At 36.9% G+C, this 57,705-nt stretch overlaps 6 protein-coding genes across 6 annotated transcripts; 2 read left to right on the top strand and 4 right to left on the bottom strand.

Annotated features, from left to right (window-relative positions):
* The first annotated feature begins 17,395 nt into the window (after positions 1 to 17,395).
* LOC147507666 (uncharacterized) lies at positions 17,396 to 20,522 on the top strand. Its single transcript, XM_086600373.1, has 3 exons — positions 17,396 to 17,833; positions 17,946 to 18,167; positions 18,352 to 20,522. The coding sequence occupies exons 1-3, from the start codon at positions 17,470 to 17,472 to the stop codon at positions 20,478 to 20,480; spliced, it is 2,715 nt and encodes a 904-aa protein (XP_086456499.1). The 5' UTR covers positions 17,396 to 17,469; the 3' UTR covers positions 20,481 to 20,522.
* Positions 20,523 to 23,500: 2,978 nt separating this feature from the next.
* LOC147507665 (MAPK kinase substrate protein At1g80180-like) lies at positions 23,501 to 23,821 on the bottom strand. Its single transcript, XM_086596374.1, has one exon. It carries the CDS (start codon positions 23,819 to 23,821, stop codon positions 23,501 to 23,503), a length of 321 nt encoding a protein of 106 aa, XP_086452500.1.
* A 3,141-nt stretch (positions 23,822 to 26,962) lies between these two features.
* LOC147507664 (zinc finger CCCH domain-containing protein 32-like) lies at positions 26,963 to 31,676 on the bottom strand. Its single transcript, XM_086600371.1, has 3 exons — positions 31,204 to 31,676; positions 30,672 to 30,782; positions 26,963 to 28,841 (listed from the first exon to the last, which is right to left on the bottom strand). The coding sequence occupies exons 1-3, from the start codon at positions 31,273 to 31,275 to the stop codon at positions 27,261 to 27,263; spliced, it is 1,764 nt and encodes a 587-aa protein (XP_086456497.1). The 5' UTR covers positions 31,276 to 31,676; the 3' UTR covers positions 26,963 to 27,260.
* Positions 31,677 to 33,121: 1,445 nt separating this feature from the next.
* LOC147507663 (uncharacterized) lies at positions 33,122 to 35,928 on the top strand. Its single transcript, XM_086600372.1, has 3 exons — positions 33,122 to 33,313; positions 34,952 to 35,183; positions 35,548 to 35,928. Exons 1-3 carry the CDS (start codon positions 33,222 to 33,224, stop codon positions 35,842 to 35,844), a joined length of 621 nt encoding a protein of 206 aa, XP_086456498.1. The 5' UTR covers positions 33,122 to 33,221; the 3' UTR covers positions 35,845 to 35,928.
* A 1,666-nt stretch (positions 35,929 to 37,594) lies between these two features.
* Positions 37,595 to 39,030, bottom strand: LOC147507662 (uncharacterized). The gene is made up of 2 exons (XM_086599067.1): positions 38,897 to 39,030; positions 37,595 to 38,666 (listed from the first exon to the last, which is right to left on the bottom strand). The coding sequence occupies exons 1-2, from the start codon at positions 38,992 to 38,994 to the stop codon at positions 38,030 to 38,032; spliced, it is 735 nt and encodes a 244-aa protein (XP_086455193.1). The 5' UTR covers positions 38,995 to 39,030; the 3' UTR covers positions 37,595 to 38,029.
* A 14,201-nt stretch (positions 39,031 to 53,231) lies between these two features.
* On the bottom strand, positions 53,232 to 54,256 carry LOC147507661 (uncharacterized). The gene is made up of 3 exons (XM_086596373.1): positions 53,948 to 54,256; positions 53,639 to 53,821; positions 53,232 to 53,585 (listed from the first exon to the last, which is right to left on the bottom strand). Exons 1-3 carry the CDS (start codon positions 54,254 to 54,256, stop codon positions 53,232 to 53,234), a joined length of 846 nt encoding a protein of 281 aa, XP_086452499.1.
* Positions 54,257 to 57,705: the final 3,449 nt, after the last annotated feature.

Genomic DNA, 57,705 nt, shown 5'->3' with positions numbered 1-57,705 from the left:
TTAGTAGGTGGTGGAGAAGCTCGAGTTATGCTGTTTTCCAGATCGCTCGACTGCTTTGGAAGTTATGCGGCAGCATGCGGTCATGCATCTCTGGGATGAAGAAAGGGCGGTTGTTTGCGTTGAGCTTTCTCTTTTTCTGATGCACATTCATTGGCAAATGCTATTGGATTCTTCTTATGGTGGTGATGGTGTTGTGCGGATTGCTGGAGAGAGAGTATATCAATCTCTAATATGCCTTGGTAAACTTGATGATGCATGCAACCGGACTAAGAAGTTATCTTTGCAAGTGAATCAATCTCTGATATGCCTTGGTAGACTTTTCTATTGAGTTTGAGAGTGGAACTATTGATTGTAACCTTGAGAGATGAGAGATAAAAGAGTGTGTGATTGTAAATATGTAATACAAGAATGTATCGTTTTCAAAAAATATAATAAGAATTTTCATCTTTGCCTCGTATGTTGTTGTAGCCCTCAATATGACTTGTATAATATTATTTGTTTATTGTAAATGTCGAGTGCTTGACACGATTGTCAAGGGCCGAGTCGATTTAGAAATCGCCTTCGGTGTCACGTAAATGTGATCAGTTAAGAGTACTCGTGTGAATGGATGGTCATTTTCAAGAAATGTATGTTCGTACTTGTTCTAATTTTCTACCAGATGCATGTAGATGATGTAGTTTGAGAGATAGAGAATGTAGCCTTCAGTATAATAATGTATATGTAAATGTGTTGCATGTGGTCATTGTAAAGATTGTGATATGGCCTTTGGACTTTGCTGGAGGGATGAAACATATAAGTACCTTGTCGATGGTCTGGAGAAGTAATTGTTAGACTTATTGCATAGATCGAGTATCAGTGACTGTAGATAGAATGTAGTCAGGAGCACTTGCTTATTGTTGACGGGGTAGCCCTCAGTATAATAAGTATATATACTGATTGTATGGTTGACTTGGACTGATGAGAATATTCTTGAAGGGAATATGAAGAAGTAACCGACCAGTGATAAACAACCAAAACTGTGTTATAAACAACGTAAAGATACTACATATTGGTTGATTATGTGTTTAATAAATGTAAATTAATTGTATTTTCGTGCTTTCACATGTTTCAGCAATTAACGACAAAATTCTAGTAAAACCTACATTTTAGTATGAAAACATTGTACAAAATAGTACTTGAACTTGAAGTCTTCTCTCTCAGCCCATTTGAAGCTCAAAGATGTCAAAATAAAGCCTGTGGACTCAACACCGACCATTTTCGAGTCAAATCAAGACAACGACACAGAAAAGTCGTAGAACTTCTATCGATCATATCTTCTGATTATGGACTCCGAATTCGGCACGCGAAATGTCAAAACAATCAGTGCGGCGAGCTCTACACAAAAAATGTGAAGTTGTAAAAATTGCCAGGGCCCACATATACCCACCATTGGTCAAAGCACGTGGGCCCATCACTTAGTGGATACTCCATTGTTTGGGCACTAATTGAAGACAAAATAAGTGGAGCACAAAAGAAAATGGAGAGAGCACTTATGTTTTGCACTCATTAAGTTATATTTAATTTTAATAGTTCACAAGTAAGAATTCATTCAATGTTTTAGTTTTAGAAAAACTTGTAAGTTGTTAATGGAGGCTACTCCACTCTTGAAATAAGAATCCTTCTTCTCCTTTTCATTTGTCGTTTTCTATTTTTAGTTTTTTAGCCCTTGATTCTTAGGATCATGAACTAAACCCTCCCTTGTGGAGGGTTAATGATGCTCATGTGAGGAACATGTTTGATTCGTGAAAGTTGTAGTCATTAGCTTTGGTTAAACAAATTTGCATTTGTATCCTGCCACAAATGGTAGTGACTAGGCAAAATTGTGGTTCTGATCTCTGGACAGTGTCGCTCCCACAACCCAAGTGAAGTTGGGTCTAGTCACGCCCGCTACTGTCTGGGGTTATTAGATTTTCAAATTTAGACAGCTGGTATAAATTCAAGTCTGAAGTTCAACGGGTATTTCAGAGATGAAGTATTGGTTCAACTTCATATGCTAACAGTATGTTCTCAGAGAAGAGTTCATCCTGTTAGGGATTGAAACTCTAGTCCATCTGTTTCGACCAAATATGATCAAAATATTAAGTGGTGACGAAATAGATGAATAATGTAGAAAAGTAGTGAGAAAAGTGATGGTGATCGAGAGAATGATGAGACTGTACCTTTCGGTTGCCTACGTACCCAAATTATCGATGGGATCAAGTCTCTAGATCGTAATTCTGTGTAAAAAATAGTTTGATATTTATATAAGTAGAGTAGAGACTCCTTGTAGCTTAAGTATTCTTGTAGCTTAAGTAATTGTAATTGAATATAACTCTCAACTAATAATTATCCCTTTGATAAGAAACGAATCTTGACATAAATTAATGTACATTAGTGGCAAACCATGTGGCTAAGGTTCAGCCTTAGACACAAGAGTTAATGGACATGTACATTGATCCAGGATATTGCAAATTGGGCTTTAGTCCTGTCGATTAAACGAATAAAATTGAGATCACTACTAATGGATGTTTGCCACGTAGGTGGTGGTCGAAACACCACCCCCTCTTTAGCATGTGAACGAAGTTCGTATGACAAAGAAAAAAAAATGAATTAAGAGAAAAACGAGAGCACGTAAAAATGAAAATTTATGCGTTTGATACATAATTTCTGTAAATGCGCATGAACAAATGTGAATGAAAATATTGAGGGAAAGGGTTTGTCTATGAACCCAATAAGGATTAGGGATGCAATAACAAGGCTGAAACTAGTGGAGTAAAATTCTTGCATGAGTGGAGTGGATTTCTCTCTTTATCTCTATATATATATATATATATATATATATATATATATATATATATATATATATATATATATATATATATATATATATATATATATCTTCTTTAGTAATTAAGCAATTTAAATCTTGTAGTTAACTTTCAAATTTGCTAATAGTAATTCAAGTAGTGTAAACTACCATCAAAATCTTTCTCACCATGGATTATCTTGAGTTGTTCTAGCACCTTTGTCATATTTGCTCTAGTGTTTAGGCATGAGATGGAACCTTTACTCGAATTATGCATCAGCATGAATTTGTGAGTAAAGTACATAACTTAAGTATGAGTTAGAGTAACATCTAATTTACAATTATCAACCAGCATGTTGAAATGCATTATGGTCATTGTAAAGAGTTTGTCATCTTGATCAGATGGAAAATATCATTGAGAGTCGTATCATAGTTGAGAGAGCAGAGATAGGATGTTGAGCCATAATCTGAAGGCATAGACTAATAGAGGAGTCGTTCGTTAGGCTGGCATACAAGGGTGCTTTGTTGCCAGCGAACAATTGATCAATGCATTGTAAGCAAGCGTTCGAGAGTGAGATGACTAACCCATATGATAGTTTGTAGAGAAAATCAAACTCGTGTGATAGTTTAGAGGGGGGGGGGGGGTATCAAACCCATTTGACAGTTTACTGTGGGAATGTCAAACCTATATGATAGTTTAGGAGAGTATCAAACTCATGTGACAGTTTACTATAGAAATGTCAAACCCGTATGATAGTTTAGGGGAGTATTAAACCCATGTGATAGCAGTTTACTGTAGGAATGTGGAACCCGTATGATAGTTTAAGGGAGTATCAAACCCATGTGACATTTTATTGTGGGAATGTCGAACTCGTATGATAGTTTAGGGGAGTATCAAACCCGTATAACAATTTACTATGGGAATATCGAACCCGTATGTAGGATGTGGAGTCGCTCTTAGGCCAGCATACAAAGATGATCTTTGCTAGCTAACAATCGTATTGCAATCCATGGTTAGTGAAGTAGTCTTGTATTGATGATTGGTAAAAATGCAGTAATACAGGTAAAAATATGACAAGGAAGTTACGCACAAAACTTTTTGAGTTGGCAGTATTCCAAGGGCGGGGTAGGAGTTCACCTGTGGAATGTTGGAAGCAGTATGATCTGTTGCCCATGACTTTGTAGATGATATAAGGTCATTCTCAGAGTGTTCGTTTGAGAACGAGATCACCCACTTGGAAGAGTCATTGGTGGACTTTCTGGTTATATGATTTGCGTAGGATTTGTTGATAATGGGCTAAGTGGATGGCGTCTTGGTCTCGTCTTTCTTCGAGGAGATCGACGTCGCGTGTAAGAACATCATCATTGAATCCGGACTCAACTAATTCAGATCGAGTGGTCATGACAGTGAGTTCAAATGGAATGATGGCTTCTATGCCAAATCATAGAGAGAAAGGTGATATTGTGGTGCTCGATTAAGTGGTAGTGTGAAAAGCCCATAGGACGTTTTCGAGTTGATTTGGCCATTGTTCTTTTTTGTTTTTCAGTTTCTTTTGGAGAACGTCAAGAATGGATTTGTTGGATGCTTCAGCCTGTCATTATCCTAAACAAATTTTTAGACGTCATATTCACAAGCATTGACTAAGGGAACTGCTTCGATCCATTTAGTGAAGTATTCAATTGCAATAAGGACAAAATGATAGCCTACCGTTGGTTGCTTATGAAGTGGTTCGACTGTGTCAAGCCCCTACATGTGGAATGGCCATGGGCTGAATATATTGTGCAGCGACTGTGATGGTTGGTGGATATTGTGAACTGAGAGAATGTTTGGCATTTGACGCATCGCTGAGCATACTCACGAGTGTCATTCTTCATGTACGGCCAGGAGTATCTTTGATGAATAACTTTGTGGACCATGGATCGGCTGTTTGCGTGGTTTCCACATTAGCCTTCATGGATTTCAGCTAATATGAGTTGAGACTGAAACGGTGTGAGGCAATATAGATGTGTTCCACTTGCAGATTTGAGTTATAGTCTATTATTGATGAAAGTGTACATTCGCACATTGCATTGGAGATTTATGGCTTGACGTGAATAAGAAGGTAAGATGTTGTTCTGGAGATAGACAAAGATGGGTTTCCTCCAACATGTCTGGACATATGCTTCCATTGTGGGCAAAATTGAAGATTTGATACTATATTGACCGCTTCATTCTAATCAAGGTATGATGGTGTTGTTCGGATGTCGACTGAGATGATTCACAGTGAGTTGAGTTAGTTTGAGTGGCCAAATATGTTAAGGAATCAGCATGACGATTGTCTTTTTGGGGGATATGTTCAAGGCTGAATTTTTTGAATAACTTGGCCATATTCCTAGCCAGGTGAAGATATCGATCGAGGTTGCCAGTGCTGGTGAGGTATTCGCCATTGATTTACTTGACCATTAGCTGGGAGTCGTTATAGCCCTTGATCTTTTGAGCTTGTACGGTGTGAGCAGTTCTTAAACCATCAATGAGAGCTTCATATTCTGCTTCGTTGTTGGAAGTTGCAAAGTCCATGCGAACAAATTTTTCGATGATGGAGCCCTCTAGTGAGTGAAGTGTACACCAATACCACTGCCATCGTTGTTATAAGAATCGTATCATCAACATAAATGGACCACACGTCTTGTTCAGTGAGTTTTGACGTTCGAGATTCGTATTCTGGATGCCAATGTGGATCTTCGGCTGGGAAGTTAGTTAAAAATCAGCAACTACTTGGGCTTTGAGAGTTGTTTGTGGCAGGAAGTTGAGGTCGTGTTCTACTAGCTTGACTATCCATTTGGCGATGGGAGCAGGTTTGGATTTGTGCAGGATGTGTTTTAAAGGATATTCGGTGATGACTCTGATGGTGCACCTTTGAAAATATGGCTTGAACTTCTGAGCGGAATAATGGAGAGCGAAGACAACTTTTTCGAGTGGAGTATAACGGTGTTTTGTAGGTAGCAGTGTCTTGATGGTGAAGTAAACCAGTTTTTCAACTCCATTATCGTTTCTAAGAAGTACATAATTGATTGCGAAATTGGATGTGGAGAGATATAGATAGAGATTTTCATCACCGATAGGAGTGGAGATTACTGGTAGAGTTGAAAGATATGTTTTGAGCTTAGAGAAAACTTCGTTGCATTCATCGTTCCATGTATATGGAGAGCCTTTGCGGATAATTTCAAGGATGGGTTAGCATTTATCAGATGCTTTGGAGATGAACCGATTGAGAGCTATGATCTCTCCATTGAGTCTTTGAATCTATTTTTTGGTGGTTGGAGTTGGCATGTTGACGATGGCTCGAATCTTATCAGGATTGGCTTCGATTCTGCATTTAGAAACAAGATATCCAAGAAATTTACTTGAAGTTACGCCGAAAAGGCATTTGATAGGATTGAGCTTCATTTTGTACTGGCGGAGTCGATCGAAAGCAGCTTGTAGGTACAGAATGTGATCAACAATTTCCATGTTTTTGACGATCATGTCATAAACATAAACTTCCATGGTTTTACCAATCATATTATTGAAGATGGTGTTGACTAATCGTTAAAATGTGGCTCCAGCATTTTTTTGGCCGAATAGAATGATGATATAACAGAATAAACCCTCTTCAGTGATGAAAGTGGTTTTTTCTTGATCATATGGGTGGAGTGGGATCTAATTATATCCGTTATAGGTATCCATAAATTAGAGTAAGGCGTGGCCACAGGACTAATCGACAAGGCGATTGATGTGTGGGAGTGGGAAACTATCTTTCGGGTATGCTTTATTGATGTCTGTGAAGTCGACGCAAACGTAAACTTGTCTGTTCTTTTTGGGGACAACGACAATATTAGCTACCCATTTGGGCATGATGGGAAGTTTGATGAATCCGATCTCATCATAGACCTTATGTTTATATTAAAGTGACAAAGTGCAGGGTCGCTGTGTGACAAATCGATATTTGGGGTTGTCGTTGAGTCGATGGCATGCTATTAAAGGATCTATGCCAGACATATCGGTATACAAGAAAGCAAAACCATCTTTATTATCACTTAGCAATTTTACAAGTTGGTCATGGATGGTTTGTCCTAGGTCATAGCTAATGTATATATGTTAAAGGTTTGTTTCTGTGCTTATATTGACATGTGGACACCTGGAACATCAGTATTTAACTTAGGGGTTAGGGGAGTTGAAGTCGGACCTTGTTGAGAGTTGGTTCAGCTGGAGTGGCAGGGACTGGGGGAGGAGTGAACATTGTCTGGTAAAGAGTTTCTTCAGGAGGGGTGGTGTTGATTCGACTGCATTGTTGCGCTTGCAGTTGGTCGCTGCGAAGTTCCATGATGCCATGCAGATGGAGAAATGAATGACTTGGTGCAAGGTTGATGGGACTGCTTTCATGTTGTGAATCCAACGACGCCCTAAGATGGTGTTGTAGGAAGAAGGGATGTCTAGGACGACGCTGAAGTGGGTCCTTATTGTGACTTCAAAATCTGTGTTATCTGTGATGGAGACTGGCAATAAGACATCACATTTAGGATCGGTGCGTAGTCCATTAAAGTTATAGAATGGGGCGACAATTGGGATCAAAATAAAGTCGGGTAACCCGAGTTGCTTGAAGGTGATGTAGTAAAGAATGTCGCAAGAACTTCCGAGGTTAACTAAGATTCTCTAGACTCGGATGCCTTTGACTTTGAGCTGGACTACGATTGCGTCATTGTGTAAGGTGTAAATTTTGTTGAGATCATCATCTGTGAAGTAGAGTATTGCTGGGTTGAGGCCTTTGACGGGTGATGTAGGGGATTTTCTGAGTATCCCCTGATCCTCCTCTGTGCCTTGTGATTCAGGATCCCTGTTTTTGAAAGAGAAGGGATGAGATGATATAGAGTTCAGGGTTGAACCGCCTAACAACTGCCTACGTATCTTCTTATTTATTTAGGAGAATCAAACCCTATTTTGTGTAGTTCCTAAGAGCGAATTCCTATGGTTTATATAGGAAAAGCCTTGAGATTCCTTGGGTTAGGGTTGTCCTCACCGCTTATGAGGTCCCTTCCATCTTTGGACTCTACCTTCTTATTAGGAATCCTCTTCTTATGGAAGTTTGAATCTAAACCATATCTTATTAGAGGTAGGTTTCCTTGTTTATCATAATATCCCATCGTACATGGGAAGATTATATCTAAAAGGTAACTCTTAAAAATATGTCATCACGATTCTTTCCTTATCAGTTTTCTTATGCCTTTTTAGTTTCCTTATGTTCAAGAACTGTCTATATCAGTTTCTAACGACTTGGAGAATTGTTATGCTTAGAGGCAGTCGGTCACATGTCTGGCTCATGCCTACTAAACTCTTGTCTCATTCTGGACATTTATAATTCTGGGTTATTTCCCATACACGTGTCATTTATCCAATGACGGGAAATCCCCCTTACAGGTGAGATGAGTGAAACTCTGGTATAAGTAAGGTTGAAGCAATGGTTCTTATCACCATTCTGTCGACGCTTGTCGCGATGGGAGTAGTCTGTTGTGGGTTCATCAGCTTGGGTGATGGTGTTGATAACTCAGTTGTCTTCCCTGGTTGACTGCGGGGGCGAGAAGTCAATTGTGATTGTGTTGTGAAGATGGGGGTGGTGAGTGTTATCATCTTAGTGAATAAGTATGATGACAAACGAGAGCAGGATTTTTGCGGTTGTTCGGTGAACGAGAGCGGTCGCAATCTCCCAGTAAGAGACGAGGAAGTGGGTCTTATATATAGTTTACAAAGTCACCTAACTTGTCGTGGTCGATCAAGTCTTGGATGTAATTCTTCAAACCGTGGCACCCGATCGGTGGGATGAGAGTGAATGTCGTGAAACTGACAGTAAGCACGATCAGGAAGTTCTTTGATTTGCTGGATTTCAGGTTTGAACCATCTGGCGTTCTTGATTCGGTTGTAGATCTGGGACAAGGATCGATTCAGATGTGTGAACACTCGAGGTTGGGATCGGGTGTCTCGTTGCATTGTGGTGTGGTTGATGAAGGTTCATGATCAAGTTCTCTGGGGCGCTTGTGGGGTAGGTCTTGAGTGAATATTGTTACGACTAGTTTGTTTGTTTATGTGAGTGCTGCGAGTCCACTTTCTTCTTTGATATACTTGTCCACCTTTTTGTACAAGTCGCCTAGTGATTGACTGAGGCTAGAGGTGGGTGTGAGACCATTTCAGAAAGCGATGATGATGACTGATTCAGGGACAATGTGATCGAGTGACAAAATAGTCTTTTTAAAGTGTTGAAGTTACAATTCTAGTGTTTCAGAGTATTGCTGGTGAGTCTTGAAAATGGTGGCCATGGTGGGCTGTTTGGCTCGATTATGAAAGAATTTTTGTACAAAAATGGTTTTGAAATAGTAGAATTTGGCGATGGAAACAACAGGTAGGTCAAAAAACCATTTGAGAGCAGGTCCTTTGAAGGTAGATGGGAAGAGACGGCATAACAACTCATCAAGGTGAGTGTACATTGTTAAGCGTTGTAGGAAGCTTTTTATGTGTTCGAAAATACAAGTGGAGCCATCGTACATCGAGAAATCTGGTTGCTAGAAATGTGGTGGTGTAACTGTTTCTTGAATTTATTTGGTGAGTGGAGAGTCATTGAATTTCTGCAATGTTTGGAGGACAACTTGAGACATGCTTTGCTTCCATGTATTTCGGTGATGGTGGGAAAGGTGTTGTACTATTGCTGCAATGGCAACTTCAATGTTGGCTGGGATATGATGTGAGCAGGTTCACTATGGTTTTCCACTTCAGAACCATTAACTGGGGGATCAGGATGTGTGGCTCTAAATACATCGTACTGCTCTTGGAGTGATCGTAGTTGAGCTGCAAGTTCAATGGTGGTGGGTGGACTAGGTAGATCAACGTCCATTTTTTAAGCTTGAGTATAAGAGGGGCTTTATCGCCGAAGAAGATAGATGTGTGAGTTATCAAATTTTCAATAAATCTACCATAGATGGTGCTAAATGTAAATGTCTATTTTTATCCCAGGGGATTAACAAAACATTACACCAAGTGTTTATGACTTAGCTCTAATTTAGATAAAGAAAATGGATGGTTTTGGTTGATAGAAATGGTTGCTCTTCATGAGTGAGAAGATGTCTACGTGTCCAGTACTGTGCGAGTGAGATTGGTATCAAACCAACGTAGTTCTGGGGTTGGTTTTTATAGGTGTTGTGAACAAGTGGTTGGGTGACACATATGGTGGTATGGACAGGTGTGCTGCTAGGATGAGCGACACGTCCTCACAGGTTGCACGTGTGTGGTAGCTCCGTGTATTAGGTTGCATGAGCTAGTATAGAGAGAGAGAGAGAGAGAGTAGGGTTAAGGGTGTAATGATGGTAAGAGTGTAATGATGGTTAGAGTGTAGCAAAAGTGTGGGAGAAGAAAGAGATAGCGTGTGCACACTTCAGTTGCACATGATGAAGGCGCGTGCACGCTCAGTCGATTCATGACAAGTTCGACTAATATTGGTGTTTCTATAAAAGGGAAGACTCCATTCTTAGAAAATATAGACGATTTTGTGCACTTGTGTTGTGCCTATATATATCTCTGTAATGGGAGAAATTAATCAAGTAATAAACCCCTTTCTTCTCCCGTGGACGTAGGCTGCCGCATTGGCACCGAACCACTATAAATCTTGTGTTTTGTCTCTTTGATTGGTTGTTTAATTCTACATGGTATCAGAGCGGAGCACTTAATCTCTTCTCTAAATCAATCTAAATAAACACAAAATACTATGTTAGATGCAAAACCAAACCCAAAAGTCTGCTGTAACAACAAAGACTGATTCTAATCCCGGTTGGAAGCTGTCATCAATTCTCTTGAATGGAACAAACTATATACCTTGGTCTAGGGTTGTTTCGCTATCTCTGGGTGGCAAGAGGAAATTAGGGTTCATTAATGGTGCAAAGGTGTGTCCTGCCATTGATGATGCCGAATATGAGAATTGGGTTTCCAATGATCAGCATGTTCGATCTTGGTTACTCAATTCTATGGAGTCAACTATTGCTGGAATTTTTACTTTCTCTAATTCTGCAAAGGAGATGTGGGATTCAATTGAAGATTTATACGGAAACCAGAACAATTATGCCCGTGTTTTTTAACTTCAACTCACAATCGGTGCTTTGCAACAAGGTGAGAAGACTTTTACATAACACCTTGGGAATTTGAAGAAATTGTGGGATAAGTTAAACATATATCGTCCACACAATACAGATGCTAAGACTCTTTTGAAATGGGTTGAAGAGGATAAAATCTTCACAGTATTTCGTAGTCTTAAACCAGAATATGAAAATATGGAAAGTAATATTCTAATGGAAAGCACTCTTCCATCACTTGCTGCTGTTTGTGCAACTATTCAGAGGGAGGAAACAAGGAAGAAAACCATGAACTTTGAGGTAAAGTCCTCAATCTCTAAATCTACTGTATTACTTGCAGAAAACGATTTTCGAAAGAAGTCACATGGATTTGAAAAAGGTAAGGGAAAAAGGGAACCATCTCACTATGATCATTGTGGGAAGAACTGGCACACCAAGGACCGTTGTTGGAAATTATATCTGCATCTTAAAAAGGAAAAAGAATTGTCCAAGAAAGAGCATGTCGCAGTAGCCGAGACATCAATGTCCAACTCAGATATTAGTCATCAGTTGAGTCAAATTTTCCAACAACTCACTTAGTCCATGCCATCTAGCAAAGGTCAGTATGTCTCAACTCATGTGTCAGGTATTTTACATGCCTATTTTACTATGCCAGAAAATAGTAACTCATGGATAATTGATTCGGGGGGTACTGATCATATGGCTAATTGCCCGAGCCTCTGTCCATAATTTTGTGTCCAAAACCGAAAAACATAATATTTCCATAGCCAATAGCTCCACCGTTCTCATTCTAGGTAGTGGTCAAGTGGATTTTTTTAATCAAAGTCTCAAGAGTGATGCTCTAGTTGTTCCTTCCTTCCCTGTCCAACGTCTATCTGTTGGCAAACTTACAAATTCTTTAAATTGTGATGTCATTTTTTCTCCTAACTCTGTTGTCTTTCAGGATCGAAAGTCGAAGAGGACGATTGGTGAAGGAATTTATTCCAATGGACTCTATTTGTTGAAGTCGCATAAGAAGGCGTGTCAAGCTAGTGGTTTACTTGAGAGTCGCATTTTGCATAAAAGACTTGGGCTTCCATCTAGTCATGTCCTGTTAAATTGTTTCCGCATGTTTTTATAAACTCTGATGATGTTTGTGATGTTTGTCAATTTTCTAAACAAACTCGTTTACCTTTTCCAAACTCGCATTCTATGTTTAATAATTTGTTTGAGTTAATTCACTCTGATTTATGGGGACCTGCTCCCGTTAATTCTTATAATGGCTATAAGTATTTTGTGTTATTTATTGATGATAAATCTCGTGCTACATGGTTATATTTGTTGAAATCAAAGACTGATCGAGGTTGTGAATGTTTTCAAGGATTTTCATAATATGGCTACTAATCAGTTTGCTGGAAAAATCAAGACATTTAGATCTGACAATGGAACTGAGTTTTGCAAAGGTTTGTTACCTGAGTACCTTCGTAGCCAGGGGATAATTCATCAAACTAGCTGTGTTGGCACACCTCAGCAGAATGTCGTGGCTGAAAGAAAAAACAGACACCTTTTGGAGACCACTCGTGCTCTTATGTTGGGCATGAATGTTCCTAAGTAATACTAGTCTCATGGTATCTTAACTACTGCTTATTTGATTAATCGTCTTTCCAGTCGGGTTCTTGGTTTTAAATCCCCATTGGAAGTGCTCAAATCTAGGCCACTGGATCTCTCTCATCTGCGAGTTTTTTGGTGTGTTTGTTATGTGCATCAGCAAGCTATTCATCGAGATAAATTCAATGCTTGGGCTACTCGATGTGTTTTTGTTGGTTATTCTACCACTCAGAAAGGCTACATATGTTACAATCCGGCAACAGGAAAACTGGTTGTCTCTCATGATGTCCGATTTATGGAATCTGAAGCTTTCTTTCAAAATCCAGCTATGCCTAGGAATCGGTCCCAGGGGGAGTGTTTGGCAGATTTGGCACCTCTCCCAGCAGTTGGTGAAGATATAGTTCCTATCCCAGCAGTTGGTGAAGATATAGTTCCTTCCGCAGAAGTTATTGAACCCACTGAAGTTATAGGTTCTACTGAAAAAGGCGTGCGGCGCTTCGGTGATGAAAGCAACTAAGGGGGCGCGCTCTAGCTCGAACAACTTTCTAGTGGCGAGGTGCGGAAAGCGGGCGCCGGCCGAATCGAGCTAACAGAGGCTGGCGCTAGTGCTCCTGACTTTCCAGTAACTGAGGTGCAAGCGTGCTCACAGAATGAGCTAACAGAGGCGCGGCCGCGCTCTAGTGCTCCTCCAGTTTCTCGACAATCAGAAAGAGAGAGACGACCTCCAGTAACTCTCAAGGATTACTATAAATCTGATAGAGAACTACATCCTCCAGTGATTCACAGGAATTTTTATTCCTTGCATGACTTTCATATCCACTATAGGAGTATATAACGTATGCCAATATCACTTCATCTCATTATGCTTTCTTGAGTACAGTCGATGATGTGCAAGAACCCAAGAACTTTAGAGAAACTAACTCTCGTCCAGTATGGAGAAAGGTGATGCAAGAAGAACTTCGTGCTCTAGACGAGAATAAAACTTGGGAGATTGTTATGCTACCTTATGGAAAGAAAACAGTTGATTATCGTTGGGTGTTCAGAAACAAGTTCAACAATGATAGTTCCTTAGAAAGGTCTAAAGCTCGACTCGTTGCAAGGGGATTCACCCAAACATATGGTCAGGACTACAAGGAGACATTTGCACCAGTTGCAAAGATGAACACGTTTAGAGTTCTTGTATCTCTAGCTGTAAATCAAGACTAAAAATTGTTTCAAATGGATGTTAAAATGCATTCTTACATGGCGATCTTAAAGAAGAAGTGTATATGAGCATCCCACCTGGACATCCGAAGGAGACTAAGGTTGGATTAGTATGCAAGTTAAAAAAAGGTTGTCTATGGACTTAAACAATCTCCACGAGCGTGGTATGCCAAACTCAGTTCTGTTCTAGCTATGACCGTTCTTAAGTGGAGTGATGCTAATCCTTCCTTATTTGTTAAGTCTAGCAGGTCAAGCTTGATTGTTGTTCTTATTTATGTTGATGACATAGTTATCACAGGTAATGACCATATCGAATTCTCTAAGCTCAAGGATTTACTGCACAAGAAATTTGTCATCAAGGATCTAAGTATTATGAAGTACTTTCTTGGGATCGAAATTGCTTATTCAAAAAGAGGCATATTTTTTAATCAAAGAAAGTATGTGTTGGATCTTTTAAGTGAAGCAGGAAAGCTGGGGGTAAAACCATCTGATTCTCCAACTAACAGTGGAGCCAAGTTAGACAACACCTGTGATCTTCTTACTGACATTGATCAGTATCAGTGATTAGTTGGTAAACTAATATATTTAACTATTACCCGACCAGATATTTCTTATGCAGTAAGCTTGGTTAGTCATTTTATGCATGCTCCAAAGACTCCACATATGAATACAGTTTCTAGAATACTGCAGTATCTGAAAGGGTCGCCAGGAAGAGGTATTTGGATGCGGAAAAATGGGCATACATCTATTACTGCTTATATAGATGCTGATTGGGCAGGATGTCCAATTGATCGACGGTCTACTTCCGGTTATTGTACCTTTGTGGGAGGTAATTTGGTCACTTGGAAGAGCAAGAAACAAAATGTAGTGGCTCATTCTAGTGCTGAAGCTGAGTACAGGGTTATGGCTTCCACCACCAGTGAAATCATATGGCTTCGCGCTCTTCTGAAGGATTTGTGTTTTGGTTTGCATATGCCAACTACACTTTACTGTGATAATCAAGCTATTATGCACATTGCTGCAAATCCGGTGTTCCATGAAAGAACTAAGCATATTGAAGTTGACTGTCATTTTGTGCGTGAAAAAGTACAGTCTAACATTGTCACTACCTCCTTTGTTCGAAGTGACCAACAACTTGCAGACATTTTTACCAAGGGACTTCCAACTTCCAAGTGTCATGATATACTCTCCAAGTTGGGCTCGCTAGATATCTTCACACCAACTTGAGGGGGAGTGTGGGAGAAGAAAGAGACAGCGCGTGCGCGCTCAGTCGGTTCATGACAAGTTCGACTGATATTGGTGTTTCTATAAAAGGGAAGACTCCATTCTTAGAAAATATAGACGATTTTGTGCACTTGTGTTGTGCAATATATATATATATATCTTTGTAATGGAACCCTAAGAAATTAATCAAGCAATAAACCCCTTTCTTCTTTCGTGGATGTAGACTGCCGCATTGGCATCGAACCACTATAAATCTTGTGTTTTGTCTCTTGATTGGTTGTTTAATTCTACATAAGGTTGTAATGATAGTGCTGATTTGAGAATTGCGGCGGATAAAAGCTTGATGCTAATGATAGCAATAATGAGAGTAGCCAATGATGATATCATGAGACGAAGTCGAATGACGAGTTATTATTACTAAACCGATCTTGGAGTTGAGTTAGAGTGACGGAGTCGTTGCGTGTGGACACGCATGTTTATCACGTCCATAAGAGGATGTCCCTTACAGTGCTCCAGTAGAAAAAAAAAAAAAAAAATCAATTTGTTACTTGATACGATAACTTGTTCTTGATAGTAGGCAAGATGGAATTATCATTAGATAGGTCTCCTTCAGTTTAAATTTTAGTTGATTATCTAAAGGCTAAAGCTCAAACTATGTTTGATTCAAGATTCAAGTCAAGTCGTCTAGCTAATTAATGTGATGTCGAAGGTCAATTGTCCCATTGCACCTAATTTCAAACTTCCAATCCACCGCCCAAGTCAAAAGAAAGGACAAGCGTCACTGTGGACTTTGTGAGTTCAATTGTTCATAAGTGTCCTGATTCCCTTATTGTTAATCAATTCGGGATCTGGTCTGGCAAAAATTCGGGACTCGGAAATAATTCGAAAATTATCCGGTGATTAAAAAAAGGTATACTCAAATATTCGGTCAAAAATTTGTAATATAGCAATTATGCAGTGTTTAATTAATATGTGTTTTAAACGTTTAGTTGCAAAAATTCGAAAGTCAAAAATTCATGATATTATGTTAGTAAATATTAATAATAGTTGTCATTCTTTACAACATAACAAATATATCTAAACAATTTAGCTACAAAAACATTGAAACCAATTGAATGGTCCACATAAGTACCTTCATTTATTTATTCTTAGATTAAAATTATCGTTCAAATTTCAAAATACACACACCATGACATGACAATTTAAATATTGCCCAAAAAATAAAAAAAACAAAATTTTTGGATTAATTTATCACTAAAAATGTAAGAGTTGGGGACTTAAAGTAAGAGTGAGGATATAAAATACATAAAAAATAACAAAAGCGCAACCGAATTTTCATTCATTTTTTTTTTAGCCAAAATTTTGAAAAATTCACCAAAATCCGTATTATATGTTTCAATGCAAAAAAAACGCAAATTATTCCAAAATTTTCAAACATTCGAAAGTATTATACGTTTTGCCCTTCAAAAATTCGATTTGCAAATTATTCGCGAATAATTCGGCGAATTGCTAACAATGCTTGATTCAAAACTTGAAAGAAACACTCTCTTTCTTTTCTAAAAGGCGTGTGGTGAGAAGTTTGCCAAGCAAGAATTCGTTTATCATCATTTCTGAAAGTCTTGGAAGTGCCCTGGTCACTAGGTTATATCTTAATCGTGTTGGAGAATTATTGGTTGTACAACAATTCAAAAGATGCTAATTTTGAGGTAAGCAACTTGGGCATTTACCATAAGGGTTTTCATATATAGACACCATTATTTTTACCAAGGGCACCACACAACCATAAAACAAACAAATCCTAGAATTAGGACTAAAAATAATAGTATTTTTAAATAATTTATTAATAATCAAAACACAATTTTTCTTTTACGAAATTTTCTAATATTCAAAATCAAACAAGAAATATATATTTATAAAATTTATCACTAATTGAAGATACTCATTGATTTATTTTATTTTTAAATTGATTGAATTATAAAATTTATCAAAATTTAGAGAAACCACAACATGAAAACAAATAAGTCTCATAATAATTTACGAATCAAGCCCATAATCTTTTCTCCACATTATTATAGTTGAAATCAAAACAAAACTTTTAATTAAATTATTCAATCGCACATTTGAATATACTTATTCGTTCAATTTTATAGAAGATGATTAAAATTTTGAATTTTCTCAACATTGAAAAGGTTGATTTAATAGAACGTAAAATAAAACCAAACTAATCAAAATTAAACATTTTTTTTTTTATAAAAAAATAAAAATCTTAAGTAGTGCCTATTCAATTTTCAAATGGTGTCCATTTGGTCTTAGGATCCGTTTGGTTTTGTTTTGGGTGTGGGTGTGGGTAGCCCGTGGTAAAATAAGTGTTGTCTTTTTGAAAACCCTATCTTAATTAGGTCCCAAATATTGCCTAATGAATTTATGTTGATGTATAAATATGTTCATCCATAGTGTATTGGTTGAAGCTTAAAAACTAAAATTCACTGCACAACTCATTCACCATGGAATGGTCATGGACTTTGTGCATTTGTGTTATGTTTATTTCATATCAGTACAATGGATGCTTGGGTTGTTTGGAAGAAGAAAGAATTGGTCTATTGAAACTGAAAGCTTCAATTGCAAGGCCTTATATTGATGACCCTTTTCTCACTTGGGTTAATGATGAAGGAAGTGATTGTTGTGATTGGGAACGAGTCAAGTGTAATAACAGCACACGTCAAGTTATCCAACTCTCTCTTAATGGTGCATATTCTTATAGTGATGATGCCAACAAGTTTCTGAATGCATCCTTGTTTCTTCCCTTTGAACAACTGCAACATCTTGACTTATCACAGAATTTTATTTCTGGCTGCCATAAAAACCAAGGTAGTTTATCCAGACAACACTAACTTGATTTACTTTTTACTGAAAGACGTGGAATTCGCACGTACTTTAATTTGATTTTCATTAGTCTTCTTATTGGTCATTCTAATTGCAGGTCTTGAGAGATTATGCAAATTAAAAAGGTTGCAGGTCTTAAATTTAAGTAAAAACAACTTCAGCAACAGCATCACACATTTGACAGCTCATCTGAGCAAATTGAAGATATTAGATTTGAGTTACAATTTCTTATCAGGGAGAGTTCCTCCGTTTATATTATCTTTGAGTTCTCTAGAGGCTTTATCATTAAGTGGCAATGATCTCTCAGACTCCATCTCAAGTAAGTCTCTAGTCCTTGGTTAACATAATTGATCCGTGTGTTTATTCTTTTGGTTAAACTTGCCTATGGTAGTGTAAAACATAGTTCATATATATAACAATACTTAGACGAAATATTTTATGCTGTTTAATAGTGCTATATGTTGCTTGCAGCTAACATTATCCAAAATACATCTTATTAACAGGGTTTTGCAAGCTGAAGAAGCTCCAGAAACTAGATCTTAAGATGAACAAGTTTAATGGGATTCTTCCTCCATGTCTCAACAATATGACACTACTTAATATGATAGATTTCTCCTATAATAAACTCAGTGGAAACATTCCTCCATCCTTATTTCCTAATCTAACATCACTCCAGTACATTTCACTTAGTGAAAACCCTTTTAAGAGTACCTTCTCTGTTTCCTCCTCCTCTCCTCATAAGTTTCAATTAAGGTATCTTAGCTTATCAAACTGCAACCTTAACATGTCCATCACCGACATTCTCAGATTTCTCCACAACCAATGCGAGTTAGGCTTTGTCGACCTCTCACATAACAATTTACAAGGAAACTTTCCCACCTTTTTGGTCGAAAATAATACGAGGTTGCTATTTTTAAATCTAAGAAATAACTCTATCTATGGTCGAATTTATTTCCAGCTTCATCCTCCCATCAACTTGAGGTGGATTGACATATCCAACAATCAAATCCAAGGGCATCTGCAAGGAAATATTGGTGATGCTTTATCAAATTTAGTTCATTTGAATTTGTCCAAAAATAATTTAGAAGGTAGAATTCCTCCCTCACTTGGTAACATAAAAGAGTTGCAACTGTTAGATTTGTCAAGCAATAGGTTCTTAGGAGAGATACCAGATAACTTGGCCATAGGTTGCACAAGATTACAAGTTTTGATATTTTCAAACAACAGACTAGATGGTCAAATTTCTCCAACACTTTTTAATTCAACTTCGTTAGAAACTTTACGATTCAGTAACAATAATTTCACAGGATATCTTCCAATTGCTTCTAAGTTTTTCAGTCCAATTATATTCGATGTGAGCAAAAACCATATATTAGGTACCATTCCTAAATGGATAGGTAACTTAACGCGGTTGAGATTACTTGTCCTACAAGACAACTTTTTGGACGGCCCCATTCCCCTGGAGGTTTGCAACTTAGCCTCTTTAGAATTTCTAGACCTCTCAAAAAATCAGCTTTCAGGCTCCATACCTTCTTGTCTGAACTTAACTTCGTTAAAATACATGCATTTGCAAAGGAATAAACTAACAGGGTCAATGCAAAAGGCTTTGCTCAGAAGCGCAAACATAACGACATTAGACCTTAGACATAACGGCTTATCTGGCAGTATTCCCAATTGGTTTGGTTTGCTATCGAATTTGAGAGTTCTTCTTTTGAAAGGAAATCATCTGAGTGGTTCAATTGCACATGAGCTCTGCCAGTTGAACAAGATAGGGATACTGGATCTTTCATATAACAAATTATCGGGATCAATACCTCCCTGCATTGGTCACATCACATTTGGAAAGAACGGGGCTATTGAGCGTCCTTTCGAGGATCATATATGGTTTAAAATTTCGGGGAGCACTTATGTGCACAGAGATCTTTTCGGAAATCCTGCCAGTGGAGCTGTTTATTATAGGCAATATGCAGAACAAGAAGAAGTCGAGTTTATGACAAAAAGTAGGTCTAGTTCCTACAAGGGTGACATTCTTAATTTTATGGCTGGAATAGATTTGTCAAGCAACAGCTTCACAGGTAAGATCCCATATGAGATAGGAGGTCTAACTGCCATTCGCGCATTGAACTTGTCACATAACAAGTTAACTGGGTCAATACCGAAGACGTTGTCAAATTTGAAACAAGTTGAAAGTATGGATCTCTCTCACAACAGGGTTAGTGGAGAGATTCCATCAGAGCTTATTGGTATAAACACTTTGGCAGTTTTCTCCGTGGCTTACAACAACTTATCTGGTCGGATCCCAGAAATGAAAGCACAATTCAGCACGTTTGGTGAAACTAGTTACGAGGGAAACCCTTTCCTATGTGGACCGCCATTGCTAAAACAGTGCCATACCACTACAAATACGGTGTCAGTCACAGTCGGGTCAAACGAGAACTTTGGCATGGATCTTATCAGTTTCTTTGCAAGTTATGCAGCTTCTTATGTCATGAGTTTGCTGGGACTTGTAATTGTTCTGTACATCAATCCCCATTGGCGACAGATGTGGTTCGAGTTTGTTGATGCATGTTTGAGCTTCATGTTTCCATGTTGTTCAGAAGCAATTTATGAGATATCCAATCCTTGTACATAACAATTACAACTGATATTTTAAGTTGAAGCAGTTATTTATCTAGTTTGGAACTAGCTAAGGCCTACCACTTAGTTTTTTTTTTTTGAGTTTATAAGAATATAAATGGACACTGAAAGTCTGAAACTAATGGAGGTTTAGACTATGAGGATATAATCATCATCAGAAGCAAAATGAAAAGTAAAATAAATCAGCCCAAATAAATCAAACAGATCCATAGTTAAGTCTTCAATTCCATGCTCTGTTTTTGAAGGTCAAGCTCCTAAAATCTCTGTAGTAGATACAGAACACTGAACACTGAACAGCCCTTAGTGCATTTGAACGTTCTTGAAACGTTGATGGGCTTATCTGTACCTGAGAGATCTGAGTTGGGCCTAAGATTGAAAATTAGTAGAAGCCAATCCTGACCGGATGAGATTTTGGGCCCCCAGAGCATATTTTTTACTTGGGTTGAAAGTTGAGACTTGAGAAAACACAGAACATACGCTGGTAGTTTGGTATAACCGTATAACACGATGACGGTAGTATGTTTAGATTTTCCAAAAATATTGAGTTGGAAGAAACTTCAAAATGAAGTGTGGAGAAGACCACCCTTAAATTCCATTATTCCAGTCGAATTAATCGTGCTTGCTTAAATTGGATATTAGTGTAAATCAGATACTCTACCTAAGAATTTTTGTTTAAATTCCAAATTTCAGCTATTCAAAGTTATAAGGACCTTTGGTGAGAAAGTGGGCTAATTTTAGAACGTGGATAATATCACACACCTACCCAGTGTATTTAAATTCAAATACAGGATCCTATCCAGTGTATTTCAATGAAAATAGAGATTATTATTTGTCTGGATATGTGGACAGGGATCAATAGCAATCTTGAATCAATATATGGAAAACATTTATTGGTGGATTGGTGGTAAACTGGTAATCGTCTAACAGATTCAAAACACACATATATGTAAGAATATTAGTACTTGTGTTTACCATTTTTTGGTCCCTTGGAGTTAACACTTTCGCTGAAGAGCTTCCACAAGCCACAGCTGAACACCTTAATAGAAGAAGTTGGGTCTGTGGCCGGCAACACAATCTTTGCCTTAAAACCACAACCAACGTTCAAATCATCACCATGCTCCATCTCCACCTCCGTTTTCATCTCCATCATCCTTACTGATCCAACACTACGGCAAGTTCTCATATCTCTGGATTCAATACCTTGATTAAAGTTGCCGCTTAAGTAGCTACGTTCCCATACTAATCCAGATGAACCATGCCTTCTGTATGTACTAGTAGATCTTTGCAAACTAGCCATGTCCACTCTTTTTTCCTTGTTCTTCCCTCTTTCTATTTGTTATATTTAAAATGTCTTGAACAAATGTAATTCCCCGTGCATCTTTCTTCACAAAACTAACAAATCATTAGAACTAACAATCTTGTGTGCTAATATAAAGAATCCTAATAAAACAGTAGTTAATACGGAATCTTCAAAGATATTAGTCATAAATGTAGCACATTGCGACATTCCCAATCTTACGATTTCAATTCAATTTTCCTTTTGGTATCCAATTCAATTAAAAAAAAAAGGAAAAAGAAAATGGATCCTCGCATAATATGCTTATTTTTTCACTGTTGTGACTTGTGACTGAGATTCAGAGAGGATTTTCTCATGAAGAACTCATCATGTCATTAGATTTTCTGTTTTCGTATTTTGTTTTTAAATCGACTGGACTGATCAATCTTGGAGTCCTTCAAAAATTAATAGTCCCACAATAAAAAATATATATATATGGGCAAGTAATTTCCTTAGAAATTTTCTACCGAATGCGCCATTTCTTTGACAACATGCATCATTTCATTCTTCTCCCTAGACTTTGCACGTAAAGCTTCTACGTTTCTACTTACTGCAATTTCTTGAACTTCTGTAAGTTTTACATATAAAATCTTGGAAAAAAACTTTAATTTTAGGATCCTCTCTTGGTTAATCGATTTTAACTGAAACTGGTTCTAACTTGGGAACTTCTTAGGCACTTCGCTAATCTCACCAGCTAAAAAAACTTTCCTACGTACAGAATTACCCCTGTATAGTAGTGAAAATAAGTTCCCACATAACTCTCGAGTTTAATCGGAAAATAGCTATTAGAGTGGGAAAGCTTCCCACAAATTAAACACGCTGAAAAGTTCAATGATATCAATTCAAAACACTAATGTTTGATAGAACTGATCAGTATTTAACTTGACGTGATGGATAATAATGTGCTTGATATATAAGATAAACCGTTATACTTTATCATTACATTATCCTAAATTACGGAACTTCAGCGCTTTGATTGTGGAAATAGTTAAACATCGTCAATAAAATTCATCATCATCATCATCATCATCATTGTCATTGAAGCTTGAGGTGTGGTCAAAGTTGCCAATTTAGGTTTGACATTTTCATACAAATTAAGTCTATCAAGTGGTAGGCGCCAATCAAATTGCGACGATATAATATACAGTAACTCATGGCCCTTGGCTGAGTCTGCAATTTGGCATTTGGCAACATAGAAATGTGACGATGATGATGATGATGGGCGTCAACCGCAAGGACAACGATAATATTGAGACTAGTATTTGGGAATTATGCACTAAAGAAAAAAAAAACACACACACACACAAAACAAAACAAATTTAAATGCGATTCTTATGACCTAAAAATGGCTATCAGGATTAAGGACTCAGGATTCAGGAACACCACCTGAATTGATACAAGAAGAGATGCTGGTGCAGCAAATATCAAAATTAGCGCATCACAAAAACCTAAAGACCATCATAGGAAATATACATATCATTTCTGCATCCTTTATACTGCAACAATTAAGTTTTCTCAAGATAGACGACAAATCACATCAATTTACAATAATCCGGCTTGCCAAGAGAGGAGATAAAGAAACCTTTATATAAATACCAATAACACAAAGTGCTTCAATTCCTACACATATTGTAACTAATATCATGGAAATCGATTCAACTATATATGAGATGACAAACTCAAGACTTGTATTTACCATTTCTTGGTCTATGTGATTTAGTACGTTTGCCAAAAAGTTTCCACAAGCCACAACTCATAACCTTAGGAGATGGTGGATCCATGTCTGGTGAAACCTTGTTTGTCCGGAAACCATGTCCACCAGTAGATCGACTACGCTCGATCAACCCAATTGATCCAACACTTTGGCAACTTCTCATCTCTTTGAATTCAATCTCTTCTATCTTCATTTGACCCAAGTCTCCTGAGAACCTATTTTCCCATACCAATCCAGATGAACCTTGTCTTCTATAGGAACTTGTAGATCTTTGCAAACCAGCCATGTACCTATCCTTCTCTTGTTTTTGTTGTTGTTCTTCTCTTTATCACTCTTTCGACCAAGTTCTCTCTTTTGATCTGTAAGATTTGTTGAATGGTTTGAAGTACTAAAGTCCACATGTTTCTTGAAGGCTGCTACCTATATATGGAGAGAAGATTGAAAAATGACAAATGAGTAGTAATAAGGAGAATGGTCAATGGATAGCATCTTCCTAGAAAACTGTACCAATCATGAAGAATTAAAAGCCTGCGTTTCTCATCCAAAATGTTTTTTTAATGCGAAACATATAATATATTGGTCATATCTCTATGTCTCTCACTTGTAATCTAAATAATTTTTTCCAACTTTTGACTCACCCCAGGATGAACCCATTTTTACAAGTTTATATTCTACATATCTTTTTATTGTGATTAAGATTTTGGACTTAGATATGAATTTTATCTTCATGAGAAAGGAATGCTTGGGGAATTTTTACTAGGATATGTAAGTTGCATGCTTATCATCTAGCTTGCTCGATGGGATGCACTTTTTTTTTCATAAATTTTAACTTTGAAGCACATTTTTGGATCTTAAACCATAAGCAGTGTGCGTTTTCAGTGAGGTAGCATTTATGCAACTCAAGAAATGCATTGTCTATTGCGTACACTCTTTTTAATTTGCACTCCCCGTTACATCAAATTCCCAATCTATAGGCTCCATCCATCGGAATCAACCAATTGGCTAGATTTGATAGTTCATGCACTGAGGATTTTATGATTATATCCCTGGACAGAATAGAGAGCCATACACATTTAATGTATTCCAGCTATTTCCCCTTGATTCTTGTTATTAGCATAAACAGACCATAATATTCTTTATCAGTTTGGCAAAATAGTGTGTCACGAAATGTCCCACCCTCTCGCAGTTATTCGTGACCAACAATAATTCTCGTTTAAAATTAATATCTCTATTGCTGAACGGAGTACTTTGATTGCAATGTTGTCCATGAGCTTAATTAATTTATTAGTAAATACTGTTAACACACATAATTCGCATTAATAATGTGCTAGGAGAAAGTCAAAGCATAAGAATTATATCATCATGTGTATCTCAAGATCATCTAGTGCTTCAGATCGATCGAGAATCAAACAAAGTAAATAATCTTTCAAATGTCAATACAATCATACCACCTTTAGGTGTATCAAGTAAATTGTGCGTTCACAATCTGAAATGGTTAAACGGAAAATTTGCAAGTGTATGAAAATATGAAATACGTATTGTGAATTTGTGATCACCTAGAATAAAAAGTGTGGTATCCGCTGTTCAAGGTATGTTTTTTTGCACACAAGTAAGTTATATTTTGTAAGAATAAGAGAAGAATGTTACAGAATGTAGGGAGATTCCTTTTACAACATGATCTCATGAGGACCTTCAGGTGAACCTAAAGTAAGTTCAAGGTAGCGAGGTACAATACAAAAAAAGTTGTAGGTGTATGAAATACATCTTGTGATCACCTTCATGGCTTCAATACATGTTCTTAGACTGATTTCTTTCTCTAACAAAATATGGAAAAGGCTTCACTTCGAACATTTAATAGAGGTCTATCAACTCTAACCAGTTGAAAGCTCGATTAGATGCCCCTATTATGTCAATTCTCTCAACAAACTTTTGCACAAACACAAACCAAACTTTTCTTTATATTAGAATATTTTTCATGCATACTAACAGTTGAACTTGTAAACTGCTGAAGTAACTGAACATGTGTTCCACAGAGAATTTGGAATCGATCTTAGTCGTTCACTTGCTTTTTAGCAGATAAACTGAGCTATCAGTTATTTGGATTAATCATATAGCTCTACGTACCGTAGCATTCATTTGTGGTATTAAAATCGAATCAAAGGGAACGCCATGCGATTGGAGCAATTGTCTATCCAGTATTTGATTCACCGTCACGCGGGTTTGAACCACATTATAAGAAATGTCAATTAAGCCGTTCCCCAATATTAGTGTGAAACTTGTCTCCCATCTATACGAATAATGTCTGCTGATGCTTGCGACGGAACTTAGTCCAAAAAGGAGCATTAACATAATATATAGCAGTCAATAGATAGGTAAGCATGGTATGTATTTTATGAGAGTGGGTAGTTTTGTTGATTTTCAAATACTTGCACACGCAACAGATGTTTCACTTCTAACTAATTTTGTTCTGACTTGGTTTAGAGCCGGCTTCAGTGACCGTCATCGAAGAATCAACACTAGTTTCAACGAGCCGCGAGCTTCAGGCAGTGAGCGCACCTCTGTTGCTGTGTAGTGTGTACCACATCAGTCGACTGTATCCAAATCAGCCCAAAACACAATTTTGCCTCAAGATACGCCTTTGGATCAAGCATTTTGTACATCTTTAATTGCCCGACAATATGAATAAAGGTCTTTGAACCCAAGGCCCAAAATATCGCCGAGATATCTAAGATATCGCTAATATATTTCGTTTTTTGGTACATCGAGATGGAAATATCTGATATATCTCAACTGAATATTGAATATATTTTTTACCGATATATTTTATAATTTCCGATATAATGATATATATCAACCAATATATACAATATATCCGATATAAATTGTTGATTTTGACCGATATTATTGACTTTGACCAAATTATTGATTTTGACTGATATATTTTCGATATAATATTTTTGATATAGTCAACATTATTTCCAATACACCATATACAAAACAAAATTTTAACTGGTCAACAAAAAAAAAAATTCCGATATATCTCAATTTTTTGGTACATTGAGATATTAACCAAATTCGATATTTTGGTCCTTGTTTGAACCTGCTGACACACTTTAAGGGCTGCTATTCATTACTACGAGTAGCTGTTAGAAAAAGTAATTTTTTGTATATAAACAACGAGAACAAACAACACTGAGGCCCAAAACCTGACTACTGGCAGTCTGGCACCATAGTAATACTGGGGTGTGTGGATTACTAAGAGAACCAATAGTTCAAAATTATCCGTAAACAAGTAAAATGAAACAAAATAATCCACAAATGTCAAATATTTTCGGGTAGAACAGCTCCGAACATTTGGTACAACCCAAAAGTTTTTGTTGACAAAACACTTTTGCAGTGAAAGTAGAACCAAAATGCAATCTGCATAAGCTGAAAACGAAAAGATGAATTTTAAAAACCTTCCAATGAAGCAAATTCACCCAACAGGGGTCACCACCACCAGCAACGGGCAGCGCCCACAGATACATGAAAAGCATAACATAGTATGAAGAATCTAGAACTCAGCAGCTTTGTACAGGATAGGGAGACATAAATCACAACAGCAAAGAGACAAACTATCGAAACGCAATAACGTGCAGGAGCTACTAACTGATGCCTGCTCTAGGTTAGCAAAATACTATCAATAGAAGATAAGAGGCTCTCGTATAGAAAACATTGTAGGATATTCAGCTCATTATGCTGGAAAGCTTCTTCTGGAGCCCATCGTCATCCTCATATTCTGAATCTAAAAGGTCATCATTATCTACATCAAAATTAATATGATTCATCTCAGGCTCATATTGATCGTGCCTAGACCTGCTGCTAGTGGTGTCATCACTCATTGAACCAAGTCTTCTTTTGTCCTTCAGGATTTCACGAAGAGGTTTGGGACCCTCAAAGTTCTGTGATGCAGTTCTGCCATTATTAGTTGTGCTTCCATTACTTACTCTAATTTCGCTGGTTTTTCTTTTCTCTTCTTTGATCTCAGCAAGAGTCTTAGGTCCTGTAAATGTTGTAATAGACTCCTTTGGGGATCGAGCATTTTGGGAAGCAGTACCACCCCTTGAATTCTCAGAAAATCTGGGCTGTGGTCTAGATTGCCTTCGTCTTTCCCTTTCTTGCTGCCTGGTTTTGCTATACCTAGACTCTGTCTGCCTTGACAATCCTCGATGGTGGCTACCATATGACCTGTGATCACTTTCATTGCAACCCCCGATCCTATTGCTTGCCACTTCTGATGTCAATCTCCCATGGACTGTTTGCCGCTTGTGCCGCCTTCCAGGTCTTTCTTGGCCAGCTTCCTTGAGATGGGACAAGCTACCCCTCTTTGGACGACTCATAGTCCTCCTACGCTTTCTCAGCTGGTTCCGAAGATCTACACCATTCCTGACACTGAGATCAACTTCCCTAGGAAAGTTTTGCCTGTTTGGGAGCCCCATAGGATCAAGCATCATCTCTCTTGAACGCTTTGGAACTCTTTGCACTTGATCTGCAATATTGTCATTCTCCAGAGGATCATATGATTCATACATCTCATGTTCATATAAAATTCCTGAATCTCCGAATTCAAGAGGATCATAACCAACTGAATCTTCATAATCATACTGGAGCAACTGCTCATGAAGCACCCTAGACTCCCTTTTCTGCGCGAGTAAATATTCTGGGTCATCCTCATAGCCCAAATTCTCAGACCCATCATCCACAAGTACATCAAAACCGGGAGAAGATTCCCACCGCTCCTCTGGGTCTATGTGGTCATCAAATTGACCATCCGAATTATGTTCTGCACATAGTGGGGACTGGTTCGCTGGTACAGGGGATTGGATGCCCTCTGCAGGAAGCAGGAACTCTGACTTCAATGTTAAATCATCACATCCAGGCACTGCAGTTCGAGGTGAGGGACTTTTGTGCAGACCATTGTTATACACTGAAGGCTGGCATTCAACTTTTGAGTGGGACTGTATACATTCTACGACTTTTGTTAGCAATTGTGATTCATCATGAGGTAGTTCTATTGCCGCTGTCACTCCATTAATACTTGTGACTACCTTATTTTCCAAGGGATGGACATTGGCAACTAATGAAGCTGACTTTGAGGACTGGCCAGAGTTAATATTAGAACCATGCAGAAAAGAGCAATTTTCACCCTTATTGCAAAAGCTACTGAAATAAAAGTAACAAGGTACGTTGCTCTTGATCACAGGTGCAGATGCCTGCGCTGGCAAAGACTCAGGCTCCAAAGTAGTTTCAGAGCGCCCTTCTAATGGCTGCAAATATAAGTAGGTATAACTCAAAGTCTTAAACATAGATCCACAAAATAAAATCGATTTAATATAAAGAAGCCAACAACTATAAGATACTTTTAAACAATGAATCAAACATAATCAACATAGTTTATGCTTTCTCCAAAATGTTAGAATCATATATGAAATTCTGTTTTCACTTTATAGTATAATTTCCTCATTCAATCAATAGCAACTTTTCCTATCAAGGCATTCATGCTAACACAATCTGGGTGAATCTGTCAATGTCAATCTTCTTCTTTCTTCTTTTTGGACTCCTATGAGCCTCCAAGTTAAACAAAAGAATCCGTCACAAGTATAGTACATCATTTTCATTTTTCATGCCCAAACCATCTTAACTTGACATAATTTCTATTAGGACATTAATAAATTTCTGGACATAATCACTTCTGATTATTGTAGTGCACATCACAAGTCAATTTTAACAAACTCGTGACTCTTTGCTACTACAAGACATTGTTCTTGCATGCTCAACATTTAAGACCACCAAAACAAGCTGAATAAATGGGAGGTCATAGACACATACTGACATACATATAAATATTTGCAAGAAAAACTCAAAATTATAATGTTTTGTGAAGGAATAAAAGATATAGGACCATTTTCTCCGAAGTTCAAGATAACAGCATTACAAATAATAATCTCTAAATGTCAACTAGGGTCCAAGCCAAGGATATTGGCATAATGCTCTAAATTTTGGGAAAAGAAGAAGATATGAACAGGCTGGCATTATACATGAGAACAAGGTTGGTATAGAGTAGAGCAACAAACAGAGAAGAGCTTTACCATACTTGTTTACCATAATATGACTTTTCAGACCGAAAAGGATGTCCAAGAATAAAGACAAAGTATTCAGGTATAGTAAAAGGTAATTTTGACTAATTGCCCATAAAATAGGGGGTGCAATAAGCTTCTTCTCACTCTGTTCACGCAGTTTATCACAGTATGCCCTTTTTTTAATTGGTGTCCAGAAAAAAGAATGAATGTGATTTGAGCCTCTAACATTGGTGCACTTCTTCGTTCAACATGAAAAGAAGACTCAAGCAGAGAGGTTGTAATTTGCTTTACGCACATATAAAATCTTGAAAATCGTTTTCTATAAGGATTTCCAAGAAGAACTTTGTGCGATGCATGTGTTAACATAAATAAATGCACTACTTCGTTCATGAGTCATTCTCAACATAATACAAAGGATGACCGTAAAAAAATATTAGATTATTTAAAAGACTGAATAGTTTATAATTTTTGTCCGTTTGTAAAAGGTAGATTCATTAACTAGATTTTTTTATTGCTTTTTACAGTCCCGAATCCCTTTAATTCCATTTTCCTTGGGGAAGGTGGGAATCGAACCCAAGACCTTGGCCCCAACCTCCCAAGTCGAGATGACTTACAACAAACCAGCTAAAAAGGAAAGCCCAGGCCTACCTTACTTTAGAAACACAACTGACTGTCTGTAACCAACTAACTATTCAGATAAAATTTACCTTCAAGTGCAGGAACAAAACCTAAAACAATAATGAAGCTACAGTGTAAACAAATATTCTTGTTAAGCAAAAGGTTAATTACTAAATTTCATTCACGATAATAACCAGATAGGTCAAGGTAACCTACAAGTACAAAAAAAAAAAAAAAAAAAAATGGAAAGAACCGCAAAGCCGTTTATATCCAATAAACCATCAGTATCCTCTTATGGTCTAAAGTTAAAAATACAACTACATCAACCATTATCCAAATCTTGCAAATCAACATCTTAAATAAGGTAGCATAGATAGTTTGGGTTGAAAGAAGGCTCACTGGATGTCGAAAAGCACATGTCGGATTGAGGCAGTTTCCAGCCAACCAATACCAGCAATCCCTTGGATTGAGCCTTGCTATTTCACTGTGCCTATACTCACACTCCGCCCCCTGAAAAAAAAAATGTATTCATCAGACACTCAAAGATCAGCATCCCAACCAATAAGTTTAACATGCAACAAAAAAAAAGTCTACTTTCATCAAGCATTAAGTCTACTACACAAACCACAAGCAAATAACACAGAATGAAACGTACATTTCTACTAATGCAACAAGAACGTGCATTTTATTTCTGACACTTCGACCACAAATCCATAATATTGCATCACTTGGTCAGATCACAAATTAATAATCAATTTCGATAAAAGCTCAATACATAACAAATTGCTCAACATTCCCTAATAACAAAAGATCGTTACAATTAAAGAAGTAAACTAACAAACACATGCATTAAAAACAGATAACAAAAACAAATGGGTATAGAATTAAATCAAAATGTGATGAATTTATTAGGAAAAAATTTTATTTATACCTTTTTGCAAGTAAGAGGGGAAGCAAGGAAATAAACGCAATCAGTGTTTCGTTTTGTTAATTCGTCGTCCATTTTTTTTTTTTTTTGAGAGATTAAATGAGAGAGAAAGTTATGGAGGTGGAATAATTTGCAGAAAACATGGCGGAGAGAGAGAAGGGGGGAAAAGAAAGATGAGGTGAAAAAGGATGTTGGTGTCTGGGTTTTATAGGTCCAGGGGTTTATCAGAAAATTAACAATGGAGTAACTTGAAAATTGAAAGTTGATTGAACGTTACATCCATTTTTCTTATTGAATTACAGATGACTCCCTAAAGGCTAAAAGTTGCTTCTGGAAAAATCATGTATAACATTTGATAATTGATAGGCTCGAAAGAAATCACACAAAAAACATCTTCCGCTGTCTATTTCTTGGCTTTCATTTGCATTATTGACCCATATATTCCAAGTTACTACATACTTTAAAAACTTGAAGATATTTCGTTTGAGATCAATACAACTCTACTTGTAAGACATTTAGAGAGTCTTTCCATCGGAATTTTAGTTAACAATTGATCGAGGCAATGACAACAAAAACACTCAAACACCCACTCTTAATTGCTTATAGGCAAAAACAATGTTGAAACTTAACACACACATAAGAACATAGTAAATCCCTTATTTTTTGAAAAAGTCTCCCAAGTTACACGAATTAAGAGTGTGCGGAATTTACTCGTGAATTAACTTCACTAACAATATAACCAACATTTATCATGCTTATAACATATTTTGTGATGTTTATATACACTTTTTATCACTAATATTTTTTTTCTTAAACAAAATTCTCCGAAATCACTTCCAAAGTGTGGCCTTGCCGAATTGAACACCCTCCCTCCCTCCCCCCCGAAAAAAAATAAATAAATAAAATAAAATAATACTCCAAGAGATAGAGTCCTGTTATTGTTAAACCCCAATTTGTGTTGGGCAAATCCCGACCCAACTCGGAGTCTGCCCATTGTGTTGGGCACAATCTGCAACAATACACCCCCCAACCAAAATATGCGAGAAACCGGAAACCACCTTTCATCTCCAATAAACCCCTCGATTTCAATTTTTCTGCTACTCGATCAAAAACTCAAAACTCAATAACACTCTAGGCTTAAATGATCCGGCTAGGTCGTTCGTTGTGCGATACCAAATGGTATGGTCATACCGTCTGGACTGAGTCCAAAACGATGTGTCCATGTTGTTTGGGATTTGGACTTAAAGAAAAAACTTATGTTTGTGGTAACACCGTTTGAAGTAAGTCCCCAATGATATGGCCACATCGTTTGGACTAAGTCCCAAACGACATGGACACACCGGTAAAGAGGCCAAAAAACAAAATTTTATGTTTTTTTTCCAAGTTCAGCTCTGTACACATACATATTCAGCCCTAGCGTTTAGTGCTAGTGTTAGGATATAGTTTTCTTTATGGTTTAAAATTTAGGATGGTGGAAGAGAAGATAATAGAAGAGAAGAGAAGGGCTGAAAAAGTTGCAACAAGTGAAATTCACGTTGATTTGGGAGGTGCCCAACACAAAACAACTTTTGGGGCCAATGACACTAGTGTTTAGTGTTAATGTTAGGATATAGTTTTCTTTATGGTTTAAAGTTTATGATAGTGGAAGAGAAGAAAAGAGAAAAGTAGGGCTGAAAAAGTTGCAACAAGTGAAATTCACGTTGATTTTGGAGGTGCCTAACACAAAACAACTTTTAGAGCCAATGGCGCATTTGTAATAATTGTTCTTATTTTTGGAGTCTGCCCAACACAATATGGAGTCGGCAGTAACGAATACCCAAGGGATAGGGATGAAGATTTTAGTAGAAGGCCCATATTATATCACAAGGGCCCAATTACCGAATCGTTAAGCAATTCTCCACCAAAACCCAAGCCCATATAAAAATCCCTTCAACCCCTTTTGTTTCGTTCGCCCCGATAACATAATAACGAACTATTTCTCCCTCTCTCTCCTCTTTCAGAAATCTATTTCTGTTTCTGCAATGGCTTCATCAAGGAAGTGGACCAACAACATCACATCAATCGCTTCTCGTGTCTTTTTCTTACTCATTATTTTCCAAGTCCCTCTTTTCAGGTTCTTCCTCAATCTTTTTTTTTTAACCAAACTTGTCTACTTTTATATCTTAAAATCATCCTATACATATTCTAAGACATGGCTATTTCTCTACGTATATGAATCTAAAAATCCTTACTTTGGAAACTTTTTGTTCTTTAAGTTTCAAGTAATGGCTTGACTTTTACCATATTATTATATCTGTTATAAAATGTTTACATCTTTATGGTTTAAGTTATTAAAGAAGCTTTATATGTAGCTTTGGTGTTCTTCTAAATATCTATGACTTGGGTCTATTTTGTTTCATGTAGTTCAATATCTTTGTGCGTGTTATTGATAATAGTGAAGTGTGACAATATATGATGCTTTGGGCTTTGGAGTAGTATGTTGTTTTTTTTTTCTTGTTTAGTGATATTGAGGTGTTGAAAGATATTAACATGCCATGCATTTTCTCTTTTAGTATGAGTTTAAGGTCACCATGACTAGATTTTAGTTTATTTTGCACTTTTTACCATTAAATTCAACAAATTGGCGTTGAACCACGCATGCCAATGCGGACAGACTGAATCTATGGATGCTAAATTTACTGTTTACTTGATTCGAGGAACTCAGAATTTATTAACATTTATATTTCCCTTCGCGTGAAACGATGTTGCATCAATAATGTTCTAGTGAATACGTAATAAAAGAAAGGAACCATAGCATTAAATTGGTCAGTTCATAATTGGCAAGTTTGTGTTTTTTCGTTCTTGATGCACTCCGACGGGAATGTTCCAAAGGGTTTCTTCTTTCTAGCTAATTCTTCAAAGTTCGGAATCATACATAAAATTTGAGCTAATGTCTCTCCTCCTTCGTCTCGTTCTGTTACTTGTCAAATTAATCTCTTTCCATATTTTTCCAAATTTTGAGGAGGCATGTGTGGGAACCTTTGACCAAGAGTTAAGAATATGAAATTCACCTTCAAGTTTGAAACTCAGTGTTTAGATGAATGATCCTCAAGAATCCTTTCAGACATTGATAGTGTATGCACCAAGTTGTTTGTCTTCAATATACTCATAATCCCTCAAATCTGCGGATATATGTTGTGATTCTCAGTATAAACCCAAAGTGGTAATTGGTTAATGAGTTTTTATTGAATACTGGTTTTAGGTTGGCCCTTCCCTGTTCTCTTGTGCATCAGCATCTTTTCTTTCTAGATCTTTCAATGGTGTTTCTTAGGGCAAAGAAAGATCATCTGGGAATGATAGTTTTGCTTTGACACTAAGCAGCTGTGTTTTCAGCAAGTAGTGTTTAGTTGGTGTAAGGATTTTTTTTTTTTTTTTTTTTTTTCCTGAGATTGTTCCTCATTATTTATATCCTTTCCCCAGTGAGCAAAAGTTTATATTAATAGAATTAAACATCTTGTAAATCTTCCATGCTACAATAAATTGTAAATGAGAGCCGGCTGTTATTCGTGGATGATGTATTTTTGCTTGTAGGACAAGAAGATATTCTCGTGTTCATGCATACTCAATCGAGTATTTTCTACCCCCCAAGTTCTCAGTACTAAAGAAAGATAGTAATACCTAGCAAGAGTAAGCGTATGCTGTGCTGTTTGGGTCACATAACTCTTTGAAAGACATGTTACTGACTAATATTGTGTTTGGCTCTATCTCGCAGGGTCACTTGTAGATCTGGGATGTGTACAACACCAATAGAAGTTACATCTTCTCAGTTGATTGCAAGTGAGATCTTCCCTTCTGGTGTGGTGAAAGCCCTCCTCTACCCTGGAGCTGTGGCAAATGGACTCATCAGAAATAGGACTGTCCCAAAATGGGACAACGTATTAAATATCTACAACCTAACAGAGGTGAAGGAAGCCTCACCAGTAACTGATCTCCAGCGCCTAGAGGTTTGACATTTTTATTTAGTCTCCTTTACTTGCTCCAAGATTTGGTAATCAATTCCAATTATAGAACTGAAGTTACAATAGGGCACTCTTCACTGGTTTTCACTTAGGCGTCTGCTCAGCACATATATGTTTAACCTCAAGTTCATCCAGTATAAGCACTTGATGCTCTTTTACCATTTTTTGCCCAATGCACTTGGATAACTTCAATTACATAAGTTAGTTTCGCGTCGGGGACTCCACTCTTAATTCACGTAACATCCAAATATTTATGTTATGGCATGAAGCTGCCTTAGTACACTAATGAGATATGCATCGTCAGGATTCTCTTTTGATCTTAGTGTTATTTTGTTTGTCTCTCTTCCAGGTTCTTGCTGGTAGCTATTTTTCGGTGGCAGGAGCTCTTGTGGGCCTACTAAAACCTGGTAGGATGAGCATGTTTGGGACACTTCTTGTCATATGGGGCCTTGTCAAGGAAGGGCTTCTTGGGAAACCTGTGAATACAGATCCTGCAAAAGCTGTTTTTGTGTACCCTACCATGTTGATTGCACTGGTATGTGCTTTCTCTTGTATAAAGTATGATGTCAATAAAATTGTTAAAAGTAGTCCGGCTCGACCCTTGGCGAAACCCCTACAAAGCTCTTCGAAATCAAAGCTCAAATGAGTGGGTTTATGACAAATGTAAAAGGATGATTACAAGTTTTTCCGTTTCCTTTAACTTCACTGGACGAAAAGTGTTGTGGAATTATTTGTTCAGAAAATTGGGTATAGATACACAGACCCAAATTTCTTAAGTCCAAAGGAAATAGCAAACTTTTTTTTTGTTTTTCCTCCATAAAAACTGAAATTTGACATCTGTCTCAAATTTCAGACTAACTTTTACAATTTTGACCTCTTTTATTAGTCCCAACTAAAAAAGCCAACTACCAACAAAAAAAAGCTACCACTAAATCAGTTACCAAAAAGCTACGAACTAAATCACTTCTGCCAAGCATCTGTCACAAACTCGCACTTGCTGAGAATTTTCCTCTGCAATGAGAGCAATTCTACCATGGGTACACTTGTCACAGAAAATATCCCCGCAATTTCTGCAGTGATGATTGTGCATAAATATCCTCTGTTATCCTTAATCTAGTGTTTTTTTCTAGTGAATCTATAAAACAATGAAGGATAAGAGACAGCTAGGAAATGACTACTTTTTCTGCAAACGCCGATGCTTTTTCTGAAACTCTGAACACAATGCTTTTCCTGCAGCATCCTACAGTAAACAATAACCCTGAACAATTATCCTACACCCTAAGCATTAACCCCTAAACCCTTAGAAAATCAACCCTAACCCCTAAGCCCCTAAATCAATTAGGCAATGAAAGTTTGAATAACGGATCATGGAATAATTCTGCAGAGATGTTTGGTCCAACACGCCATACCACATCTCAAAGATTAACGATTGTTTTAAATTTCAAGATAGACTGAGACTACGTAGAATTATAGACAGAAAACTATGTGAAATTATTTCACATTTTGTGTTCCGTTTCTTTTGCTGTTATCATGCATGGCCCCATGATAGCAGTCTCATCAAGTGCTAGCAGCGTCTTTCCTGGAGTTGGTTTTCTTCTATTTATGATGAAGTGTATGCCCACCTTCCACATCTAGGTATTTGTCAGGGAGCACAAGACTATGGAGTGACACAAAATACATTGAAGCCATGGCAAAAAATAGAATTATGATGCACAGCTGCACACTAGGAGGTCTGTCATACACTACAACTAGAGGAAAACCTTTTAGACAGTGAAGAAAATGATCTGCTAAACACATTTCAATAGTGTTAACAAGTACGATATATTGATCTGGAAACAGCAGAATTGGCAGTTAAGTTTTCACTTGTTCCACATGAACCAATGGCACAATGTGAGCTTCAGTCAGCTCCAAAAATATGAACAGGAAATATCTCACAACGCAAAAATAGTAGGATACGGTACTCAAAGATGGTATCGAGCTACTTCCTTTCGGTTCGATGTGGTTAGATCGTTATGGAGCCAAAATTTCAGGAGCATTAGTTCAACCGATGTAAGCAAATCGTGGGAGAACTAAAATTCCAGCAGCATTTCATCAACCGAAGGCGACCAATCGGTCAAGCTCCTCAAAGCCGATCCCATTAGGTCGTTCGAGCTAAATGGTGAGGGAACTCAACACAATACTCTTCAATGACTCGAGGCTGTCGAGAGTGAAAATGCTTAACCAGGATCTTACCACTGATTACGAAAATGAAAATCCAAAAAGGTAAATATCTGGAGCGTTTAGACCACGTCAGATCTAAAGCTTCATTCAGACTCAGGTAGTTCTGTAGTTGTATCCATGTGGGTGCTCTACTACTTTCACCAAAGCAAATCTTCAAATTCTTAACGTTAGTTACACTCATTTTCTTTAATTAGTGGGCAAAAACATAGAATTATGATGCACAGCTGCACACTAGGAGGTCTGTCATACACTACAACTTGTATTTACATTTTTTGTCATCTTTTCAGAAACTGAGCCTGGGATCTTCAGACATAACGTATCAGGGAAATAATATTTTGAACAAACTGGAATGAGACAAATCTTTACAAACAAGTGGTCACAAGTTTTGCTTTGTTCAGCTAGTAGAACGCACTTTCATGACAGAGGCTGACAGGCCCATAAAAAACATAACAAACAATGTCAAAACTGCAAGTCTAAAATATGAAAAGAAAATGAAATTTATATAAATAAATAAGAATCATTGGTTCAACACAAATCCATACTAAAAAGAAATAGAAAATGAAAAAAAAAACAGTAAAAGAACTGAAAAAATCAGCAAACTATGGTTGTCTCTAGCAGCCTGCAGTGCAAGTTGAACGATTATGGTACCCATACAAATTGCACCTGCTACACTTACGCAATTTTCTCTCTCTCGCACCCATACTCTCTTTCCTTTTATTCCTCCTGCGTCCTGGAGTACGTTTAGTATCAGGTGGCAGTATAAATGACCCTTCAGGCTTCCCATTTGGTTTGTCAATATCAGGAACAGGATTAATCGACTGTGAGTAAGAATCACGAAAAGCACAAACAGCAAGATACGGGTCACAGAACTTGTGCACGTCTTCACCAATACTGAGTATACATTGTAAAGCATGCTTACAAGGAAAAGATTCAATGGTCCACACGTTGCAACTGCAGAATAAACGCTTTAAATCAACGCAATGGATATTTTCAGAATGAACCTCGAACACATCATCAGCAGACTTTGTTACTTTCCAAGTTCGACCAAGTTGAATTCTCTCGACCAGCCTTTTCTCCATTTTTGGACACATCATTGATTTCCATTTGTTACATTTATCCCGGCGCCTCGTCATCATGTCCATTATCTTAACACGGATTGTATCCAACATTGATGTAATCGGCATGTATCGTTCTTTGCCTATCCAAGAATTAAAGCTCTCGGCAATATTAGAACACATCTCCCCAAACCTAAGTCAAAAGAACCAAAACAAATTGCGAAATCCTGACAAAAACAAATGAAGAAGGTCATATATACAACTAACAAGTTTTCCCAATAAGGATACTATGTCTAACACCATGTCTGACTTATATGTGAATAAGAACTAGTACGTTACAAGCCTACACCAACGAACATTATACCACCAAATATATATACATCTATATATATAAAAAAAACATTTAGAAAGGATAGAGAGTACCTATTCCCCTGAAAATATACATTTGCCCAATGCTTATAAGGCACTCTCTCCAAAAATTTATCGACTTCATCTCCACCAACAAGTCTCAGCTCACCCATAGCTTCATCAAATTCGGTGTTAGTTGCGGCATAAGCACAATCGAGGAGAGCAACCGAACATAAGAGCGTTTGGAACTTTTTTGGACATGGCCCGTCTTTATATTATTCTTTAAATGCCAAAGACAAAAGCTATGGTAGGAATCGGGAAAACGATTGGGATATAGGTCACCAGCCCATGATGCCTATCGATTAATAAATGTAAGCCTTAGAAACAACTTTCTTCAAATTTTCAGGGAACCAAGCCCAATTGTCATCATCCTCGGACACAACTACAACAAATGCCACGGGGAATAAACCTACAAATACAACAAAAGTGTCTATGAAGAATAACATTTTCATGAAAAAAAAACATTATACTAAAGATACATCGAAATCTATGAATCTGAGAATAAAATACATATTATAATTTATTTGACATATCATTTTCTCTAAAAACATGAAACTTAGGTTCGCACAAATGTATAAAAACTTACCTTGATTGGCATTTTTTAGTCATTTTAGATAACATACACCCTTTGTATTTTGCTTTCAAAAAGTACCATCCAAACAAACCATGGGACGACAATAATTAAACCCATTATAGCACGCCTCAAATGAAATAAAAAGCCTCTCAAACTTACGAGTCACTTTGTTCACCTCCAAGTCTGTATAAGTACCGGATTGGTTCTCCTCAAGTTATCCTCATACCCAGTTCAAAAGTGCATAAGACAAAGCATCATCACCATATATCTCCTTCATTGCAAGTTCTTTCCCAGTGTAAGCATAATAGTAACCCAAATTCAACTTATAATCACGTTTGAATTCTTTTACAATATCTATAGGTTTCAACAAAGGGTTGTCTCTCACTTGGTCAATAATAACACTCTTCACAAGCTGACTTGTCATCTTGGGATTCATTGCATCCTTAAACCCAGCACCACAAGTATGGTTAGGAACCATTTCCGTAATTTCAAATAACTGAAGCATTTTGAACCTTGCATATGCATGCACTTTCCAAGGACATCCCATCTCCTTCTTCATGGTACACACAGCAGTAACTCTCATAGAATCATTCCTCTCCAGAAAATAAGAATACCCATTTTCAAGACAGTATTTTAGTAACGTAGTCTTGAATTCAACAGAACCACCACGAAACCTTTGACCAACTCCAGTTATCAATGTTGCCCATACAGAAGACTTCGAAGGCTGCTGAATTGCAGTTGACACATCACACAACTGTGTAACGCTACTACTACCACTACCATGAGACAACATTCTAAGTGGTTGTTCAACCATGCCAACATACATCTCCACAGAACCATATCCTTTAGCATAAACAAAACATGCTAGAGATTGCAGATCAGAATCAGAGTCAATTAACGTTTTTTTTTCTTCACGAAACACATATAAGTTACATGTCGTTGGAGTAAAATCAAGCCATCTGGTACATATAATGCTTTTAACTTCACTAATCCTAGAATCCAACCCAATTCGAACAGAAAATTTTTCATTCTTATACAATGTCACCGCAACCACCGAAAAGTCCATTAACAAAACAACAAGAAAAAGTCTGAGGAGAAAAAGAAATTTTAAATACGAATATGGATGAAGATATATACATAAGCAAAAATAAATCAAACAATAGTAGATTGAATTCTAACAATTTACCTCTTTGTTTACTGCATTTAGATCGTATACGATATCTCAAGAAGAATTCATGTATTAGTTGAAATAAAAAAGAAATATGAAATTCTGTGATACTCCAGCAGTATAATGGGAAAAAACACAGCCAAATTTGAAAATTTGGTTTGAATTTATTTTGGGAGGGATAAAAGAGCATCGTGGTTCGGTTAAGAATTTTTTTTTCTCTCTTATTTGGTGTGCGAAAGAAATAAGCAGTTATCAGAGCAGTTATAAGGAAAGGGTAAAAAAGAGAATAAGATTTCCATAATATACTAAAATCTGATGTGTCACAAAAAATGGAGTAATATCAAAAGAAAATTTGGGAGTTTCTCAAAAAAAAAAGCACACTACAAAAAGGGTCTAGAACCCAATTTCTTGATTATTTGTTAGGACACGTGACAAGTTTTTACTTATTTTTTGCATAGAGTAGATGGAATGGGTGGCGGGAAACGGAAAATGTAATAAATGCCATCTGTTTTTTTGTTCGTTGTATATTAAGTTCAATTCTGAATGTTCTCAATTTTACAAGTTATATACGAAACAAATTGTAATCCACCCAGAAGAGCCAATTAATTTATAACTAGTCCATCTGTTTGCCTTTTTCATATTTTTAGTTTTCCGTATTTTATTATGCCCTAGTTCGGTACACAATAGAGCTTCTGAAGAAGCATAGGAGTCGAGGTTGTCATTTGTGTCTCACCCTTCTACAAGGTGCACTGAGCCACTGATATTATTTTCGGAACTTTGCATTATTTTCAGAAAATAAAAGTCAGTTCTTTTGAGTGATTTTGGGTAAATGTTCAATTGGATTATTGAAATAAATTATAGGCAAGTGAGTAAGTGAGTTGATTGGATGTGAAAAATAAAGCGGCGGACTTTGATCAAGTCTTGTAAACAGGCTCAAAGAAAATCAAGCTGGATTCAGGAAGTGAGAAATAACATTCAATTGCTTCCGTGGACCGTGGGTAAAGGATATGAGTTCATATAGAGTCAATTGGCACATAGATTCCTATTGTGGAAACGAAAGTTGGAGATTTTTTTATCTTTTTATTTTTTTTCGCTAATCACCCGTCACATTAAAATTTAAATTTGAGTGAGATCACAATCTAGATATGCAATACACTTTGGAAGAGGCCTCTTGTCTTGATAGCTCATAGGCCACCTAACAAATTCATGGGCCTTTCCGTTAAATAACCTACTAATCAAATGCATATGAACTATATTGCGAGACATAACCTTGTTAAGAGAGATTTTTGAAGCGAGACATATAAACTATACTGCAAAAGTTGGAGATTGAATGATTGATGTAGTATATAACGATGATCATATTGTTTTATTTGATTTTTTTAGTGGCAAGCCAGTAAATGAGACCAATAACTTATTAATGCTAGCGGGTTTGATCCTCAGAATCATCACCCAAAGGTTGTACCAATTTTGCTAGATGCAATATCATTCTCTTTTTGCGAACTGCTTACCCTTTTTATGCCAAACTAGTTTTTGGGCCCGTTCAACGAACGGGGATTGTTTTCATGGAATATTTGGTGCGAAAAAGTTGTAACTATAGAAAATTGTAGTGAGTTAAATTTGGTGGCTAAGGCCAAAAAGTATGATCAATGATTTTTTTACTAATGGTAGCGTATTTTTTTTTTCTAATCTCATCTATACTTTAAGAAAAAGTTTCACCTATCTGCTAATAATGTTAATAATTAGTATAATTAGAAAGTGCTCTCTTTCCACTTTTTGATAGATGTATTTATATTAATTTTTTATTTTATTTTAAATGTGGGTCATATACAAATGTGAACTTAAGTTATAAATCCATTTAGTAATCTTTAATACGAACTAAATTGAAGCATACAGTCCAATTTTATTGCTTAGGCCCATAATGCATTTTTTTGGGTTATAATGCATCTTAGACACAACCCATAATAAAGTCTGTTATTGTTGAGTAAACTTTTATAATGAAAATGTGTCATCGGTCAGAGTATTATTTATTACGATCTTTTTGTTGATGATGAAAAACTTAGGTGGAGCCAATAAGATATTGGGCATGAAAATTGACAGAGATAGGAAAAAGCGACAGATAATTGTATCTCAGAAGAAATACTTTCAGAAAGTAATTTCTCGTTTTGGTATGGAGAATGCAAAGTTGGTTTCTACTCTTTTGGCTAGGTATTTTAGGCTTTCAGCTAAGTTCTCTCCTAGTTCGGTGGAGGAACAAAAGCTTATGGCTCATGTTTTTTATGCTAGTGCAGTGAGCAGTTTGATGTATGCTATGGTCTGCACACACCCAAACATTTCACAGGCAGTCAATGTTGTAAGCAGGTATATGACAAATCCTAGGAAGCAACATTGAGAGGCAGTGAAATGGGTATTGAGGTACTTGAAGGGTACCTTGGATGTGGGATTAGTTTATGGTGGAGGTACTTGTTATATCAGTGGTTATGTGGATTCAGATTATGCTGGTGATCTAGATAGACGATGATTGACTACTGGTTATGTGTTTATGATGCATGGTGCACCAGTTAGTTGGAGGTTTGTGCTATAGGCTACAGTTGCTCTATCTACTACAGAGACAGAGTATATGGCAATTGCAAAGGCAGTGAAAGAGGCACTATGTCTTCGAGGTCTTCTGGATGATATAGGTATTGAGCAAAACAGTGTTGCTTTGTATTGTGATAGTCAGAGTGCTATTCATTTGGCGAAGAATCAGGTTCATTATGCTCGGACCAAGCATATTGATGTCCGTTATCACTTTGTACGGGATGTCGTTGAGGATGGTAATATAACACTTGAGAAAGTGGACACTCATGACAATCCTGCTGACATGCTGACGAAGGTTGTCACCGGAGTTAAGTTCTAACACTGTTTGGCCTTGCTCCAAATCCTACATGTTTGATTAGAGCCCTTTGTGGGCATGGCCCTTTCGGGTAGTTGATGGCGAGTTTCGGGACTAATGCTTTTGTTGAATGTGTTCGGCTTAGTTTTATGTGTTAAAACATCACCGAGGTGGAGAATGTAGAGAAAAATAAGTTTTTTCTCTCTTTGGCGTAACAGGTTGTTAAAGTATGTCGGCCTAAAGCCCAGCTCTCTCTTTGGCTTAACATGTTGTTAGGTGCGCACGCGCTCAAAGTATGTCTGGCCTAAGGCGCGCCCGCGCTCCACTGTATTTCAGTAGAAATTCGATCATTTTGAAAACAGTACAAAACAAAAGTTTTTTCTAAGAAAAACTTAACCTAACCAAAACCAAGAAAGAGATAGATTGTAAGAGAGAAATTCTTAGTGAGTTATGTTCATTCTTTGTGAGTGAATTGAGAGCTCTTGTAATCTGTTTCTCTGGACATCTAGTAAAGCTTGGAACTTACCGGCAGATATAGGCACATTGCCGAACCACGTTATATCCTTGTCTTGTGGTTGGTTCTCTTTTGCATTATTATCTTTATTTTATATGCTTGTTAATTGTTAATGAGAAGCGTTAGGATAGTATTTGGAGGGTGTTGAAGTCTTGTCTAGAGATAAGGATCAATTCTTGTATAGGGTTGATCTATTGAGAGTGGATAACATTGTTTCCACAATAATTTATCCATAACAATAAAGCTTTGGACTTATTGGGAGAGCTAAGGAAACCAAATTGACTTCCACTGAATGCAGATCTTTCTGGGCATATATGATAGAAAATTGGTGCTTAGATATTGAAATAATCCTTAAAGAATATATAACTAAGCTTCCCACCATCAATATTTGTGGGGGGGTTGATGTTCAGTTGGTAGTCAAGGAAGAAGTATGCTACTGATAAGCCATTATTTGTCTGGTGCTCCCAGGGCAGCTGAATGACAATGAATACGAAGAAGAAAGGTTAAGGTTCCTAGTTTTCGTTTATGTGTTCAACAATTATGAGTTGGTATGAAGAGCACAAAGATACAAAAACGTTTCATTGGATAAAATATATATCCTCGTAGGTTTCGGTCTACAAGTGTATAAAAAGGGGTGCTGGATCCCCCTAACTATTTCATCTTTTGTAGCTGCCATTAAATAATCATTCTACGGTTCTTCCGAGAGAGAGAGAGTCGTCTTAAGAAAGAAAAACTAGGAAGAGAAGTAGGAAGAAGATGATAATACTTGTGAAAGAAAATGATTTCATTAGTGATCAATTGTTAGTTCTTCTTACATTTATATACTACTCTTAGTTAGTTACAAAAGCTTAACAAGAATTAGTTACTAAATCATCTGAGCTGGCATGATTAGTTAGGTGTTGTCCTTGACTGTTGTCTGGCTTGACTGCATTGTGACTTTCATCATATATTTCTTTAATACCCCCCTTCAAGCTGAAGGGAGATTGTTGAACTGATAGCTTGGATAGGAACATCTGAAATCGTTGAGTAGACAAACCTTTTGTGAAGATATCTGCCAGTTGATCCTTAGTGCATAAATACTGGACATCTAGAAATTTTGAAGTGACTAACTCTCTAACATAATGGTAATCAATTTCTACGTGTTTGGTCCTTGCATGAAAAACAGGATTATGCGCCAAGGATATTGCACTGATGTTGTCACAGTGTAAAAGAGGACTTTTGGGCAAAGAAATATGAAGATCTTTAAATAACTTGTAGAGCCAATAAATTTCTGCAGCAGTATGGGTAAGAGCTCTCTATTCTACTTCTGTAGATGATCTTGCCACAGTGTGTTGCTTCTTTGCTAACCAAGAGATCGGATTTGATCCTAAGAACATAACAAATCTAGTGATGCTTTTTCTGTCCACTGGACAACCAGCCCAGTCAGCATCTGTGAAAGCATTTAAATGTAAAGAACCTTTTGTAAACAATAATCCATGAGTGATGGTACCTTTCCGATACCTTAATATTCTTTTGACTGCACTTAAATGAGGTGACCTTGGATTGTGCATAAACTGACACACAAGATTTACAACAAATGATATGTCTGGCCTAGTCCAAGTGAGGTATTGTAAGCCACCAACAAAAGACCTATACTCTGTAGGATCCAAGAGATATTCACCAGTATGAGCATCAAGTTTATAGCTGCTAGAAGATGGGAGTAGAACATGGCTTGGCATGAATCATGTTGGCTTTGCTAAAAAGATAATAGACATACTTGGCTTGAGAAAGAAATAATCCATTTGATTGTCTTTTAACTTCAAGACCAAGAAAATAATGTATTGAACCAAGATCCTTCATAGCAAATAAAGAGCTGAGTTGAGAGATGATCATTTTGTAAGTTGTAGGACAACTTCCTGTAATGAGAATATCATCTACATATACTAGGACATATGTCAAAGATTTTGAATCCTTAAGTATGAAGAGAGAATGATCAGCATCTAATGTAGTAAATCCAAAACTGAGTAGAGCTTGATAGAGTTCCTCATACCAAGCTTTAGGAGCTTGTTTCAATCCATATAGTGATTTCAGAAGTTTACACTATTGTTAAAACCTCTGCCTCTGTTATTGCCTCTATAATTATTTCTTCCATTTCCTCGAGTACGGTTGGAGTTGTTATATCCAAAATTTCCAGAATTGTTATAATAGCCATTGTTATAGCTAACACCAGAATTGGATGATTGTCCAACATAAAAGGCTTGTCCAGAATTGGAGTTAACAATTGAATCCTCTAAATGTAATTCTTCACTTAACAACAAGTTGTGTAACTCATCAATTTGAACAGGATCATTTCTGGATCGAACTCTAACATAAGTTTTGAAAGTAGCATATTCATTTCCTAAACCTTTCAGTACATGAAAAACAAGATCCCCTTCATCAATAGGAGCACCTGAAGTAGCTAAAGAATCTGATATTTGTTTTATCTTATAAAGATATTCAGTCATTATGGAACCACCCTTCTTGATATTTTGTAACTTTCCCTTGAGTTGAATCACATGAGACCTAGATATCGAATCAAGTCGTGATTCTAATGCATCCCATAGAGCTTTGGATGTGGTTAAACCAACAACATAAGGAAGAAGATCTTGAGACAAAGTAGCACTAATTCAGATTAATAACATTTGATCTCTTTTGATCTACGCAACATAATGAGGATTCACTTGTGTAGTAGTGTTACCACAGTTATCAACAAGAAATTTAGGTGGACATAAATAAGTACCTTCAATAAGTCCTATAAGATCATAAGTCGTAAGAACGGATCTGAAAAGCGTCCATCCATAGATGAAAATTTTCTCTAGAAAGCTTCACCGTGACCATATTACAAGTATTCTGAAATGAGTATGAGGTATTTGATGGTGGAACCGCCATTGGTAACATATTTGGTGAAAAAGATCCTTGATAAACCTGATTTTGAGGTAAAAAAGGTGAATTCATTTGATTTGATGATGAATAGAATAGATTTGGTTGTAAAAAACATTGAAAATTGGAATCTGATGTTGGTTTTGAGTTTGCGCTTGAATATTTGGTATTTGAGTATAGAATTGACCTAAATTAGTATTGAAATCTGTAGAATGAATTGAATTTGGTAAAGATTGGGTATTCAAGATTGAATTTGGAGATTGAACCTCATTAATTGAAGTAAAATTCTTTGGAATTTGAAGCGTGACAAGATTCTCACTTGGGTTTTCAAGATGAACATCATCATTACCTTGATTGATCGCCATTGTTGAAGGTTGAGTTGTTTGATTTGTTCTTGTTATGATCGATTGATGATATGATTTTCTTCCTTGAAATTAGCAAGTGAAGATTTGAGAAAATTTTGAGAAATGAGGAACTTCCTCAATTTAGGGTTTGATGGACCGAGCACCAGTTGGTGATCCGCTCTGATACCATGATAATACTTGTGAAAGAAAATGATTTCATTCGTGATCAATTGTTAGTTCTTCTTACATTTATATACTACTCTTAGTTAGTTACAAAAGCTTAACAAGAATTAGTTACTAAATCATCTGAGCTGGCATGATTAGTTAGGTGTTGTCCTTGACTGTTGTTTGGCTTAACTGCATTGACTGACTTTCATCATATATTTCCTTAATAGAAGCAACAACAAGTGCTCAAGTAGTAACGTTCGGGGAGACGCTAATTGATTTCGTCCCAAACGAGGCTGACGTGTCTCTTGCTGAATCTCCTGGTTTCATCAAAGCTGTTGGCGGTGCTCCTACTAACGTTGCTTGTGTCGTCACTAAACTTGGTGGCTCTTCTGCTTGTGTTGGCAAGCCTTCTTGTTTGTTTGAGATTCTGAGTTATGGCTGAACGTGTACTGACTCGCGCATATATAGCCTTCTTGAGAGCTTGGATGAAGCTCTTCTCTCATCCCACAATGAATGTTGATGCATTGGTTGCTGAAGAGTTGACTGTTTCTAAATATCTAAAGTTCAAAGAACTTGTGGACGGATGGATCAGGACGTCTGGATTGCTGCATGATGATGTCATGAATTACAAAAACTTCACACATGAAATCCACCTAAGTTGTTATGTGGCTCGAGTTGATGATTTCGAAAATAGGATCATTCGAGATTTGGAGATTATCGAGAAAAAAAATAGTTCGAAATTCGGAATGGTAGGACAGTTCTGACGAAAATGGCTATAATATTTTGTTCGATGATCAGATTCACAATCCATTTTTTGCGTTAGAAAACTAATTCAGATATGTTTCCAACGGTGTATGGCTTGAAGCCTAATTCGTCTAGAGCTGATTCAGTTTTTCAGTTCTTTATGGGCCAATTTCTCGTCAAATAGAGAAATGTGGTAATCCGATTTTTCAATCGGATAGGTATCGTATTCCTTACCAAATCTATACAATTATTTGTTTTATATTGTGAGATGGATTAAAAAATATAATTAAATGCTAGGGTTTTTAATTTAAGGAAATTTAAAACCTAAGTCTATATATTCTGGTTATTTATCTAATCAATATGTTGTGGCACTGGGTGTTGGTTAATATGCATTGAAAGTTTTTTCATTGACTAGATATAATTGTTTGAGATTAATTTCTCTTTTGTACATATATGATTACCAAGGTTGGTGTCTTTGTTGGTAAGGGATATGCATGTAAGGAAATTTTGAAGTTTGTTGATCCCACATCAGGTAGTTAGTAATGGAGCTACACTTCTATTGATATAGATGAGATCCAACTGAGGATTGGGGCAAGTGATGGCTAAGGTTGGAGACAGTATCAGTCTTGGGTGAGACATCTGTGAGGGTACCATAGATGGTCCCTAGGCTCAGTCCTGGTCATGCCTGACTGGTGAGACAAAGCCGATGGTTCGGTTACACCAGTTTCGGTCCAACGTGGAGATTGTTAGGTGTATGGACTGAATTGGATGTTGTTGATCTTAATAATCTTATATATCTACTTACATGATTTCTTGTTCTATTAATGTTGGCTTGGTAGATTATGCCATATTAATAGGAAATATGTTAAGAACATGAACATACTTGATTTAATTCTTAATTTGAATGATGATGATTTTGTACACGGTGAATCTTACACTAAGGCCAAAATCACAAAGGAGCGTCACAAGTCACAAGTCAGTTGAAAGAAGTACAAATCTGCTAGACTTGGTATACAATAATATTTGTGAGCTTGAATGTGTTCTAACTAAAGGTGGTAAAAAATATTTTATTATGTTCATTGATGATTGCTCAAAATTTACATATGTTTATTTGTTGAAGATAACAAGTGGTGTTTTTTATGTTTTTAAAGCTTATGTACTTGAGGTTCAAAATTAGCATAATAGGAACATTAAAGTAATTCAAAGTGATTGAGGTACTGAATATGATTATGCTGATTTTAATCTTTTTTGCAATCACATGGTATTATTCACGAGATGACAACTCCTAATTCACATGAAATGAATGGAGTAGATGAACATAAGAACAGAACACTTAAAGGGATTAATTGTTGCTATGTTGCTTAGTTCTTGAGCACCCTCAAATTTGTGGATAAAGTTATTTTGATTGTTAGCTATATATGTGTTGGATAGAATTGCTAATTCTAATACAAATGTTACACTTTATGAGCAATTGAAAAACAGGAAGCATGATTTGAGTTACTACAGAACATGGAGATGTTTAGCTTTTATAAGGAAGCATGATCCTAATATCTCAAAGCTTGAGAGTAAGACTTTTGAGTGTGTCTCTTTAGGTAATGTCATAGAGAGCAATGCCTACGTTTTTCTAGATATGAAGAGTAAATATTTTTGTTGATCATCTTATATATGCTGAGTTTCTTGAAGATAGATTTCCATATTTATCTAGAAATAGTGGGAGTGCTAGTGGGGGGTAGTATTCTCCAAGGCCCCTAATATTGATGTTTCTGACATTGACATATCTAGATTGCATGATAGAATTATGGACACAGAAGATGAACCTAGAAGATATAAAAGAGCTTAGGATCACTAAGGTTTTGGGACCCGACTTTGTCATTGTACTTTGGAAGGAGATCCCTCATCCACTGAAGAAGCTCTCATATCTTTTGATTTCGAGTTTTGGAGAGAAGTCATTCAAGTGAGATTGATTCTCTCATGGAAGACAAAACTTGGAAACTTGTTGATTTGCCTATTGGTTGTAAAACTATAGGAATCAAATGGGTTTTAAGAAAGGAGTTAAAACCGATGGTTCATTGGAAAAGTTTAAAGCAGGGCTTGTTATCAAGGGCTTTAGGCAAAGAGAGAACTTTGTTTCTTTGACACATATTCACCTGTTACACGGATAACATCCATTAGAGTATTATTTATGTTGTTGTTGTTCATAATCTTGTTATTCATCAGCTGGATGTTATGACGACCTTTCTAAACGGGGATTTAGAAGAGGAGATTTACATGGATCATCCAACAGGTTACATGACTAGGTAATGGTAAAAAGGTATGCAAATTACTTAAGTCACTTTATGGGTTGGAACAAGCACCTAAACAAGTGGCATGAGAAGTTTGATAACTTTATAATTACCAATGGATTCAAGATAAATAAAAGTGACAATTGCATTTATTATAAGTACTCTGATAGGATATGTGTTATCATATGCTTATATGTTGATGATTTACTAATCTTTGGTTTCAATTTACATGTTGTGAAAGAAACCAAGAACCTGTTGTCTTCTAACTTTGATATGAAGGACTTAGGTGAGGCTGATGTAATGTTGGGAATCAAAATTACAAGATCGTCTGATGGCATATGGTTAGATCAGTCACACTACATTGAAAAAATATTGAAAAAGTATAACTACTTTGATTGCGTGACTGTGAGTACTCTTTTTGATCTCTGTGTTAAATTATTTGCGAATAATGGTGAACCTATGAATCAGAAGGAATATATAAGTATCATTGGTAGTTTGAGATATGCTACAAATTGTATAAGACCTGACATTGCCTATGTAGTAGGTGTTATTTGTAGGTACACTAGTAAGCAATAGATTCGGATTGGAACATCCTTTCAAAAACTCTAAGGTCACCAGTGGTTATGTGTTTAGCATTGGTGGAGGTGTTGTATCTTGAAAGTCCAAAAACATACCATAATAGCATAGTACGCTATGGAGTCTGAGATTATTGCTTTGGCTAGTATGAGTGAAAAAGCTAGTTGAGTACTAGGCTTTCTTACTCATATACTAGTCTAAGATAGACGGTATTAGTTACAATGATACTTTGTTGATAACATTATTGCTATAACTGGGAGAGTCCATATTATTTTGATTTTGTGAGATCTGAAGATAACCTTGTAGATTCACAAACCAAAGCTCTGGCCAGAGATACAATGTGGACTGCTCTACTAGCATGGGAGTGAAGTCAATTGAAAGATGAACATTTATGATGGTAACCCAACCTAGGGATTGGAGATCCTAAAAACTAGGTTCAAAGGGAAGAACAAGTCATAGAATGTTGGTGATGAGTCATGCATTGTTGTTTATTAATCATTCCATGTTTGATTAATAAAATGCATGATATCCTGAAGCAATTACATAGGTTGAGTTTTTTGGGAAAACTCTTAATGAAGTTCTATGGTCCTTATGGGCAGAGTGCATAGCTACAGGAGCACTTTTGATAGACTCACCTAGTGAATGTGAAAGTACAAGCCGCTTTCGATCTATGAGAATAAGGGCTGATTCTCTAGATCATTCACGAATCCAGGAAGAGAGCACAGGGACTATAATGTGCAGAACATGAAAGGAGGACACTGGATATGTTGTGCGTGATTATAACTTATTGTATACTCAAGACCTAAGTTTAAGACTTTGTCACTTATGACTCTTATACTTTGAGTAATTTTCACTACGTAAAGTTTTAAGTCTTGGACACCTTCATCTATACATAACATAACATGTTGATACTGATATTGATTGCCCTTAAATATATTTGATATTTTGTTTTTATAAAAAATAAGTGGGGGATTGTTGTGTTATTTTGAATAAAACAAGAGGTGAACTTAGGCTTAGGCTTGGTCTTGGGCTATTTGATCCCTTATCTTCTTTTTGGTAAAACCTGTTTCCTGATAGGGTTGGAAACATAATTGGATATGGATTGGGAAACAGAAACGTAGTGGACTTGTAGAATCCAATCCCTATAGGGAAACTGATGAAGCAGTTCCCTATAAAAGCGGATCTATTAGTGCTCCACGTTTTAAGTCTCTAAAAAAACTCCTATACCAGCAGCCTATAGTATCTGCAAAAATACTTTCTAAACTATGTTTTAGGCAATCATAAGATCAGTTTCATGGTTCTTCCTTTTCTTCTTTGGTTTATCTGCAGTAAACAAAGGAGAGTATAATTGGCTATTATATCCTGGAGGTTGACACGCTTTGTCTGCATAAAGAGGAATAGACGCGAAACAACCTTAAGAAAGAATTTGATTTGTGCCTCAGCTAGTCTTCTTTTTATTCACAGTTTGTTCTTGTTGCAGCAATTGTTACCATTTGGTGCAACAAGAACAAAAGTGGTTGCTGGTATCAATCAACAATACATGATGAGCCTCCACCATTTGTGGAGTACCTCCAACACTATGAATAAAAAGAAGGCTGGCTGAGGCATGAATCAAACACTTTCTTTAAGGTTGTTTCGCGTCTGTTCCTCTGGTAACAATTGCTGCAACAAGAACAAACTGTGAATAAAAAGAAGGCTGGTTAAGGCACGAATCAAACACTTTCTTTAAAGTTGTTTCACATTTGTTCCTCTTTATGCAAACAAAGCGCGTCAACCTCTAGGATACAATAGCCAATTATACTCTCCTTTGTTTACTGCAGATAAACCAAAGAAGAAAATGAAGAACCACGATACTTATCTTAGTATGGCTTGGTAATGATTGCATCTAGAAGATGGATGATGTCATTAGATGGAACGTTCTGCCTGAGGATGTGCGAGCTGAGCCGCTTTGGAGTGATGTAGTAGATTGGATGCGCGAGCTGATGATGTGAGTCACTCTGGAGCCAACTCGGAAAACGAGGGCATGAGGTCGGTGTGGTATTTCCGTTATGCTGGACACGTGTTTGATATTTCTGAATGAGAATATCACTCCCTCACTCGCCGTCAACTGCCCCGGAAGGGCCATACCCACAAAGGGCTATCTTCATAGAGAGTCATGCTCACAAAGAGAAATCACACCCGCGAAGGGCCATGCTTACTAAAGGCATCAATCAATTAACAATACATGATGAGCCTCCACCATTTGTGGAGTACCTCCAACCAATGTTAGAACTTAGCTCCATAGTGAACTTTCTACAACCCAAAGCCATCTTGCACTTAGGCAATGAAGCAAATTTCCAAGTACAAAACTTGTCACGAGCCTCCACCATTTCATGCATATTCACTGACCAATCTTTGCAATGACCATCTCTAACAACTTCTTCGAAGTCATTTGGTTCATCACCCTCGATATTCAGTGCGTAGGCAACCAAGTCCGGTCGACCATAATGCTTCACTGGCTTATCATGCCCATACTTCGTAACTTGTTTCACACTTCTCTTTGGTTTTGAACTAGCTAAAGCTTGCTGCTCGGTTGTTGTAGCTCTACTTCATATTGAATAGTTCTTTCATTAAGAACCTCACTCCCTATAGCATCCTCTGACGCTTCCATCTCAATCACTTGAGATTTTATAGAATCACCACTATTTCCAGCCTTCTCCGGCCTGCTAAAATGTAGCACCGAAGTCTCATCAAAGGTAACCTCACTGGTGACCAAGAACTTGTGGTTCTCAAGACACCATAATTTGTATCCCTTTCCTCCCTTTGCATAGCCCAAGAATATAGCTTTCTTAGCTTTAGAATCAATCTTACTATCCTTCATATGGTAGTAAGCACTAGATCCAAACACGCGTAAAGTATCATAATCAGCTGGTTTCCCTGTCCACACCTCATAAGGTGTCTTGCAGTCTATTATCGCCAGAACTGGTGATCTATTATGCAAGTAACATGCCATGGCCATTACATCTGCCCAGAACTCTTTGCCAAGATTGGCATTGGAAAGCAAACACCTAGCTTTCTCAAGCAACGTGCGATTCATTATTTTTGCTAACCAATTCTGCTGCGGCGTGCCCTTCACTGTCCAGTGTCTAGCAATATCCTGTTGTGCACAAAACTCCTTGAAAGGACCATAGGTATACTCAATACCATTATCAGATCTCAAAGTCTTCACATTTCTTTCTGTGTGTTTCTCAACCATTGTTTTCCACCTTTTAAATGTCTTAAAAACTTCATCCTTGAACTTCAAGATATATACCCACACATAGCGTGTATAATCATTGATGAAAGAGACATAATACCGGTTACCTCTCTTAGAAGCCACTCTAGAGGGTCCCCAAACATCCGTATGCACATAATCCAGGATGTCTCTCGTCTTGTGCTTGCTTGTATCGAACTTGACTCTATACTGCTTGCCATAGACACAATGCTCGCAGAATTCCATATTTGGTTTCTCCAAGTATTTCAGTATCCCTCACTTGCAAAACTCAGACAATTCCCTTTGGCTTATATGCCTAAGGCGCATATGCCACAATTTTGTGCACTTAGAATCATCACCACATGTACTCACTACTACATCGCCTATCACTATACTACCCAACAGAGTATACAAGTTTTCATGTCTTTGACCCTTTGCAATTCATAATGACTAAAGAGCCATTAAGGATCTTTAGAACTCCACCATTTCCCACAAACTTGTGGCTTTTGGAATCCAAGGTACCAAGAGAAATGAGGTTCTTTTTAATTCAGGAACATGCTTCACATCGGTTAAAGTCATCACCACACCATCATGCATCTTGACTTGTATAGTTCCAATTCCTACCGTCTTACAAACAACGTCAGTACCCATCAAAACGGAACCTCCACTCAAGTTCTCATAGGTAGCAAACCACTTTCTATTTGGACACATGTGGTAGAAACACCTAGAATTAAGAATCCACTTTTCGGTCATGTGGTCGTCTTGTGTAGACACCGAAAGACTTACAACATCCCCATCGAAGCTGGAAGTAAGACTTGCTTCACTAACATCTTCATTCTCAAACTTACCATTCATCTTATTACTCTTTTTCAGGCTAGGACAATCACATAGGTAATGCCCATTTTCCTTGAAATTGTAGCACTGTACATGTTTTAAATGCTTCTTAAAACTACCCTTCCACTTGCTTGCAAAAATCATCTCATTCGACATTACCCTCGCCGACTTTTCTTGTGCCTCTTTATCAAACTTATCTCCTTCAAACCTTGCATTTGATATCTTGGGAGCTATTTTTCAAGTCACACACAATAACCTAAAAATGATTTCACTTGAGAGTTTTATCAAACACCTTGTTTACACAAATTTCGAGCATTATGGTTCTTCACTAAAACTTAAAATCTTAGGTCGTAAACCTAAGTTCCGATACCAATTGTTGTGGATAAACAACTGTGAAAACAATATTATCCACTCCAACTAGATCAACCCTACACAAGGATTGATCTTTCTTACAAGACAAGACTTCAACACCCTCCAAGGACTATCCCAACACTTCTCAATATCAAATAACAAACATATAAAGTAAAGAAATTAATGTAAAAGATAACAAACCACAAGACATGGTTTGGTGTAGCAAAACACCAAACCCCAATAGTTTACACCGATGGATACCAAGTTTACTAGATTAGCAGATTACAATAGCTCTCAATTCAAACCCAATGGAATGAACACACACACCCACTGTAGAATGCACTCTTACAAAATATTTAATATAATATCGGTTTTGTTAAGTTTTCCAATTAGAAAAACTTTTGTTTTTTCTTGGACCGAAAAAAAGCTTTGAACGGGATCTGATTGTGGTTGGCGGTTGGCTCGGTGATCAAAAAGTTAGATAAAGCATGATTTCTAGGAAAAACTTCCTTGGCCTCTTGACACTTTGCATCTTACATTTGATACCCTTGTATCCATTGTTTAATGCCTTCATAACATTATACAAAATAAGATTTGAAGTTTCTAATATCTTTGCATTGTAAACATCGACTTTTGTTACCCGCCATCATGGTGCGGGTAGCATGTATAAAAAAATTTTTTAAGGTGTTTAGTTGTTTAGCTAATTATCTCCCCATTTTACCCTTTAAAAAAAAAAACACCCAAAAATAAGGAAAAAAAAAATATGATAGAATGGTAATTGCATAAATTAAGTTATTAAAAACAAAAATATGGGTTTATGATGCTAACCACCGATTACGGGGAGTGGCGGTGGAAATATTGATTGAATGGTAACCGTCTTATGGTGGATTAGGTATTTATTGCAGAGTTATTTGAAAATGAAAATAAATTTTATTTTGCCTTTGCTATATCAGTAGAGTTATTTCTCTTTTTGGCGAACCGGGCTATCGCGTTAAAGTTGTGGCCTAATGCCTTTAGAAGTTTATAAAGATGTTGTTCGTATAACGTTTTAAGTACCATTGGATCACATTTTGACCTGAAATTATGGTTTTGAATGCTACCATTGGACTCAAAACCATAAAAAGAACAAACCACAAGACATTGGATATGGTCTTGAGAGGGAATTTGTGTTATCTTCGCCGGTGAGTTCAAGTTTTACTAGATGCACAAAGTAAACAGATTACAAATGATTTTCTCAATTCACTCACAAGAATGAACACTCACACACTCACTTAGAATGCACTCTTACAATCTCTATCTCTGTTCTAATATTGGTTAGGTTAAGTTTTCCAATTAGAAAAACTTTTGTTTTTATACTGGACCGAAAAAGATCGGTTCAAAAATTTTATGTGATGCATTTTGGGAGGCGTGGGCCTAAGTGAAGATTGATTTCACCGGATGTAACATACTTTGGCGCATGCCGCGCCTATTGACTTAACAACTTGTTAAGCAAAAGAGAAAAAATTCCTTTTTCTCTACACTTTGCATCTTACATTCCGATAAAACTTCTCCATTGTTTAAAACCCTATACCAATGAAAGTAAGATTTGGAGTTTCTAATATCTTTGCATTGTGAACATGCTTAGGGCTTGTTTGGCAGCATGGTCTGGGTAACATGTATAATTTATAAGACCCCTTATAAGGTGTTTAGTTGTTTGGTTCAGTCCATTTTCAGAATATGGGTCACAACTTATGAATAAGGAGAACAGAAATGGCCCGATAACAAGGATTACATTGTCTCTTGGGAAATGTAAGATAACGATATTGTGGTTTATGATGGTCCTGACTTCGGTGATTTGCAGTGGTGTTTATTTATTTGTAAAACCCATTACGTCTTGGTGGACTTTAGGTATTTATTGTGCCATCTTTGATGTCTCTTATTTTGCCTTTATGGCCTCGTTTTGCAAATATTTGACCATTTTCGAAGTTTGAACCACATTCTTGAAAAACAAAAATCAAAGTATTACCCCAAAATAAAAGGAGTTCAATTTTGGCCTAGTGCCTTTGGATGAGATTCTTGATGTTGCTTTTTTAGTGCATTCAAGTCTCTATCTTCACCGATTTTGATTATCAATTTATGTTTTGTTGAACTTCAAGTAATAGGGAAACCACAACATTTTTTGGCTAATTCTATGGTAAGATTGTTGATGGTTTTGGTTTATTTTGGTTATTTTTCGCGGAAAATTTGATCATTGGATTCAATTTGGAGAATTGAATATAAAAAAAAAA

The sequence above is a fragment of the Coptis chinensis genome, chromosome 3, assembly GCF_015680905.1.
Source record: "Coptis chinensis isolate HL-2020 chromosome 3, ASM1568090v1, whole genome shotgun sequence".
NCBI lineage: Eukaryota > Viridiplantae > Streptophyta > Magnoliopsida > Ranunculales > Ranunculaceae > Coptis > Coptis chinensis.
The sequence above is the reverse complement of the archived record's forward strand: the minus strand, read 5'-3'. Positions and strand labels throughout refer to the sequence as shown.

Coding starts and splice junctions, on each gene's coding strand:
- LOC147507662 (XM_086599067.1), bottom strand. CDS start 38,994: ATGGGTGAGCTGAGACTTGTTGGTGGAGATGAAGTCGATAAATTTTTG. Junction 38,667..38,896: donor GTATATTTTCAGGGGAATAG/GTACTCTCTATC, acceptor CTTTTGACTTAG/GTTTGGGGAGATGTGTTCTA.
- LOC147507664 (XM_086600371.1), bottom strand. CDS start 31,275: ATGGACGACGAATTAACAAAACGAAACACTGATTGCGTTTATTTCCTT. Junction 30,783..31,203: donor CCCCTCTTACTTGCAAAAAG/GTATAAATAAAA, acceptor TTTTTTTTTCAG/GGGGCGGAGTGTGAGTATAG. Junction 28,842..30,671: donor CATGTGCTTTTCGACATCCA/GTGAGCCTTCTT, acceptor TTATATTTGCAG/CCATTAGAAGGGCGCTCTGA.
- LOC147507665 (XM_086596374.1), bottom strand. CDS start 23,821: ATGGCTGGTTTGCAAAGATCTACAAGTTCCTATAGAAGACAAGGTTCA.
- LOC147507666 (XM_086600373.1), top strand. CDS start 17,470: ATGGAATGGTCATGGACTTTGTGCATTTGTGTTATGTTTATTTCATAT. Junction 17,834..17,945: donor TGGCTGCCATAAAAACCAAG/GTAGTTTATCCA, acceptor TTCTAATTGCAG/GTCTTGAGAGATTATGCAAA. Junction 18,168..18,351: donor TCTCTCAGACTCCATCTCAA/GTAAGTCTCTAG, acceptor TCTTATTAACAG/GGTTTTGCAAGCTGAAGAAG.
- LOC147507663 (XM_086600372.1), top strand. CDS start 33,222: ATGGCTTCATCAAGGAAGTGGACCAACAACATCACATCAATCGCTTCT. Junction 33,314..34,951: donor TTCCAAGTCCCTCTTTTCAG/GTTCTTCCTCAA, acceptor TCTATCTCGCAG/GGTCACTTGTAGATCTGGGA. Junction 35,184..35,547: donor CTGATCTCCAGCGCCTAGAG/GTTTGACATTTT, acceptor TCTCTCTTCCAG/GTTCTTGCTGGTAGCTATTT.
- LOC147507661 (XM_086596373.1), bottom strand. CDS start 54,256: ATGGTTGAGAAACACACAGAAAGAAATGTGAAGACTTTGAGATCTGAT. Junction 53,822..53,947: donor ACTGCAAGACACCTTATGAG/GTGTGGACAGGG, acceptor GGCTATGCAAAG/GGAGGAAAGGGATACAAATT. Junction 53,586..53,638: donor AGGATGCTATAGGGAGTGAG/GTTCTTAATGAA, acceptor ACAACCGAGCAG/CAAGCTTTAGCTAGTTCAAA.